The sequence below is a fragment of the Chionomys nivalis genome, chromosome 16, assembly GCF_950005125.1.
Source record: "Chionomys nivalis chromosome 16, mChiNiv1.1, whole genome shotgun sequence".
In the NCBI taxonomy this organism is placed as follows: Eukaryota; Metazoa; Chordata; class Mammalia; order Rodentia; family Cricetidae; genus Chionomys; species Chionomys nivalis.
The window spans coordinates 54340494-54412582 of NC_080101.1; the positions used below are offsets into that span (position 1 = coordinate 54340494).

General features: G+C 38.4%; 1 protein-coding gene across 1 annotated transcript; it reads left to right on the forward strand.

Annotated features, from left to right (window-relative positions):
* Positions 1-22804: 22804 nt before the first annotated feature.
* Positions 22805-57999, forward strand: Crispld1 (cysteine rich secretory protein LCCL domain containing 1). The gene is made up of 15 exons (XM_057790691.1): positions 22805-23147; positions 24066-24385; positions 40538-40656; positions 40954-41086; positions 42058-42173; positions 42925-43025; positions 45144-45284; positions 45690-45750; positions 45872-45938; positions 46137-46267; positions 48161-48204; positions 48293-48365; positions 51525-51600; positions 54695-54825; positions 56988-57999. Exons 2-15 carry the CDS (start codon positions 24128-24130, stop codon positions 57037-57039), a joined length of 1503 nt encoding a protein of 500 aa, XP_057646674.1. The 5' UTR covers positions 22805-23147; positions 24066-24127; the 3' UTR covers positions 57040-57999.
* Positions 58000-72089: the final 14090 nt, after the last annotated feature.

Sequence of the window (72089 nt, forward strand, 5' to 3'; positions counted from 1 at the left end):
GGATTTTGATGGGGATTGCATTGAAACTATACATTGCTTTTGGTAGAATTGCCATTTCTATTATGTTGATCCCTCCTATCCAACAGCATGGGAGATCTTTCCATTTTCTGGTATCTTCTTCAAATTCTTTCCTCAAAGACTTAAAGTTCTTGTCGAACAGGTCTTTCATGTTTTGGTAAGTGTTACACCAAAATATTTTATGTTATTTGAGGCACAAAGTCAAAGTAAAAGCTGAGGTATTGTATATCTATGTTGTTGACATTCCTAACTAAGGTTTTATAAAATTTATAAATTGAGTCAGGTGGTAGTGGCACATGCATTTAGTTTCAGAACTTGGGAGGCAGAAGCAACAGGATTGATTCATGTTCGAAGCCAACCTGGTCTACAAGAGCTAGTCCCAAGACAGCAAGAACTACAACTTAAAGAAACCCTGTCTCAAAAAAGCAAAACAAAATAAAATTATATATTGCTATGTCCTGGTAAGCTATAGCAAATGTAAGACTTGGTAATATAATAGAGATAAAACTATTCTAAAATAAACATCTAATTTTCATATGATTAAGTTACTACCCCATGGGGGGGCATGGGCCTTGATAAAAAATATCAGGTCACAAAAATCTTTCAAATAGTTTGTTAGAATTCTTCTTTGGTGAAAAACTATGATATGGTTTAAGTTTTTTCTTTTTGATAAAAGTAAAAATTTTGTGTGGTTTTTATTTATACTAATAATTTCAGCATATAATTTCTATGTAAAATAAGGAAAAGGTATTAGAAAATAATAAAAGTCTTTACTTTTCAATTATGCTTCTGCACAAACTGGGCCCTTTATACTCACATTTTTGTTCTCCTATGGTGATTAGGGAAAATTTCAAGTTTGCTCATTATCATCTCATTCCGAGGAATGAGAAGGGTAGTGTACAATTTAAGGGAAATGTTCAAGTGAATACTATGTATGATTGATTTATATCTGATTAATACCTTACAACAATTTTAACATGGAACCTTCTTTACAACATTAAAGAGAAATAAAACAGCTCAATTTGTTATACATAATAAATTTTGTATTAGCTACGTATTTACAATAATTGAAATTATTAATTTACTAAGAAAAATGCTTATTTGTGCTCACAATTTGAAGGCTTCATTCATGGTTTGGAGAAAAAAAAAAGAAGTCCTACTCATCTCATGCTGAGTGAGCAAAGTAGAGATGGGATCACCTGTGGTTTCAATACCTCTCTTCAGGCCGGTTCCAGTGACAGGGAACTCCCACTCACCTCCAGAGAAGTTATTAGCACTTTCCAATGATCCCAGAGATTTTAGGGATGAATTACCCAAGCCTAACAGTTGAAACAAAAATAAAATGTTATAATTATCTATAAACTCTTAAAGTGTTGGTTTATATGCCTGTAACTCCAAAACCTAGGCACAGACAAGAGAATCAGAAAATCAAAGTCAGCCATAGATACAGAATAAACTTGTACTACATGACATCCCTGTGTCAACAAAGAAACAAAAGGCAAACAACAAAAACAAAGATTGTCCAAAGCGACAATGGAAAACTGAAGTTCTACTCAGAGAAAGTTTTTTTTAATGATAATCATAAATACATAAATGCTTTAAATGTGAAGTTCGACAGAATAGTTTCCATTATGTTAGATGTCTAATTGGTAATAATGTGAGCTATGTCCTTTGGTATCTTCATTAATAAACTGTTATGAAATGCCACACTTCCCCTCTGACAAGGTAATATTTCATTCACATAAAGTGAAATTTTAAATCATTGTCTCATTAGCTACACTTCTATTATACACTTTCAGTTGTAATAAAATTGAAATGTTACAATAAATTGCCATTTTATCGAAACTGTACTTATGGAAGCATCTCCTATATTACTGAGTGTGCAGCAATTCAATTTTGTGTCAAGGTTATTATTCTTATTAAATTGTCTATCATGTTTCATCTCTCTGTCAAATATCAACTTAATACTTTGTTTATTGAAAAGTTTGAGCATCTTTTTTAAGTTTTAAAAAGTCTCCAAAGGCTATATGTTATTTATTCATCAATACTTATAAACTTGTCAGATCTGCCTAAAATAATCAACTGAAAAATTCAGGTCAGCAAAGAAGTCTTTGAGAAAATTGCCAATAAAGCAATGACATTTTTTTTTCTTTCTTTTTCTTTTTGATCTTTCTATTATTTATTTATTAAAAATTTCCAGCTCCTCCCTTCCTCCCATTTCCCTCCCACTCCAATCCTAAGAGAAGTCAGGGTGCCCTGCCCTGTGGGAAGTCCAAGGCCTTCCCCCATCCATCCAGGTCTAGGAAGGTGAGCATAAAAACAGACTAGGCTCCCAAAAAGCCAGTTTCAAAACCCAGTGCCATTATTAATGGCTTCTCAGTCAGCCGTCATTGTCAGCCACATTCAGAGAGTCCGGTTTGATCACATGCTCGTTCAGTCCCAGTCCACCCAGCCTTTGTGAGCTCTCATTTGATCAGCCCCACTGTCTCCTTGGGTGGACACACCCCTCGTGGTCCTTACTTTCTTGCTCATGTTCTCCTTCCTTCTGCTCTTCATCTGGGCTTTGGGAGCTCAGTGCAGTGCTCCAGTGTGGGTCTCTGTCTCTATCCCCATCTGTTGCCAGATGAAGGTTCTATGGTGATATGCAAGATATTTATCAGTGTGGCTATGGGACAAGGCCAGTTCAGGCACCCTCTCCTCTGCTGCCCAAGGACCTAGATGAAGACATTTCCTTGGACACCTGGGAACCCCTCTAGAGCCAAGTCTCTTGCCAACCCTAAAATGGCTCCCTTAATTAAGGTATCTTCTTCCCTGCTCCCATATCTACCCTTCCTCCATCTCAACCATCCCATTCCCCAAACTCTCCCCAATCCTCCCCTTCTCCCTTCTCTTTTCCCATCTCCCCTTCCCCCCAACGCACCTCCATCCCCATGCTCCCAACTTTTGCCCGGCGATCTTGTCTACTTCCAATATCCAGGAGAATAAATATATGTTTTTCTTTGGGTTCACCTTCTTATTTAGCTTCTCTAGGATCACTAATTATAGGTTCAATGTCCCTTATTTATGGCTAGAATCCACTTATGAGTGAGTACTTACCATATTCATCTTTTTGGGCTTGGGTAATCTCACTCAGTAAAGTGTTTTCTATTTCCATATATTTGCATGCAAAATTCAAGATGTCATTTTTTGTATTACCACTGAGTAGAACTATAAGGTATATATGTGCCATACCTTCTTTATCCATTCTTCTATTGAGAGGCACCTAGGTTGTTTCCAGGTGCTGTTATGAACATAGTTGAACAAATGCTTTTGTAGTATGATTGGGCATCTCTTGGGTATATTCCCAAGAGTGGAATTGCTGGATCCTGAGGTAGGTTGACTCCCAGTTTCCTGAGAAACCACCACACTGATTTCCAAAGTGGTTTCACAAGTTTGCATTCCCACCAGCAATGGATGAGTGTTCCCCTTACTCCACATCCTCTCCAACAAAGGCTATCATTGGTGTTTTAGATTTTAGCCATTCTGACAGGTGTAAGATGGTATCTCAAAGTTGTTTTGATTTGCATTTCCCTGATCGCTAAGGAGGTTGAGCATGACCTTAAGTGTCTTTTGGCCATTTGAACTTCTGTTGAAAATTCTCTGTTCAGTTCAGTGCCCCATTTTTTGATTGGGTTAATTAGAGTTTTAATGTCTAGTTTTTTGAGTTCTTTATATATTTTGGAGATCAGACCTTTGTCTGATGTGGGGTTGGTGAAGATCTTTTCCTAATTAGTCAGTTGCCTTTTTGTCTTACTGGCAGTGTCCTTTGCATTACAGAAGCTTCTCAGTTACAGGAGGTTCCATTTCTTCATTGTTATTCTTATTGTCTGTGTTACTGGAGTTATATGTAGAAAGTGGTCTCCTGTGTCCATGTGTTGTAGAGTACTTCCCACTTTCTCTTCTATCAGGTTCAGTGTGGTCAGATTTATATTGAGGTCTTTAATCCATTTGGACTTGAGTTTTGTGCATGGTAATAGACATGCATCTATTTTCATTCTTCTACAGGTTGACATCCAGTTATGCAGCACCATTTGTTAAAGATGCTTTCATTCTTTTATTGTATAATTTTAGCTCCTTTGTTGAAAGTCAGGTGTTCATAGGTTTGTGGATTAATATCCAGGAATATTCGATTCCATTGGTCAACATCTCTGTTTTTATGCCAATACCAAGCTGTTTTCATTACTGTATCTCTGTAATAGAGTTTGAAGCCAGGGGTGGTAATGCCTCCAGATGATCCTTTATTGTATAGGATTGTTTTGGCTATACTGTTTTTTTTTTTGTTGTTGTTGTTTTTCCATATACAGTTGATTATTGTTCTCTCAAGTTCTGTGAAGAATTTTGCTTGGATTTTGATGGGGATTGCATTAAATCTATAGATTGCTTTTGGTAGAATTGCCATTTTTACTATATTGATCCTCCTAATCCAAAAGCATGGGAAATCCTTTCATTTTCTGGAATCCTCTTCAAATTTTTTTCTTCAAAGACTTAAAGTTCTTGTCAAATAGATCTTTCACTTCCTTGGTTAGAGTTACCCAAAGATACTTTATGCTATTTATGGCTATCGTGAAAGGTGATGTTTCTCTGATTTCCCTCTCTGCTTCTTTGTTCCTTGTCTATGGGAGGACAACTGATTTTTTGGACTTGGTCTTGTATCCTGCCACATTACTACAGGTGTTTATCAGCTGTATGAGTTCTTTGGTAGAGTTTTTGGGGTCACTTATGTATACTATCATATCATCTTCAAATAACAAAAGTTTGACTTCTTCTTTTCCAACAATGACAATTTTTTCACTATAAAGAAGTCAAATGGGCATCATTATTAATCTAAAATAAATTGAGTTTTCAAGCACAGTATTTTGTCATATTATTTTGCATTTTAACTTTTATGTTTACTGTTTACCTAAACAAACTCTAATGTCAAATATTGAACAAAATGTTGTCAAAATGATTGAAAATTGCACCATCAATGTTTCTTTTCAATACTGTCATCGTGACCACTGTTACAGCTATGACACCGCTTTTTGTCATTGTGTAGTTCGCTATAATTTACTGTCTGTCCTGTTATTTTACTATCATCTAGAATTTTATTATCCCAATGAGATATTTTTTGAATGTTTTAGTAAATTTATAATTCCCAAGCTTTTGCTGAAAGTCGTAGAAGTAGGGTACACATTCCAATTAGTAAAATTGTGTTTTGCTGTAAAATGGCTATTTCATTTTGGCGGCTCCCTTGCTTCATGGGCAGGAATATTTTCCGGTGGAAGCGGAGCCCTGTGAACTGTTCCTTTGTGAGTGATGCTCTGAAATCTGTGTTCAGCATTCCCTTGGATATTCTTACAAACAAGTCATATTGCTTGGCATTTATGTTTCCCTTGTTCAACTTTTTCGTTTTTGAGAAACAAGACCACAAAGAGTGTTAGAGGTCTTAGAGCAGACTCCTGTGACTAAGAAGTGAACCAGTAAGTCAGCTGACCAAAACAGATATTTTCACACCTGGAAAGAAGGACTTTATTTGTTTAGAAAAATTGCTTTGCATGCCCACTTTGAATATGGTGTTCGCTGTTGTCTGGCACCTCTCTGCTCACTGACCCCACCAGGCGGGGTATTTTCCTCTCCCTATGACTAAACCATGAAATGAGTAACTCCCAATCTTCAAACCTCACCGATTTCAAAGATAATCCTCTAGAGGGCACCAACGTGCTCACTGTTTTTAGATGGTGGGAGGGGGGCGGTGTAGAGAAGGTGGGGAAGTTTGTCGGAGTAGGAGGCTGTTCGTAGCCGATCTTCACTCCTCTAAGACTGAGGCAGTAGGTTAGTTAGCTCGCCTTCCTTCTGCACTTTAAAATGTAGGGCTTTCTCCTATGGTTCTCATAATTATAGCACACAGCACACTTCCCGTTGATGAAGGAGGTAACTTCTTTGCAGACAGTATCTGCAGCCCTGCAATTTTTCCTCAGCCTTGGCTTGGCACGGCATTCTGCATAGTAACATGACTGTCCCCCCTTTTGCCCCATAAAGTGTTCATCTAACTTTTAAGAAACAAATACGATTTTATAGCTCAGTGCTCTGAAAAAATAATTAAAATTCCAAATCAGTGGTTTATGAGTCCATTTGCACCATGGGCCATTATCTTGGCTTCTCATCAGCCGTATTCGGTGATAAGCAAAATTAAATAAACAAAACCTCAGGGGAAAGTGAACTTTATCTTCTCACAAATGATTAGAATCTCACAAATGATTAGAAAAGAAAAATTATTGATTGTATTTAAGCAAATTCCCTCAATGCATACAGCACTTCTAAGCCACCTAAAAATGTCACCTGATTGAAATTATCTGCAAAAGCAGTCAGTGGTCAGGGGTCCCCTCAAGTGTTCCTAGGCTTGAACAATAACATCACTTACTAGAAGCAAGGAAATCTATGTCCAGTTACCCACCTTCAAATCTCTCCCCTAAGGTCTCAGTTTGGAGGCTTGGTTACTTAATTATATTCTGTTGTAAATGTAATAGCTATATTTTTGATTGATTAAAGCTAAGTGTACACTGAAGAGTCCTATTGTCTCCTTTTTTTTATATGTGTCCACCAGAAGAGGGAGCAGTCCATCTAGTCTCTGAGTGCCTGATCTATCTTCCTTACTTCAACCCTTTAAACACTAGCTACAGTTTTACGTGACATTTGGCACTTTCAAGTTATATTTTGTGTTTATCAAAAAAAAAAAAAACGTAAAGGAAAGTAATAATTCTAACTTATAGTAAGTAAAGCACAATGATTGTTTATGGACTGAACTTTCAATTACTTTGCCAGAGGAATTAAATGAGCCTTTGGTATAATTAGAGTGGAATCCTGGAGGAAATAGAAACATAATTAGAAGGTATGAATACAGCACAGTAATGATTATCAACTGCTTTCCTCCATTTTACCAAAATGGTTTTGATCATTTACACAAGAAAAGATCAAGTGTTGTTGGGTGGTTTTTTTCCCGTTATATATCTTTTATTTGCACTATTTTAATTAATGGAGTGTGTATGTTGACCAATGAACAATGTAAAATTATTTTCATGCAGCCACTTCACAATTTATATATCCATTATTACTATTAATTATAGTATCCAATACATTACCTTAAATGACCCCCCCCAAAAAGTGTGGTCATTTATTTTATAGCCTAAACAATATGGAAAATATTGATTTTTATTTAGCTTCTATCGTGATTAGACTGTGCCCATGGCTGATACTAGACTGGGTTAGTTTCCTGTTAACCTTCCTGAGGGGACATGAATGAAAGTCTACTCATCCAAGATAGGGTCCTCATGCCAGAAACAAAAACCAGTTACATTCAAGTGTACTTTGGTCAACCAATGAGTTTAATTGGGATTAGTTGCAATAATGGCATGGGCAAATAATGGCTGACAATAGCACTAAAGGAATAAAATCTATTAAATGCCTATAAACCCTGTGGTGGGACACCTATGTGTCCCTCTCTCAGTCTATGATAACAAGTAATGAGCCTAATTCTGTATAGGTCATTTTTTTGGGTAATTATAATTGCCCTCAAGAGGACAAGAACAATGCCCAGAGTATAACATTACACACATTGAAATTATTGTTTTTATTCTTAAATTTATTTTATGTAATAACTTGCCCATGTGAAATATTAAACTGTGGACATATATGAACTAAGAAACTGGACACACATGTGGTACACCTGTTAATATTAAATGCAAAACTAATATTTTTTGTCAGGGATATGGTGAAGAAAGAGGCATGGGAGCTCTCTCAACATGAAACCTGTGGACTGGGAAAACTGCTTTCTCTGTGGCCTGACTTACCTCCCTTCAAGGCCCACATAGTTGAATGCTCCGCTATGCTGCTGACTAGTCTTTCTCGGTGTCTTTTAAGCCACAGACACTTCTCAGCTCACTCCGTCTTGGGAGAGCGGGTTGGGCAGGGTGGATGTGAGCCAAGGCTGTTACCGGAATTAGGGCTCCACAGGGCCAGGTCAGTGTGAAGATGGTTGTGGTGTGGTTTCAAGGGCGTGTGTGTGTGTGTGTTTGCGTGCATATGTGTGTGTTGTGTGAAGTTGTTTTCTTTGTGAAACTGTCCCTATTTGAACTTCCAGGTCTTTCTCCCCTGTGACCTAAATTGAAAGGGCAAGGAGAGCTGCATTTCACAGCGAGCATGCTTTCTTCTGCAGCAGATACCATCCCTAGCTACAGTAACATACATGTTGAGTTGCTCCATGGTGGTGACCCAGTATGCTCATCTATTTTAAGCTGCTGGGGCTCTATGCAGCCCATGGAGTCATCTGTTAATACTGATGGGATAGGCAGTATCATTTCATGTATTACGTTCACTTCTGCCCTTCAATGCAGTTTTAGCAATGTCAGCCAGTCATTTTTAATGTCAGTTTTGAAACATCTTCCTAAATACCTAATGCAACGACGTTCTTCCCAAAGATAACAGAAGCTATGTTTTTTGTTAGAGTATATGATTATAAACATCAATGAAGTGGCATTAGGGTTTTAATTTCTTTAACAGCGAGAGTGAGTATGAACTTTGGCAGGAAGGTGATGTTCTCTTCGGCAGTTTCCACTGGAGAATGACTTGAAATTCCCCAGTTTTCTTCCAGCTTTCAACTTGGCTTGGCAACTGAGAGTATTCCATGGCCAGTGGGAACTAATAGGCTGAGTGAGGGGGGGGGGAGGCTACTGTCCCCCTTGGCTGCTAACCTTTCAGATAATTGACCTTGCCTTTCCCTCCATACCTCTGGGTTCGTGGAGACATGTTGAATAGAAGACTCAGCAGAGGTGACAAGGAGAAGCTACCCGCCATAAAGTGATGGAGAGCAACACTCAGGACGGATAATTTACCTTCCAGGAAAATTACCCCAGGGAAAGCACTACCCACAGTTCATACATGTTTGCAAAATTTTTAAGACACTATATTTTGATGAGAACCATTAAGATTCTCTTGTTCCATTGGTTTCTTTAATGACACTTCTCTTATTCAATGATGTAGAAACACCCAGAGATTTCTGGGTCATGGGAGGTAAGTTAGGTTCTTATCCATCGTTTAGAATGGGATGAATAGGATTGTTTTATTTGCAGTTGTTCTAGGTCTAAATTATTGCTAACTGTCTATATTAGAAATAGCTTCTTTGATTAACTATACTAGAGGTAAAAAAATAAAATCTTTCAATTGTGTCTTAGAAACAGTACAAACTATTGTCATATAAAGAAGGAATTAATGATCAAGGAATATAAAAGTGTTTCATATAGAAACAGAAAGTTGAAATATATTTTATCATTTCTCAGAATCCACTTAGGATCCTGGTTGCAGAGCACATCTGTCTGCTTCTCATCTCTGTAAATAACTCCTGACACATGGTCTTGGGAAGAAATGAGATTTTTAGGTCACAATTTGGAAGATTTATAAATGTGAATTCTGCATCTAGTCAGCTGTGGTGAGGGACCCATGGCAGGTGGGGTATGAGCAACAGTGCTGACAAGGTAGTTCAGGGCAGGTGATGGAGGAGTTACTTTCATTTAATAAAGAAACTGCCTTGGCCCATTTATAGGCCAGCCCTTAGGTGGGTGGAGTAAACAGAACAGAATGCTGGGAGAAAGAAGCCAAGTCAATGAGTCACCATGATTCGCCCACTCCAGACAGACGCAGGTTAAGATCTCCCTGGTAAGCCAGCTCGTGGGGCTACACAGAATATCAGAAATGGGTTAGATCAATATGTAAGAGCTAGCCAATAAGAGACTGGAACTAATGGGCCAGGCAGTGATTAAAAGAATACAGTTTCCGTGTAATTATTTCGGGGCATAAGCTAGCCATGCGGGCGGCCGGGTGCCAGGGACGCAGCCCTGCCGCTCTTATTACAACAGGCAGGTGCTCCTGTCCTCACTTAGGAAGCAGAGAGAAAACCATAGAATAAGACAAGCAAAGCTGACTTCTGCTTGATTCTATTTCCAAGGCAAACTCAAAGGGTTGTGTGAGACCTACACTGTGAAAGAATACCCCAGAGAACCTCGGAACTCTCACTGGGCCCTATCTCTTGAGGCTCTGCAACTCCCCATCACACGATCTTGGGGAACAAACATTTAACACATGGAATTTGTTGGGGTTAGAGTGCATCTGAAACACCTCACTGGAGATGCATTTGCAGGGAGCTTTGGTAAAGAGCTCCAACAACTTAATTTCTGGTTTTCTATCTAGGCAATGACAACATCATTATTAGGAAAGAAATGGCGGCATCAGCATTGATTTATTGTTGCTTCTTCTAAAAGAATCTCCTGCATCCTTACGTTGATAGAGAACATGGTATTTCACAACAGGTTTCCTCTGACGTTGTTAACATCTTTTTAAGAGTCGACTCAATGAAAGTGTGGAGAGCACAGAGTGTCAGCCAAGCAGGCTGTGCTGCTCCTGCCTTGATAGGAAACATTCTTGGAGCAGCACAGCCTGCTTGGCTGACACTCTCATATGGCCAGTTTTGAGGAATTCTCTGATAGTCTCACGATGTCTGTTTCATTGTGTGTTTGTTGGGAAACATCACTTCCTAAACTTACTATAAATAGCTTCATCCGTATTAACAGTGGATTACAAAAGGTCTATGAGGGCTGGGGGTAAGAAGCCTGGAAAAGTTCATTAAATAAAGGTTATCTCTTTTATCTCTTCTCTGTCTCTCTCTCTGTCTCTCTCTCCCTCTCTCTGTCTCTCTCCCTCTTCCTCCTCTCTTCTTTCTCCCCTCTCCTTTAAAGATGGCAGTGTTCAATATTTTGCTCGATGACATTTCTCTACTGCTCTATCAGTGTGGTAACTATGCTGGTGGGTCCTTCCTATGTGTGTCCTCCATTTATCCATAAAATATTTACATCAATAATAGAACATGCACGGTAGGTTCTTAGTATAAGAATCCACTTTTCTGTGCTTTGTTGTGAAAATTGAAAGTATGAAAAGGGCGGTTATTTGTTTTAAAATCCAAATTAACCTAATCAGTAACAAGATAGTGTAATTCTCTTCAATCTTTAGATAATCATTTTTCCTTCTATTTCTTTTAGCATTGTCCTTAATTGACTTGCTTGTGTTTTACTAAATGATTTTTTGTGGTTGCTTGTTTATTCTTAACTCAAATGTATCACTAATACAAATGTTATAACAAGTTGCTTTTTGAAAATTTGTATATGAGCACCGTATTTATATGATTTCTACACCCTTTTCTACTTCTTCCATGTCACCCTCCCACCACACACACACACACACACATATACACACACACTTTCTAATTCATAATCTTCTTTATCAGAGTCAAACATAACAAGTTTACTTTCTTTGTGAGTTTTTTATTTTGTCTGATAAATTCTTTCCTACTTAATAATGGAAAGATCCCTCTTGGCTGGGTGTGATAACACATGCCTGCAATCTCAGCACTCTGGAGGCTGAGACTAAATGCTTTTAAGTTCAAAGCCACCATGGACTACACAGTGGATCCCTGTCCCAAAAAGACAAGGTAAATAATACTCTCTTATATAATCACTTAGATTCCCTTTAAGAGTCTAAAGGAATCACCCTCATATTTATTTGTGGAGGCAAATTCATTAATCTTTGTATATTGAAGGAAATTTCTTCTAAGACAATTTCTTGAATGATCTAATGCGACTCTTTTATAAAAAGCATCAGACTTGTTATACACTAAACTTTCAAACACACACAGAGGGGAGAGAAAGAGAACAGGGAGAGAGGCTTGCTGTTTGCTGGCTTTCAGTTCCCAAGACTAAAAGAAGCTTTCTAATGACCACCAGATAAGCCTTTGTCAATAGCAGGTAAAAAGGCTCTATGACAGCACACAGGGACAGCCTTGGTTACTGCTTCTTCTCACACTAAAGAATTTTGATTGCTTCGCTGTGATTATGCAGAAGTCACCATGGGATGCTCTCTACAAAAAGGACCTCAGCAATAAGGTTAGAGGTGATCTGGTGAACACTTTGGTACATAATAAAGCTCAACGCACAAGAAATATCTGGGTGAGCTACCATCTGGCCATCATGGTGCTCTTTATAGATGGGATCTCTGCAAAAGGTTGAAATTGGAGGAATCTGCACCCTTGAAAATCCAGTGGATTTTCTTGGGAAATACTACCCTGTCGAACGTTGTCAGCGTAGTTTCAACAGCATCTTTTGGTCATGCGTTGGCTTCCTACCTTCTCCAAAATCAAAATTATGAAATTTCCTGCACCTTCATCTGGGATCACTGGATTTTTCTGAGGTCTTTCCAGGTCAGTCTTAGCAAAGGATTTATATATAGACAGACTTTATGTGTAAAGCTGTATTTACTTTGCGTAGGCCTCTGAACATAAAAATTATGATTCTTTATATTTTAAAAAACTAAAATCTTCTTATACATTATGAAAATTTTAGCCTCCTAAACTATGAAAAACAATTAAAATGTACCTGAAAACCTTGCACCTACATAGAACAGGGGAGAAGATTCATTGCTTCTAGCTTTATAATTAGAGTGTTTACCCATTCACTCCGTCAAAAGCTGTGTTTTCCATGTGTTTCTCACTCCCTCCTTTGTATGCTAGGAGAACCTGAGGTACTTACACCATCTGGTCTGGATAGTAGGGGAAGGCTGCCTCGCTGTCAGGACATGTCTGAGACCCTCGTCTGCCACAGCCTCAAGGGACTATCTCAGATTTCACCCCAAACAGTCAGTTTTGTTGAAAGCCCTGTCAAGAGGAAGATTATTTGACTAGACTTGTAAACAATGAGCTTTAAGGTCCAACACAGTACAATGTTCATAGACTTAGACAGGGATTTATTTATCAACGTACTCTTCTATTTATAAAAGTGATAAACTGGAATAGTTTTAGAAAAGTTCAAAAAACACAAGAAAGGCCATAGAAAATGTCCAGGTGTGCTCAGTATTTTGAATTCAAGTTGTAATGATTGAAGTATAATTCTATCAGACTTGAATCTAGAAGCAAAGCGATTTCTTTTATTGGAAATCTGGAAATAGCAATGAAGTAAAATAAAGTAGTGTTGGTTAAGTTGGAAAAATAAGTGGAAATATTTTCTCAGAATATCAACTCGAGGTTGTGTCCTTAGGAGATACTATGGCCTTTGCATGTAACATTTAATAAGGCAATATAATGAATGTGGTACCTTGAACACATTTTGGGTTTTGAGATATTATCTTTTGGGTTAAGCTTCAAAAGGAGACTGACCTTTGGCTTTTGCTATTTTCCAATAGTCATGAAGAACAGGATTCTTGCTTTTCACAACAAACCACATTTTGACGCTTTCTTGGTAGGAAATTGTGAACATCAGGCTGGATTTTTGTGAGTTGTGCATGTGTATGTGGAGGGTGGAGTTTGGATTCAGGTGTTTTTCTCAACCACTTCCTATATTATTTTTTGAGACTGGATGTCTCAATGAACCTCTGTCTTACCAAATTGGCTAAATTTGCTGGCTGGAAAACCCCAGAGACCCTTATCTTTCTGTCTCTCTAGTGCTGGAATACAGGCTTGGTCTACTATGTTGGCTTTTACTGTAGATGCTGGGAATCTGAGCTTGAATTCTCATCCTTAAGCTCAGCACACATATTACAGACTGACCCATCTCCCTAGCCTCACATTTGTATAATTTCAATTCTTGAATTAAATGATAATTTGGCTGAGAGTAACTCTACATGCATAAATCTACAGCACAGGGGATGGTCATTTCTTTGACCTGAACTTGCTTCCCAGTAAAAAAATAAGTTAATAAAGAAAATTTCTTTTTCATACACTTTGCCATCTATGATTATGTCAATAATGATATGGAGCAGCTCAGTTTTACAATCAACTAAAGGCATTTACCATGCTATTATAAAAGAAATAACTAAGTAACAACTACATGATGAGGAATATAGATTTCCCCAGGGCTGCTTACATCCTTGGTAGGTATTTTCGGGGTGTTGATGACAGTGGAAAGCAACCAGTCCCAGGACTTAAGAAGCAGGAAGTCATGATCACTGACTATTCATAAAATGCCAAGACAGAGCCACTTCTGTCTAAGGAAATTTTATTCACCTTGGATGGCTACAGAAACAGAATGATGCCAGGCTTATGCCACAAACTAAAGATCAATGGCAAGGTATGTTTTACCAAATTAAATAGCCTTAGAAAAGTTCCGAAAACAGTTCATAGCTGAGTGCATATTTAAAGCATATAAAGTTGCTAATGTTCAAAGTAGCAGTGAGTGCTAGTAACAAATTTGTCTTTTGAAAAAGACATAAAAAGAAAAGGGAAACTGCGGATAAAATAGTAAACTGGCAAGGGGAAATACAGTGGGTCTGTACATCTTTAGATGGTTTTCTCCTTGGTTTGCATTCCTTTAATTCTATCCCTGGGATTAGCAAACGGAGCCCAGGGCAGACTTTAAACAAATCTTGAGAAACCAGAAGTAGAACAGGAAATCTGGTTAGATAGAGCAAGGCAATTTGCTCAATGTGTGGTAGTAATGTTTATCTTGCTAATGGATAGTCTGTGTGCTGAATTGTTATCAACAGATAAGCTATTAAAGTAGAAATTGAATCCACCTTTTGGTATTTGATTAAGTGAATAGTTTTTCTTAAATATTCCTTTTGGAATAATCTTTTTAAACTATAGGCAATGCTAAATTTTTCCATATTCAAAATGTATAATTAAAAATTACAGTTTCACCACAGTTTATTCTATGAAATCTTGAATGAACTTGGATAGACTGCTGCCTTGGCAAGTGGAGAAACGTGTCTTAAATTTTTCTGATTCCGCGCTCAGCCATTCTGTTGGCCATCTGGATCTTAGCCACTGTTCACGTCTCAAAACACACACCTACTACTTCCTTTCTGGCACAGCCTTAACCTGACTTTGCAGAACATTGCTTCCTTTATATAATAATGCTGAGGGCAGAAAGTCTTTGTACTTCATTTTTATTTTTTCCATATCACAAAATGTGTCTCACCTTGGAACTGACCCTACATGATTCCTGCCGTTCACGTTTTTCTTTCTTTCTTTTTTTTCAGTCAAATGAGTGTTCTTTTTGCAAAACCAGCTCTTTCTAAAGTAAAAAAAAAATCTTGTTTGATTTGAACCATTCTTTCTTTCATGGTTATATTTTTCTCAAGTAACCCATTTATTAAAATATTATATAACAATAGAGTATGATTGATTAAAAACCTACATTTTTTTAAATCCAGAAATTTTTTAGAAAAGCAATTCAGTGCTCTTGGGAGGGATAGCTGTGGAGTACACTTGGTGCAACATTTTATCCTCCGTTTCTCTGCTTTACTTTAAAATCGAATCACCCAGGTGCAATTATTCTTGTACTCACTTGTCCTTCTACTAAGAGACACACTAACTGGGATATTGGCAAGATTCATAGAAAAATAAAAATTAAAAAAGACAAGCTACTAGTGAAGTCATAACTAAATGTTAGACACTTAAAAAATGGTTAGTACAGATACCCTCCGTGAGCATGCCCCTGCCTCCTACCTCCAATACATACCAGTTTTGCATTAGACAAAGATTTTCATTTGCCTTTCTAAGAAAGCAGCAGTGGGCGGGGCAGTCTCGTCAACGAGAGTGCTCTGGCAAGACATGAATTTTAAGGAAAAATGGGTCATCAAGTACTACTTACCTAATCCCTCCAAACCTCAACAACATTTATTCTCCATGGGTAGTCCACTACTTTCAGTGTTTGTTGACTAGCTGGGATTGTTCTCGGATGATTTTTGGACAGCCTACAACAGTATGATTTCAGGAGCTTAGAGTTACATTCATGAATCTGGTAGGTGGGCTGTGTGGTCTTGGACAGCCGCCGATAGAATAAGCTGAATTCGGTGGTTTAGAGTCTAATTCAGGCCTATCGTGTAAGAACAGTTGCTAGTGTGGTATACTGCTTCATGACGTTGGGTGGGGGATTCCAAGATGGCAGGTACAAGTTGCTATGTGTTAGTGTTAGTTTGGTTTAAATAGTCTGACACTTCCAGCAGTATTCAGATGGGCAATGGAAGTGACATGGCCAAGTCTAAAGTCAAGGCAAAAAAAAAGATTTGTGCCCCCCCCAATTCAGTCTTTCTCTACATGAGGAATGTTTAGTTTAAAATGAATACTCAAAGAAAGAAAGAAGAAAATTTCCATAAAATAACACATTTTCAAATCATTACAAATATATATTAAACATAATTGTGCTTATTATAAGTATATACTTATTTCAGATAAAATGGATTATATTTAGAGGCTGGGAAGATGAATCAGTCAGTAAAATGTTCGTTACACAAGGATAAGGACCTAAGTTTGGATCCCTCACACACACACAGCCAGGTTTTGTGGTATGTGTCTGGGCAGCTAGAGCCTCCAGAGTTCAGCAGAATTGAATTCCAGGTTCAGTGAGAAATTCAGTCCCCAAAAAATATGGTGATCTGGGCTGTAGAGATTTCTCAGTGATTAAGAGTACATATTGCTTTTTCAGAAAGCCCGAGTTTGGTTCCCAACACAACACTAATGACTGGAAGTTCAGAACCATTTTAACTCTGGCTCCAGCGGAGTCTGAGAGCCCTGGTCTCTGCAGAAACGTGGACTCAGGTGCTCATACCAACCGCCCCCCACTATCATACATACAAATGGTTTAAATATGGTGAAAATAAATATAGTGAAAGTAAGTGAGGATGGAACCTGATGCCAGCCTCTGGTGTCTACACATGTATGCACACATGTGCATGCATACACAAACACATTCACATTCGTGTACACAATATATTGTAAAGATTCTCAAATATAGATCCCCATTGTAATTAAATCTTACCTGTCTCTCTAGATCTAAAAGAAATCACAGTTAAACTATTACTCTGGACTTACAATGAGAAGTTTAGGTTATACCCAGACTTTAGAATATAGGTAAAATATGCTTATAGTTGGACAACCAGGATTTTTTTTTTTTGGAAGAATTAGGATTTGAGATAAAAGGAAAGGAAAGAGATAGGATACCTGTAGCAATTAAGATATATTATAATTTAGTAAAGAATTTGCACAAATGGCATCAAGAAAGAAACATTTAGAATCAGTAAGATACCAAAATTGGTACTGAAATTCAGACCACTGAATGAATCAAGTCTGACGCAGAAACAGGCACCGCCTGACAAAGATGCAGTGTTTAATATTAAAGCTATAGATGTAACTGGGCGGTGGTGGCGCACGCCTTTAATCACAGCACTTGGGAGGCAGAGACAGGCAGTTTGCTGTGAGTTCGAGGCCAGCCTGGTCTACAAGAGCTAGTTCCAGAACAGGCTCCAAAACTACAGAGAAACCCTGTCTAGAAAAAAAAAATCAAGGGGTAGATGCTTCAGATTTGTTTGCAAAAGGAGGTTATTTAAGGATATTCTCTATTTGTCTTTATGTTTTGCTTATTGTTTATAATGCCATTAGCCACTTCATCTTTTATTCTATAGTAATTCTCTTTGTGTGTGTGTGCGTGTGTGTGTGTGTGTGTGGTGGGGTATTATGTGTTCACTCAATATGTATGTGTTTATGTGAGTGCATGCTAATGGTTGATTTCAGTTTTATTATTAATTCATTCTCTGCTGTACTTTTTGAGGCAGAATCTTTCACTGAGCCTGGAGTTCATTGAATTAACTGAGCTGTATGGCAAATAAGCGCCAAGAATCCTCCTGTCTCTGCCTACCCAATTCTTGTGCTGTCTTGTCTAGCGTTCTAGGGGTTCACACTCAGGTCCTTGTGTTTACATGACAAATGCGTTATTGACTGAGCCGTTTCCTCGATGACAATTTTTAGTTTAAAAACATTGATAAGATCCATACCAATTCTTATTCTCAGAAGAATAGTTGGAGGTTATGTATTACAAATAAAATGTTGCTCGTTTCTTCCATATCCCCAGTGTTTTATTTATAATTCATCGATTTATAATAAAATTTCATTAGTAACTCCCTTGATATGTAGTGAAAGAATGTTTAGTACTTAGGCACCACACACACACACAGACACACACCTCTCGCTCATACACAATTTCTTAATCATAGAGTTCATCTATATGCTAGACACTTGGATGTTCTGTTCACTTAATTATTATTCTACCAAATTGTCATTTGAAGTGGAGCACTGGGCTTTCACCAGCTATTTCTCCACAGGATAGCTAACGACGGCTGAGGAGGCTTCCATGCCCAAATTTGCCTGAGCCATGAATTCTGCTGATGAAAGGGTGGAGACTTGCCCTGTCGTAGTGCTCCTCCTTCAACAGTTCCTCCCCTGAGCCTGGAAGACTCGACCCCAAACACACTGAGAAGCACATCTGCCGGGCTAGATAGCAAGCAGTCACCCCAAATGTGCTCCTGAAACTTCTTTAATGTAAAAATAGTTTTGTATTTATGTTTATTTAAAGAAGGGAAAACACATTTCTCAAAACAGACAGATGGACATGCTATAGATAAAAGAAAATCTGCTGATGATATAATTATGCATATTGGCTATACAATGATATGCAGAAACATAATCTGCCAGTGGAGAAGATATTCATAAGGCAAATACAGCACCCTCCTGAGATACAATATGGCTTTTCTAATAGGAAGGCTATATGGAAAATAATAAATGGTTTAGATATGCAATACATTTATTTATTTAAAGGGGACTTTGTGTCCATGTATTTGAATTTAAAAGAATGGCTTAGGGCAGTACTCCTTAACCAGAGAGCACTGAAACTCTGTTAATGTCATTTGGTCTGGAGACATTTCCCAGAGTTGGTATGTCCTGTCCATTTTTTACATTCAAAACCATCTGAATTGCTCCTCACTATGTAGTATTTGTCTCCCACATACTTCAGTCATAGATGTCTTCCTCCAAGGAAATATCTGAGGTGACAATCATCTCAAGCACGTTATCTCTGTTTACTTTATGGATTCCAGTCCGTCTGCCATGCACATCCTGTAGCACAAGGACTGTTAGGTTTGAATGTGTTTACACGCTTGGTCCTTGCCTGCTCGTGCTGTATGTAGAGGTTGGGCAGTCTTTGGGATATTAGGCCTAGATGATACATGGAGGCCACTGGAGCTGGACCTTAAGGATCATTGCTGGACTTCCCTTCTGGCCATAGCTGTCTGCTTCCTGTCACCTCACATCTGTGACCAGACACTTCGTGTTTAAACTGCTCTCCAGTCATAACAAAGACTATATACACCCTGTCCTGTAAACCCAAGTAAATCCTTTTCCCCCCTGAGTTGCATATGTCTGGTATTTTGTTAAAGCACTTTCCCAAGGTCATGTGTTGTATTCCACAAACTCCAAGTTGTGTGTCATAAACAACAATGCACACGCAAAACTTACTCTGCCAAGAATTTTTTCACATTGCTAGGAAATAGGACAAGTATCTAAGCAGCTATCAATTGAAAAATAGAAAGAGGGCAGTGAAGTGGCAGAGAGGATGGCTAAACTGTGAAAATCAGTGAGGAAGAGGGTGGTTTGGGTGTAGATCATGAGACAAAAAGGTTGAGGATTCCATGCACAGACAGAGTATTAAGAAAGGCAGAGAAGCACACAGAAATTGCTGAATGCTTTTGAAATACACAGAGACTGCCACAACCGTGAGAGAAGATAACTTCAAGTGAGCTACTGAAGTTAGTGAGGGAAGAGCAGCCAGACTGCAAAATAATGATCAAGGGTCTCATTCGAACTTAAAAGCAGGCTGATTTCATTCTGAGACATGGAGACACACTTCAAGGAGTTTCCAACTTGTGACGCGAATATGGGTCTGCACGGTTAGTCTTTACTAATCCAAATAAAGCATCATAATTTGCCTGGCCTCTGCAATGGCATTGATTTCTCCTCTTAATTTTTATATTTGAATGTTATTCTGAACAATCCCAGTGATGATGACAATCACTGTGGCTCTTTATAAAACTACTTCCATTTAAACTGTTTCATCTTTGCAGTATACTAAAAAGTCCATCTCACGTGGAACAAAGATGTGATGGGAAAAATGGCAAACAATGTGGTTAAGAGGTAACATAGCAGGGTTTTCTTCATGACTTTTGGATAGGCAAGTCTTCTTTCTGCAGGGTCCAGGGCTGGTGAAATGGCTTGGGAGTTAAGAATATTCGCTGCTGTAGGAGATGACGTGGATTTGGTTCTCAGCCCTGATGTGGCGACTTGCGCCCTCCTGTAATTCCTGTTGGAGAGAATCTGATGTAATCTTCAGGTCTTCCTAGGGTACCAGGCACAGACACAAACATGCAGGCACCTATTCATATATGTAAGAGAAAAGCAAATAAATCTTTAAAATAAATAAATAAACACCAGTTCTATTTCTGAAAAATACCAAGCACAAGAAATCCCCAGGAGAAATGTAAAGCTGTCCTGATAGATGAGGTGTGGAGTCATAACCGATGGAGTGACTACCATCCCTACTATACATACTCACTTTTGGAAATTCAGCGGTTAGCTAGAACACATTAAGGTAATTCCTTTCTCAGAACATATACAGAAAATTACAGCATGGAGAATATGACACAGGCCAAAGAAGAATCATCTTGCAGAAACATGTGATTTATAGTGCCAAAACACTACAAGTAGCTCAACACTCAAACCAGTCTGGTGTGACTCACACATGTGTTATAATCTAACACAAGAAAACAGAAGGGAAGTGGTCTCGTGATGGGTCAATAGCAGGGTAAGAGAGACACAATTTTCCTTTTGTTCCACGGGTAAAGAGATAGTTGCCTTTAGTTTGTCTGCCTTTTTTACACAATGTCAGCTGTATTTACAAATTTCACAAACTGGCACTTAAAGATACATTTTTATGGACCTCCTTTTATCACAAAAGAAAACTTTTCTATCCCTTTTCTTCAGCCTTAACTATAGGCCTGCCTTCCTTGTAGTGTGAGCAAGTATTGCTTGAACCATCTCTTGACGAAGTTAATCATGGCTCCACCAATCTATTGTGATGACTCACTTAGAATGAGAGCCAGTCACCTCCTAAGGTTTCCATCTCACATGAGAAGGAAGACACCTCTAGTAAAACCAGAGGCCGTGGATTTAGAAGGCATAAAGAGGTGGGAGACCCCATGTTGGCCTGGCACCCAATAATGTCTGCCACAAAAAGTAGAAATGCTACCACCCACCATGGCTTAAAAGGGTCTGCTTCAGCCACAAATCAAAAGTTCCACTTTGACGTGAGTTTATGTGAACACGATGATGTTTTTTTTCAATTTACAGATAAACTTTGCAACAATAAACAAAAAGTATGCTTTTTGGATATTCAAGAAAGTTTACATGCTAAATTTAGAATGAAAAGCTTATTGACAGGTTAATGTTTAACATCGGGAATATTTAAGACATTCTTTTATTAAAATGTAATAATTTCCTTACCAAATTTCTTGCCATTTTAATTTCTTTAATCCCAACTAAAGTCTTTTTAAAATATTTCAAGTATATGCAACTCCTTTCAACAAGTTTAACTCAATTCCCTTTACGGTTTTCAGTGATACACACAACAGACACCGACTACATCTTCAGTAATTCCACTATTCCTTTATGATGAACTCGTCCCATGAAGTCGCCTATCATTTGTGGATGCAAAAGCCAGTTTTCTGAATGCCAGGCATGAGAATCATGAATTATTTCAAGCCTACAAATTTACAATCATTTTGTGTTTCAGAGCCCGAAGATAAAAACTGTGAGTCTGCACCTAAGAATGTTCTATATGGTTCACAATTTACTCCTCCTGATAGGTCTGTTTCCCATTCTTCCCTGTGCCAGGCAACACGGAGGCACAGGGTAGTGGAAAGACGCAGGTAGAAGTTGGAATGATCTGAGAACCCCATTCACAAGGTTTTTATTTGGTCTTGTGAGATACTCCAGATATAAAAAAAGGAAAGAAAATTGAGATGAGGACTCACTAAAGAAGAGATGCAAAGCAGAATTAAACAACCCACTTCAAGATAAAAATGTGCATGAACAACGCTGCACTCAGTAGGGCGACAGGTAATAAATTTAAAATTACTAAATTTCTTCTTCAGGTTGCAACGTGGACAATGATTTTCACGAATGCCAGGTGCTGTAATCTCATTTGAGAAGTCAATGTTGTCTGTTTTATGACTGAATGAAGTGGAGGTCTGTCAGCCAATAGTCACCTCAATTGAAACCCCTTCTCCATCCGGTCCTCCTTAAGGCTTAGAAGCAAAAGAATGACTTCTTCCTTCCAGAAACTAGGTCCTAGAGCCCTATGGGTCCCCATAAGACAACATTAAAACAAATAATAAAGTTTCAAGTTTCTCTCTTCATCCCGTCCCCTAGATTTCCTTTAGATTTCCTTTTGTGTGTGCAACACTGAAGGTTCTGAGGACACCTCCACGCCCACCCACCTCAAGTACTGGGGCCAGCTCCATTGCAGCCAAACTATCAAGGAATCTTAGCTCCTCATCAGAGAGAAACTAGGAGAGGGTGCCTGATAGCAGAAGAGCTGAGAGGGGAGGGAGAAGTTAGGGGCTCTCCTCCTCCTAAGCTCCAGGCCATCCCCCGCCCCTGTCGCAGAGGCCCAGAGCACGCCCACGAAAGCTCCTGGCTTGCTGCTAGTCAACTCTCATGGGCCTAGGGCCAGGACTGGGTGGAGGTGGGGGTGGGCAAGGAGGGCTCTGGCGTCACATGCCTACGCAGGGACCTCAATAAATGCCCGCGAGCGCTGGGGAGCAGCGGAAGCGCCTGGCGTCTGGGCTCTGCACGCTGGGACTGCACCGGGCTGGAGCTCGAGGTCGCCGCTTGCCGCGGAGTCTTCTCCTTGCCCCACCCCTCCTCCAGCACCGAAGGCTCAGGAACACAGGGGGGCCCACTGTTCAGAGCGAGCTGCTTTCCGCGGCCACTCAGCTATCTAACTTCGGAGCCTGCATCCGCTTCTCCTCCCAGGTCTGCCAGGAGTCACAGAGGTAGGGACTTCAGAGTCCCGCGGTGGTCCGGTCCTTTCCCGTCTCCTTATCTGTGCAATCCTGTGTGGAGGCTGGGGGCAGCTGCTGGGACCCGCCGTCCTGCTCAGCTCAGCTCTCCTGGGGAACATCACACTGGAGAGGTAAGGGCGATTCAAAAGCTGCATCCAGAGTGGTCCAGCTGCCAGGTTTTTCTAGCTCCCCGTTTGGAAACAGGATCTAGGGAAAACACCAACTTGTAGAGAAAGGTCTGGCCCAGACAGGGTAGGTGGGTTATGGGGCAGGAACCCCTGGCTACCAAAATGAACCTGGCTTAGTTTCTGCAAGTGACTTCTTTGGTTTCACGTTGTCCTGGGCTCGCCCTCTTTGCCAGGTTTAGTGAACTGTGGGCGCCTGCTGTGTGCGAGGGAACTTTGTTCTGAAGTTCTCCAGGAGAGTTCTTGGTAGGGTATGGTTTCAAGTTGGGCACAAACTTTGCAGGGAATGTAACTGATTTCTTCATCTGCACGGGGGTCAAAGAGAAGTTGCTCCAGAGACCTGGGCCTTCATTCGCAGTGTTCCACAGGGCCCTCTCCGGGTACCCGTGGGCACAGGCATGGATAGTGTAAAAATTCGCTCGCAATTTCAGACCATTATGGACATTATGAACATTACGAATAGCTATGAACCACAAATGAGATATTGGGTTATTGTGTCTTAAATCAAAAACAACAACAACAAAAACTTTTGAAAGTTTCTACATGAGAAAAGAGCCTCTAGACAGAAATAAAACACTGTACTAATTGTATTCTTTGAAGGCTAAATGTAATCTGTGTTCTTTAAAACCTTGAAATTCAGAAATTATTCTCAAACCTTGAGCTTCTCTTCCTGGCTACTTTTGCCCTTGACTTTTGGCTTCATGGGCAGCTTGGAAAAATATTTTATGCAAACAGTGTGTTGTTGAAAATTCTCTGTGGGGGAATGAGGGCTATAGAAAAGGTGTTCTCAAAAACTGATTGCTGACTTGTTGAAGTTTGCTATTAGAAAATAAATTCATCTGAATCACATGACATGTCTTATAGCCAAAAGGCGTGGAAGAGCCTATCTTGGAGATTTTCCCGGGGAAACCCCGAGGCCATTCATTATGATGTGTACTGCACGGGAGTGGCTCCGAGTGACCACACTGCTCTTCGTGGCTAGAGCGGTTCCAGCTATGGTGGTTCCTAACGCCACTTTGTTGGAGAAACTTTTGGAAAAGTACATGGATGAGGACGGTGAATGGTGGACAGCCAAGCAAAGAGGGAAAAGAGCCATCACGGACAACGACATGCAGAGCATCTTGGATCTCCATAATAAACTGCGGAGTCAGGTGTATCCAACCGCCTCTAATATGGAGTATATGGTAAGACAATGTTCACGTGCTATATGCCAAAGAAACGGTCATTGACGCATTCAGCACCGTAGGTAAATTGCTTCGCGCCGTTCTTTAATCTTTTCACCACTTGTTCTGTTTTCATTTTTTAAAGTTTTCTTCGAGTATACCCTTATCTGCACACTCTTATTTTCATGTCCCTGTTCTTAAAAACTTTTTCAATTTCAGCATAACACTGAGCACCTTGAAATCCACTCTTCCTACTAAGAATTCTAAAATCCCCTGCTCTCACTTGATGGAAGGTTACCACCAATCTAAGTGGCTTCTGTATTGACTTCAGATGTCTTTTATTATATATATTTATTTTTGTGCAGGGGGTCCACATATGCCATGATAAAGAGGTGGCAGTCATAGGTCAACTTTCAGGAGTCAGGGCTCTCTTTTGGCATGTGAATCCAGGTCATCAAGCTCAAATCATCAGTCTTTGTGCTTGTTGGCTGAGCCATCTGGCCGACCTCCATATTGACTTTCGATTTGCTTAGTAGAAAGATTATGCCCTATTGCTCAGTAGAACGTCTCTGTACACAACAGAGTTGAGCTTTGTGAAGAGTTCTGTATTGTTGGAGCACAGGTATGTTACCAAGTGGACTTTTGTTTCTTGCAAATATGCAAGTCACTTTATAGCTGTTTTATGTTAGAATGTCCTAGCCCTGGGATACCTCCAAGTATTTATTGTTTCTAGGCTTCAAAGTAGAAATATAAATCATGACAATTAATTAAATTCCAAAGAATCACTTTGTCCCTAATCACCTCATATAAATGAACTTGTTTGGGACACAAAGTTAGTTCTTTTACATATTTAGCATAACTTGCATATTTACATAGTCTTTCAAACTGTGTTGTATTACTCCTGTGAACCCAGAATGCACCCTGCTACCGTCTGACAGCAAATACTTTGATGACAGCATATGATGACATATTTTTTCATCTTTTTTTTTTGTTGCTGTTATTAAATCCTTCTCATTTCAATTGTTTGAATAGGAATGTGCTATACCTTTTCTCCCAACTCCTTTCTCCCTCTGCACCCCCCCACCCCGCCCTCCACACTCCCAGTTTACTTAGATCTTGTCTTTTTCCCCCCCTTCCTAGGCAGATCCCTGCATGTCTCTCTTCGGGTCCTCATTGTTACCTAGGTTCTCTGGGGTTGTAGCCAGGCTGGTTGCCTTTTGCTTTATGTCTATTATCTGCTTATGAGTGAGTACATAATGTATTTGTCTTTCTGGGTCTGGCTTACCTCACTCATGCTGCCTTTTGCTAGTCAGCAAAGCATATTTAACGAGCGTTCAACAGCAAAATTCTCCTTTAGACACATTGTAGAGTGACGTAGTTTTAGTGCAGCCCAGCTGTCCCTTTTCTCCCTATATTTACATCAGTCCCGGGGGATAGTCCTTCACATACATTTCTAGACACATGGCAGTTCTAACATTCCATGTCCCATTACAAAATAGTCCATTACATTATTTTAACACTTACATGAAAACTACTTTACTCTAAAGAAAGCAGGCAGCATTCAATACACTTCATCAGAAACTGGGAATTAGGGCTCATGTAGAAACTGGGAATTCTGGCTTCTTCAGGACAGGCATGTGAATGGCCACTTGCTAATGTGGTTCTGCTTCAAGTTCCTTCAGTGCCATGCCAGGAGGGGTTCTGATGATTCATTGAGATACCCTGTAGTTTAATTCTTTAAGATACATCTGACAAGGTGACAAAATACCATTGCAGAAAAAAGTAATGGAACTTTAGGCTTCCTTACACTGTTTACATTTGACATCTGAAACGATTGCTCACTCTTCTCAAAATTCCATGCAGGATGTGACAGATCATGTTTATTTTAGAGAGTTTAAGATGAAAAATTCTCTACCTTCCTTCATTACTGAGCCTTCAATGAGAGCAAACTGTGGAGCTTTTGTTGACCACTGTACATTTATTCCACGATGGCTAGCCTTGGATGACCTCACGTGTGTGTTGGTTGTGTATATGTGGCATATGCTTGTGTACATGTTCATGTGTGTGTGCACATGTGTGTTTGTGGGAGCACTTGCAATTGCTGTGTGCATGCATGTGGAGATCTATCACTCCTCGTCTTATTTTTTGAGATAAGGACTCTCATTGAACCTGGGAATCTGCTAATCAACTAGGTGGCCAATGTGATTCATGGTTCCTCCTGTGCTTCTCTTGTGGTCACATTACAGATGTACACCACCTTGCTCGGCGCAGGAGAGTGCCTCACTCATGAGGATCTGAACAAGGTGCCTAGTCTGTGTGGCGAGCACTTTGGTTTTTTTTTTTTTTTTAGATTTATTTATTTATTATGTACACAGTGTTCAGCCTCCATGTACACCTGCAGGCCAGAAGAGGGCACCAGATCTTATTACAGATGGTTGTGAGCCACCATGTGGTTGCTGGGAATTGAACTCAGGACCTCTAGAAGAGCAGTCAGTGCTCTTAACCTCTGAGCCATCTCTCCAGCCCGTGGCAAGCGTTTTGTGGACTGAACTGTTTCTCCAGTCCCTCCAGTCCTTCCTTATTTTAAATAAGGAAGAACTTAGGAGTTCGGTCTCACAAAAGGGAATGTGAGGACCTCTGTGTGTGATTTGATATACTAATCATAAGAAATGTTTTGTGATTTTTTCTTCATATCTACTTACAAAATAAAAACAAAAATCCAACAATAACTACACAGAGTATTATGAGGTCTAGTCTGAGATGCTTATTTGGCTTTTATTTTTGTTTCATTGGTTTCTTTCTATCCTTGAAATGTAGGCTGAGAAAGCAGCCAGGGTTTATGTTGTGTTGCCCTAGATACTACTAACACTGGAACTGTGTGCTGGCTTTAACCAGACTGCAGAGCTCTGTGCCCCACTGTAATATTGGGAGATATTAATTTTAGAATACACACTGAAGGGATATTAAAAGTGACTATTGGGAAAATTTTTGATTTTATGAATTTCATAGGAATCAAAGTACAGATACTGATCAGCCTTTTAGAGTATAGTTAGCTCCATAATTTAAAATTAATTTAAGAAATAAAGCTCACATCTAAAAGTTGGCCATAGACCCGTTTTCTGGGTAACTTCCTATGTCTGCTTGTACTCTATATGTCTTTTCAGATCAACTGTTGAAATAACAAATCTCCTTGCTTAGAATTGTTTCCTATTTCAGTCCTACAATATCCAAGCCATACACAGACACTCCTGCAATTTTCCTCACTCAACTTGCAGAGTTCAAACATTATTATTGAAAGCTGTGTCTTTTCTTGAAGAGCTTATAATTTGACAGAGGAAAGAGACTAGATAGGTTTGTAGTCCTCACATCATGAGGACACAATATTCTTTGATTATGCCTTGGGTGATGCCAAGGGAACTGAGAGTAATGAATGTTCTTCTGAGAGATTTTCATGGGTAACTGCGAAGTGAGTGCTGTTTGTGAATCATTCAATTAGTGGTGTCAATCATGATTTCCTGCATTTGGTTTAGGGTGAGTTGAGAATTGAGCCTTAGGGCATCAAATGAAGGGACAGGGGATTACCAAGTAAAAACACTGGCTTTGGATGTACACAGCAGCAGGCTCACATTTTGTCCCTCTTGCTTACTGGAATGTGAACTCTGATAGTCTGCTATCCTTCAGTGCCCTGGCTGCTTCAGTAGTAAAGCTGGTGGAAAAATACAAAGCCCAGAGGTTGCATTGAAGTTGATATTTGATTCTGTGGAACGGACATGCTTTCTTCTAGCCTGCCATCATGTGGGTTTACGACTTCGTGGTAGAGTTTGGTCGTTTGTATTCTTTTCTTCAACATTTACAGTGTCTCATCGGTATAGTTTGGTCATCTTTTCTTTAACTTTGAAAATGGTCTTCTCTGGATTTTGCTTCTATCAATTCAAACTTGCCTGGCTCCGTCTCCCATACTTCCATCTGGCAACTCTTTTTGAATTTCCTTCATGGGTTTCCTAGTATGCATGGGGTGATTTCCATGTAGAGTCATTCCACAGTAACTTCAAAAGAAAGCTTAGGGCCTTATGACGTCTGTTCAATCCTCTCCCGGAAACAGACAAGGAATTGCATTCATCTTCAAGTCCACAAATCTGATTTGCACACCCACGCCCATGGAGACACATCTGCTAATCCATTCATAACATCTGTCTCACGGATGCCTTTCAACCCATCTCTTCTATTCCATTGTCACCTCTGTTCCCCGACGCAAACCTGCTTTGGCATCACAGCTTCCCCTTTAGCAGGCTGCACGAATTCCTCCCTGTTTTGTAGCTTAGGTCACATTCTTTTTCGACTGGTATTGCTGAAATTCCCCTCAGCTTGTCTGTGTTGGTCACTCAGTTGAACAAAAGTTCTTTGGACTCCTCCATGGTTTAGAAGTATCTAGAATTAACTAAGCAAGGGAACACCTGCAGTCTGCACCAGGGCCCTCAGCTACCTACCTGTTTTCATGCTACCACACTTAATGAAGCTGTTCCTAATGAAGGACATGCTCCTGCAGCTGCTTTCCCTGCTGGTATCATCTACATCTGGATGCCTGTGTTCCATCTTTTCCAGTTTACCCCTCAAAATTGGGCTCAGATGTTATTCTTCTTCTAAAGCATTTTCCCACATGCCCATTCTTCTGCCCCATTCTAGAGTACTTTATTGTACCCTTTTTATATTAAAGTTTCAGTGTCTTATTTCCTTTCAAAGACTTTGAATTTATAGATGGGTTAAGATTATACCATATTTATCTTTATAACTTAGTGCCCATATCTGTAAAAGAATTATCTATTCAGTAAATATTTGTACTTGAATATTATTAAATTCTAAAATGTGTTTAAATTAAGTTATAGGAGGAAGAATGCATAAGATAATATCTGAGACAACAGTAAAGAATACATATAAGAAAGAAATTAAATGTTCTCTCAAATAGAAGATACTTATTTATGCCTTTAGCAAGAAAAGGTTCAGAGGTTTGGAGACTTACTACTATCAACAAATTGCCCCATATTGATGAGAGAGTACGCCTGGGGAGTGGAGTAGAAAATGAATGGGGAGATGTTATGAGTCACCTTTAATCATTATGATTTTTAGCTATTTGAGCATTTGAATAGAAGAGGGAATGGTTTTAGGATTGTTCCAGACTCCCCTGGAAATGGGCTGTAGGTGCCTGAAACTCAGCTGTGTACAACAATACGATGTTGTGGCAGCAGTTGACAAGTTGATAGTGACCAGGAGTGGGTTACAGTGTCAAGGTGGTGAGAAGTGACAGGGATATGAGTATTACCTTGTTACAGTTCATTTATCCTGAAAAATTCAAAGAAGCCTTGTTCCAAGATACATAGAGTTGACTCGTCTAGCAGGCAGCCCACAGACAGAATTCCCTTTCCTGGTGAAAGACATGTCTATCCAATCCATCATGGAGAATTTTGAAAATTAGTGGTAGTTACCACTCTGGTTTACCCATGAATGGAAAACATTATGCATCCTACAAACTTGAAAAGTCTTTCAGAATGTTGTGAAGATTTTAGAAATCACTGATTGCATTCTATTCAATACAAGCCCAAGAGATTAAAGGAGGCCGAACCACACTCTATTTCTTCTTCTTTCAGAACAGAGTGGCTAGTTGTTTGCCTACCTGGTCTGACCTCCTCTCTCTAAATCCAAAGTTGTCTCTTACTTCCTCTGTAACCGAAGATGAAAACTTAGCATGACACAGTTCAGCACGGAGACCAGTTTCTGTTCAGATCATCATTGTGATATCAGGGGTAGATCATTTGAGTTCATTTCTTAAAGTAGTGTTGTTATGCTTTACAACGGGCAAATGACTATGCCTGCTTGAAAAACTGGCATCATTGGAGATGCCATTTTCTAAAATGGGAATAGTTAGTATAGAACATCTGTGGTTAGAGGAGGCTAGAGCTCAGTGTTGGACATTGCGTAGATATCAAATCGAATTTATTAGGATGTGGTCAAGACATGCATCAGTAGGTTAATGATGTATAGGTTGCACCATGAAGATATGGTTCATGAGCATACAGACATTAAAGTCATAAAGAGAGCTAAGATCGCTATAGATAGAGACATTCAAGACATGAGCTCTTGACACCTTCTGAAAACTAGAGGTGTGGACAGTGGGAAGGAACTGCAAAGGAAACGGAGAGGAGGAATGAAATGGGTTGGACCGAAGACTGAATGGAGAAAATCAGGAAGGTAAGTAACTTGTAATTGATGCTTTAATAACTAAAATCCAATGACAACAAGAAGGCTCTGTTATGTACTTGATTGTGTGGGAGTCACTAGAAATCTGAGCTGTTCAAAGAAGAGTTAGATAGAAGAATGTAGCATGTCTTATTATTATTATTATTATTATTATTATTTTATTATTTTCTTTCCAATTAAGCAGCATTTTATATGGGTTGATAGTGTTCACAGTGCTAAATCTTTTCAAGGCAAAAGTTTTCAACTTCAGTTGGGGATCACATTTCAAACTTAGTCATAGCTTATATGAAAATGAAATTTTTTTGCATATTCAGTTGTCTTTATTGTGTACCTTCATGAAAAATTGAAAATATTCATTTATACAAATATAAATGCAGCAAGAATGATGATAATTCAGGACCATTTTCTCTTTGTTGTTCAGATTTGCTTACTTGGTCCTGTTATGAGTTTATATATTCAAAACATTCCCAGTATTTTATTGACAATATACTATATCAAGTCTGTCTAAGGTAGCAGTTCTGAAGCTTCCTACTGCTGTGACCCTAACACAGTTTCTTATGTTGTGGTGACCCTTAGTCATCAAATTATTTCATTGCTATTTCATAACTGTAATTTTTTTACTTTTATCAATCGTAATGTACATATCTGATATTCAGGAAATCTGATATGCAATCATCAAAGGGGTTTTGACCGATAGACTGAAAATCACTGTATATTTGTCTACTTTTTTTCTGAGTATTTGTTGTCTTTATAATTTTAAAAATAGGTAACAAAGTTTTTAAAATGTTGAAACAATTTATTTGTATTAATAAGTTTGTGTTTCAGGAATGCATTATATTCAGTAGACATTGGCTTAACACTGTTTTTTGCTCCAGACATTTTATTTGAGTTTCAGAAAAGTATTAATGTTCAGAAAATCAACAAGTTCACAAACATAAGGTGAAGGAGGTGCAAAAAAAATGATAGACATGAAACTAAGCTACCATTAATTCGTATTACAGCATAGGAAAGCCTTTCATTTACAGCTGGATTACAATGCTTCAGCTAAACATGGATGCAGAGGCCATCATACTAGGCAGAAGAAACAACATACACAAAACCTTTCACTCCAGAATGAGATGGAGTATAACCAGAGCTTTACAAAGCAGTTCAAGGTCACTGAATCTTCTTCAACAACCATGGCAGTAAAAAGTGATATAGACATGTAATCATGGGTTCGAAACATTTTGCGTCTCAAATAAAAAGAAGATCAGATTATTTTATTCTGAGTAAAATGTAAACCCATTGGGCAGCTTCTTCTAAGAGACTGGTGTGTTCTTTATTTAAAGTATTGTGTAATGACATAAAATTACTCATATTGTCTGGTAGACCATGGTCTGATAGAAGGTGAAGACTTAACTTAGGAAGACTTCCCTTCATCTTAGGCGAGATAGTTTGGATCAGCATGAGACTGCTAAAGAGGGGCTGATGCAGGTAGTTTCTGAATAAGCTTCATTGATATGGGTGACTCACTTTATGTTGAGGGCAAAGGCTAAGGAAGAGGTTGAGATAATGTTCAGAGTTTAAAGCCTCTTGATGGCTCATTGCACTTTGTGTGGCAGAAGGAGAAACAGGAGAAGATGAGTATGAAGTCATAAGGTCTTTTAGGATGAGACTGAGTTTGATATGCCATGTCATCCTTGATTCCATTTAATGTTCAGTGAAGAGATGGGGCATGGGATAAAAGTTAGAGGATGGTTGTCGATATTGTCAGGAGTCGGGCAGTGCAAAACAGCTCGAATCAAAGAGAATATTGTTATGGACACCTTTGTCCATTGAATGCTTTGGATTGAGCCTGAAACACAGGCAATGGGTCTTAAACTGAAGGAAAGGTCAGCAAAGGAGCTGAATGCAAAGACTCAGCCATGGGTTGAAAAACAGATGGCATACACAGCTATCCCTTGAGGTAGGAGGAGAAGACAGAGCAGTCGACAGTCTGTCAATGTTGTTGAAAAGCTCATAAAGTGAAGACAAATGAGGTTTTTTCACTGTAGAAGCCATTGGTAACTTTCATTAATGTCAGAGGCGATGGGTACCCAGAAGCCCTATTGAAGAGATAAAAAAAGGGAGATGAAGTCACCTTAACTCCTTGAGATATTGCTACAAAGACAGAGAAATGAGAGGGCAGATGGGGATGATGGGAAAGTTTTTGCTTTTCATTTTAAGAGGAAAATGTGTTCAAGTTAAGGGAAGGACTTGCATAAGAGGGGAAAAGCATCGCCACTACAATGTCAGTTCATTTATTTCAGCCTCAAATCAGAGGCCACAAGCATGGAAACAGTTGGATTTATTTGATAAAGAGAAGAGATTCTCTTTTGTGTAAATGCTTTTGGTTTTTCTAGTGAGCTCTAGAGCAAAATACATCAGCTGAGCGTGAGCACACAAGACTGAGGAGGCCATGATAGGGGTCTCATTGGGAAATAGGATCTTTGGTTCTTCTATGCAAGGGTCTTGGACTTGAACGTAAGTGGGATTTGAGTTACTGCAAACTCATTTGCTCCACACTGCTAGGAGTTCCGAAGTGGGACTGCAACATGGTGTGGCCTGGGTTGGGGATGCTGAGCTGTGTTGGAGGACACCATGGACAAGGAGTTAGCTTGGGAGAGAAAATATATATATTCTCTGACTAATCCCTGTCTTTCATTGATTAAATACAGCTAGAATCCAAGGGACAAGTGAGCTCAGGTAACACTTAAGTGTGAGTTGGGCTTTTGGAGTGCAGACATAGCAGGATATGAGATGGCTATGCATAGATAAATGAAGACTGCTTATCATAATTGTTCTCAAATAGAAATACTTGAAAGCCACTCTACACATACTCACAGTATATAAATATAAATTATATATTCATATGTATGTGTGTGTACATTTATAGACATACATATAAAGTATCATAGTTCTTGTTTATTATCATTATTTATTACTTCAGTAGTCCTTAGAAGTTTCATAGAAAATATTCTGCTTATCAAACTAGCTTCAATTGTCCTAGCAATCAAGGGAAACTGAGAATATAGGATTTATGTAGCTCTCATGAGCTGGAAAGATACTAATTTATCACTTTTAGGGATGAATTATTAATACAGATATCATAGAATGTGAAGACAGAAGTTTTGTTGAAAGTATGTAAACTTGCATTTGAATGATTCTGATATTGGATTTGATTTAAGTGGAGTTTTTTGGATAAATTGTGGTTTTAGTTTCTTTTCATAGTTTTCTTTCACTAACTTATGAAAGAATTTTTTCATTTTTAGTCCTTTAAAAAAAAACAAGGCACTTCCAGGTACAGTAAATACAAACAATTAGTTTTTCATTCACCTTCAAAAATCTAAGATATTGATAGTTTCTACAGTTTGATTGTGAAATGTCACCCCAGGATCATGTGTTTGAACACTCAGCCATCAGTTGATGGTGCTGTTCTTGGAGGTTATAAGATCTTTGAAACATGGAGAGCAATTGGTAAAGAGAAGCCATTAGGAATGGTACTTGAAGGCCAAGCAAAGTTCAGTTCCCATCTGGTTCATTGCCTTCTAATTGCTGTCACGTAACAAGCTACTGCTTTGTGGTCACCCTGTCACAGACTAAGCCATTCCACCACACCTTCCCTGTTATGGTGGACTATGATTCTCAGAAACATGACCCCAAACAAGGCTGTCCTTCTTGACATTGTTTCTGGCAGATTCTTTGGTCCCAATGATGAACAAAGTAACTAATACAGCATGTAAATATAAAAACTTAATATGTAAGGAGATACTGTAATTTTTTGCGAGAATTTTTTCCAATCCTGCATGTTTCTAGGTTTGATTTTATAAAATTTATTGGGCTATAAATAAACCTAATGAAGAAATTCATTGTCACAAATTGATCCCATACCCACAGATCAAGATGTAAATGGCTAATCAGTTAGATTGTTGTTTTTGTTTGTTTTACGTATGTAATATTTGTGTTTATATACACATGTGTATGCAAGTGCGTGTGGAAGCTAAAGGCCACCATTGGGTGTCTTTGTCTATCCCTATGCATCTTAAGATAAATTCTTAAAGTGCCTTGAACTCACTGCTTCACCTAGAATGGCTAACCAGCAAGCTGTGGGAATCTTCTGTTTCTGCCTTTCCAGCACTGGGATCCCATGTGCCTTGTTTCCAGGTTTTTATGTGGGTTATGGGAATCATACTTATGCCATCAGTGTTTTACTCTAATACAAACTTTATCCCAGATTGTGCTTTTTCAGTTACTCAAAGATTTTCCTAATTACTATGGTCTCCTAAAATATTTAGAAGGCACTTTTAAAGACTAAACTACTCTTCATTTTAAAAAAGACTTTTGAAAAAATTTTAGGTATGTGGGTGTTTTGCCAATATGTCTGTGTACCACCTGCATGTAGTACCTCCAAAGACCAGAGAGGGTGCTCAATCCCCTGGAACTGAAGCTACAGATGTTGTTCACTCCCATGAAGTGCTGGGAATCGAACCCAGGTCCTGTGAAAGAGCAGCCAATGCTTTTAACTACCAGGCTATATCTCCCATCCAAACTCTTTCCTTCTCATTTAAATGACAATAAAAATAATGGAGGTGTTGTAGTCTTTGGTTTACTATACAAAAGTAATAGCATTCACAAAAAGAATTCAAGTTTATGGGCTTTACTTTTGTGCATTATGATTACTCTTCCACTTGCACTTAACCCCAAGTATGTTTGAGACATGAACCCTGGACTTTCTGTCTCTGAACTAAGTGGCTGCCCACCTTGGGCATCTGGTGCGATGGGAAGCAGAAAGCATCCTTTGACAGTCAGACATATAACCCTTACGTGTTAGTCAACTTATAGATCAGGAGACACAGAAAACTCAGAAGACATACACAGCAGAATTTTGTTTTTCAAATTCTCATCTGGAGATTAGATTCAGAACAATGGAGAAAGAGAAAGAAGATATAACAATTTATAAATTGTGTGTTTAAACACAGAGGATGGTATGGTAAAGAGAGTGTTGGAGAAAACTTTCCTTTGGGGCAACCGAGTAATGAAGAAGAAGAAAAAAGAATGACCAGTCCTGTTGTAGAAACACTAATGAATTCAGCATCCAAGAAAGGTGAATGGACAGGTGTAGGCCCTGCTTCTTTGTGTTCTTAGTGGTCCTGGCATCATGTGTTGGACATGCTCTCCTGTACAACTAAGACGTCATTTGCATTCTGACAAGAAACTCTTTAAATGTGTGAACATTTGATAGTGACAACTATAGAGGGCCAGCAGGGAGGAAAGTTGGTATAAAGGCCTTGACAGTGACATGAGATTAATGCACACAAATTCTGTAGAAAAATGTATGGATTGTGTCAGATTAATGTCTGCTCTACCCCACAAGGACACTATGTTCTGTCTTGCACAACTCTTTGGTGTTGAACATGGTATTTATGTAATATTAGACCACAGAAATTATCTGCTGAGTTTATCTGCATACTAAGTTTCCATTGCAGAAATTAAAACGAGAAGATACTGTTCTAAATGGTTAGTTTGCTGCTTTCTGGAAGGTCACCAAGGATTTGTCTGAAAGGAGATTTCTGAGAGAAATCACATCTCAGTGGTTTCCAGGAAACTCTACTAAGAACATTCATTGCTTCAGGACAATGCTGCTTTCTCCATCTCTGCCACCTCTGAGCCTACTGTGTGCTCCCTCTTGTGACAGAGTCTTTCAAAACAAGTGAGACAGAGTCCTTAAAACCTGAAGTCATCTCCAAATTGGAAGGAATATGTAGCAGTTCTTTCCCAAAGGGTGTGTGTTATATATGTAGCTGGGAAAAAAACCAACCATGTTTTTTCTTCAACATACCTCATGCACCCATTTTATGAAGAAATGATAATTTTGTAAGTTGACTTCAAATTACTGCTGGGTGAATAGTTCAGAGGGAGAAAAAAAAGGCCTCTTAAGACATCTTGGTTTGATTTACAACCATAATTTAAATAGAAATGGGTAGAGTCCAACCTACATTTAACTAGTATGGGTATGAATTATTGTAATCTTGAAGCCTGAAATATGTTGGAAAATGAAAATACCCATGTACCCAAAAGCACCCGTATATGTACTATGCTGTTATTAGTCCTTTGTAGTAATTCTTCCAGGACAGCCATATTTTCAACACTTTATTCAGAAATTTTTTAAATTTACGTTGTTGGTCATGATCTAGACACTTAGATATTATTAGACAAGTAATCACTTTAAATTTTTACAAATTAATATTTTTGAATATTGATTTAAAATTAAATTAGGTTACATGATTCTTTGCTATACTCCTTATATTCAAATGTGATTTATGAATATATTTACATAAACATAATTATAAATGAAGTTTGTTGACTTCTCATATTTTCGACATGTTAAAAAATACTTAGATGCTTTTAAAATGTTATTTCTTTTTGATATTATAATGTAATCACATCATTCCCCACTTCACTTCCCTATCTCCAAGCTCTCCCATATACTAACTCCTCCTTGCTCCTTTTCAAATTCATGGCCTCTTTTTTCACTAATTGTTGTTACATATATAAATACATATACATATATATATTCATACATGATTATGTATGAGTTATCCATAGTATGTACTGGATGAATGCATTTTAGTCTTTAACAACATCTTTCTGAGTTACCTTGTATTTCATCTGACAGATTTTATAGTTAAGGAAGGTTAATCTAATCTAACATGTTTGAGCACGTTTTAAAATTATTTCATTTTTACTGTAACAGATATAAACACTATTTTGGAAAACACAGATTTATGAGTTTAGAAGCAGTTGTATATCCTTTCTCAAACATTCCAGTTTCTACGGAAAACCTCACAGCCCAGAACATACAGTCAAGTGCAAAGCAAGACGAAATTGGCTTTCAGTAGTCTCCAGATCTTCTCTGTGGCCCCCCTGGGTGGTCCTTAGGAGAGGGTAGTGGGTGTGCGGCGCTCACTTATTTACTGGATCTGAGCCACTATCACCTGAGGGTCTGTATGCTCTCTGCTCTCAAGCCTGGGCCAAGAAATCACACAGCTGCTGCTCCCTCTGTGTGGTCCCTCCACCCTGGCCTTCCCGCCAATTTTCCTCTGTGGTTGGCTGCATAATGTGTTCGCTCAAGTTAGTCAAGATGTATCTGAAAAGAGAACCAAATAGAAGCTCTGTTTCATAACTGACCCCAGTGTTCTCAGGGTCTCTTTCCGTTTGTTAGAAGCGAGTCGCCGCGGCTCTGCTTGTAAGGGGGAGACAGAAATTCTACAATGCCTTGGGAAGGTGTGTTTAAATATCAACACAATGCTCTCTAAATACTTTATGTTTTAGTCAAGTAAATTCTATTTGTGATTTTTCTCTTGTTTCTGGATTTCCTTTAACATGAGGTTGGCTTACTGGAAAACCTATGGGCTGGTGTGGTTTTGTAATATGATTTAAAGCACTGTTTTAAGATTGAAGACAAAACTTTTGTCTTTTAAGGACACTCTACTTTGACTGAAAACCTGATTGTTTTGGGAAAGTGATTATATTTTTCAAATTTTCTGGATACAAAGAAGATAGCATTTTGCCCGTTTTCTAGGACTTCATCCAAATTCATATATATTGTATAAATTTTTGTTAAATAGATAACAACAATGAGTTGAATATTTTGTATTATAAATTAAAATGTATAATTTAACTTAAACAAATAATGAAATTAGTTAATAGTTTGCTTATATCTGCAAATCAAGTACTTATCTGATTAATATTTTGGCAGCATATACTTCTGATGTCTATGGTAATTTGGAATAGTTGATATTAATCCAGAGTAAAAATAAAGTTTTTAGTAAAAAACAACTATTGTTTACCCCACTTTAGTTTTTAGTTGAATGTAAAGATGTTTTTGTATTCCTGATACCTAATAAAGGTATACTATATTAAGAATATACTTACTTAATGCAAAATTTTACTTTGTGACTGGGAAAGCATTTTACATATTTCAAATCCACAATTGAAAGAGAAGAAATATTCATTTATAAAAAATATGTGATGATAAAGAAAGATTTCCATCCCTGTATATGTTTGTGCATTTGTGTATTTGAATGTGTATGAATATGTATGTGTATATATGAGTGTCTTGCAAGAGTGTTCATGTTTGTGCTCATGTGTGTGCACACACACTTCTCTCTCTGTGTGTGTGTGTATGTGTGTGTGTGTGTGTACGTAGGAGGGTTGAGGATCTCTTAAAGAAATCTTTCAGTCTGTGGTCACATTAGGGTTCTTTCAGCTTCTAAAATCACAGAAAGCAAACACTTTTCCTTAGACACTGACTCTCCTCTTTCTTAGCTTCTCCAACACCACTCTCCTTAATGCTGGGAGAGTCAGCATGATTGACTTTGCCTTCCATTCACTTTCTGACCTCTATGGCCAGATTTCTCCATTCCTGATGTAGAATTGCTCTTATTCATGTATTGTTACTTAGCCAGTCTCTTTGCGGCATGGTTACCCATCTACTCCTAAAATCTCTTTGGTCTTGCTGTAGTTGAATTCACCATTCTTTTTCCTTCAGCCTTTAAGATTCATGGCTTTCAAAAAAAAAAAAAAGCCATCTCATTGTTTCTGTCCCTCCCAGTTTTAATAATTCTAGAATTCTTTATGATTCTCACTGTTTTGTATAATTTTCTGAAGTTACTAATCTGTGTATTTTTCTTTAGATCTAACTGCCTTTGTATGTTCTTTCACTGTACTTGGTGTGCATACCACTATTACTGTGTAAGTTACAACCTTGTGACATTCTACCAAAGGAATACACAGACACGTGATTGTCATTTCTCTTATGCCTTTGTGGTAACTGTATGGCTCTGCCATGTCTTTTCCCTGACAGCTTACCTTCAGTCAACAATTGACTTCGAGGTGTCTAAATACTTACATGTATTGTTTTGTTCTGTCTGCTCTTCTGCAACCCTGAAACTGTTCAAATCTTCCATTCCTGGGCCTGTTTTCCTGTCCATTTGTCTTGTGGAGTTCTGTTCTGAAAGGGCCAGAGAACTCAGTTCTACATGGTTTGCGATTTTAATATTGTGTCTAGTACAACAGCCCATGTTTTTAATCAGTAACAACTTGAACACTAAACCCAGAACTTGGGAAACTTACTAAACTATCAATTTGTATTTTGACTCTTTATAAATTATTTTCTAAATGAGCCAGTCACATTCATTGAGTTTCATAAATAAGGATGTGTATACTTCATTGTAATCAGTTTCATTATTTTTTTTCATATATGTAACATGTACTTATTTTTCACTGTGTCTATATTACAGACACAGAAAATAGGCCAAAGGTACCAAGAGAAGTTGCATGACTACCTCTAGGCAACTCATCGTCTTTTGGGAGAGGTAGACATGTAAATAAACATTGCCATGCAGGGTAATAGTGCCAAAGAAAGGAATGTAACAAAGCTTTGAGAGCCCAGGGAGAGCTTTCTGAGAGAGTTGGAGAGGTAACGGGAGACCATGTTAGGTAATAGAGGATAGAAAGCCAAGGATTGAGGTCTTCCTGGCAAATAACCAAAGGATGTTCAGACCAGGACAAGCCCTGCAGGTATAGCATGCTTTAGATAAGGAGCCCTTATAGTAGATACCTGTGGGATTTTGTTGGCCACACTTTAGGCAGAGGAGTCAGGTAAATGCCTTTGCGATCACTCTGACAATTCTAAAAATGTATAGACTCATTAGAAGAGGGAAATATGTAGTTAAGGAAGTTGAGCAGGAAGGAAAAATTCAGGGTGGTAGATGAGGAAAAAGCCAGACTGATGTGTTTTCTTAATAAAGAGGAAAGAAAACAAGAACCCAGTAATTTGTATTTGAAGAAATGTCCAATGTGCGTATTGTATGTCTGTGTTTTCTTCTGTGTACCCTGTAGACGTGGGATGTGGAGCTGGAAAGATCTGCAGAATCCTGGGCTGAAACATGTTTGTGGGAACATGGACCGGCAAGCCTGCTGCCCTCCATTGGACAGAATTTGGGAGCACATTGGGGAAGGTAGTGGAAAGCACAGCTTTTTGTTCCTGGAAACACAAATGTTATGAATTAAATGTTTATTAGTCTACCACTGCAAATTTTCTAGTCTTTAATACATGAGAGTAAAAGAGCAAATCGAAAAAAAAAAAGGAAACTCAATATCCTACCAGAATAGTCACCGACTTCCTAGATTATTTTTGCGTCATTTGTATATGTAAGCTTACTCAAAAGGAGCTTTCTGTCAAGATTTGCCAATCTAAATTGGTTTTATATTTTCCCCAACTTTTCTTGTTTCTTGTGGTTTTTTTCTTCTAACAGGTATCGACCCCCAACATTCCATGTGCAAGCGTGGTATGATGAAGTGAGAGACTTCAGCTACCCATATGAACACGAGTGCAACCCGTATTGTCCTTTCAGATGCTCTGGCCCCGTGTGCACACACTACACTCAGGTACGCTTTGTGTGACCTACAATTGCCTCCTCCAAATTCAGTTCCTGAACTAGAGAAGAACATACAACCATGTGTATTTCTTGTATTATTGAATGTGATTGTCATCACAGAAGTCCCAATACTTCCTTAAAAAGATTATTTTAGCCGGGCGGTGGTGGCGCACGCCTTTAATCCCAGCACTTGGGAGGCAGAGGCAGGTGAATCTCTGTGAGTTCGAGACCAGCCTGGTCTACAAGAGCTAGTTCCAGGACAGGCTCCAAAGCCACAGAGAAACCCTGTCTCAAAAAACAAAAACAAACAAACAAACAAAAAAAGATGATTTTAATGACTTTACATGTGAAATATTTTACTGTGGCTCTAATAGACATGGCAGAGGAGCAGTTTGCCATCTTCTTAATCAATTTGATGCCAAAATATGCTTTACCATTGACATTTACTGTTTACATATATGCAAGATTTATAATATGTACGTTATATATAAAAAATATATATTGTATTTTATGTTCACATTTAGTATTGGTTGTATTCCTATTCTCTAAATAAAATGAAGGAAGGTGGGCTCAAACAGGCAGAGGTCACTGCTGCCCTGAGTTCTGGAGTGGAGAGCCTCTGAGAACTCCACTTTTACTTCTGATTTGAGATATACAGAGTTCCGTTACTTTGGATAGTTAACTTCTTCATAGAAATGTTCGTAGCATAAGCTGGAGGTAGAGTTTTGAATTATTTAGTACGTTTGTGCTTTGAAAATGCTGACATTGCATTGCAGAGAGAGCTATTGACCTGCAAATCTCTTTTATGAATGGAAGAACAATCCCAAACCCAGATCTCTGGCAAGCTACTGGTTTGACAGCTCTCACTCCAGTGTGGATGATCAGTCTTGGCTGCCACAGCTCTGCTACATCGGTCTCTCTTTGATGCACTGCTATCTCTTTTCACTCCCACCCCGCCTTAACCTCTCTTCTCTATCACAGGTGGTGTGGGCCACTAGCAGCAGGATAGGCTGTGCCATCAATCTGTGCCACAACATGAACATCTGGGGACAGATATGGCCCAAGGCCGTCTACTTGGTGTGCAATTACTCTCCCAAGTGAGTGGGCAAGAAGGCATGGGTGTCTCGTGGAAAGTTTTCCGAATGTAAAAATAGTTTCCTAAGGCTGATTTTTCTCATTGTTAAGGTATATTCGTAGAGTGTATTGCTTAGTTCCGTTCATCTCCCATGGCAGTGATTGTAGTTGCTCAGTGCATTCTTCACTGCTCAAAGGGAATGGGAGATTTGAAACTGCCATCTTCCTTAAAGTCATAAAACACATTTATATGTTTTTCAACCTCATATATTATACCAGTATAGTTAATATTTAGTAATTTTGATGAGAGATTTTTTTCAGCTATGCATTAGTTGAGAAACAAATATATTTTCCTGTGTAAAGAAGACTTGAATGATTATGTTAAAATTTCACAAAACAATTCTGAGACTCAGACTTAAATTATTGATTTACACGAGATAGACGAATATCCATTTGAATTCATTTTTTTCTGTAAATGTTTGATTTTTAAATTTTTAATAGAATTCAATTCAAAAAAAAACAAAACAAAAAACAAAAAAAATCAAAAAAAAAAAAGAATTCAATTCAAGTTACTTTGAAAGTTGTAATAACAATGAGACATTTAACTGTATGTAAACCTAGACCCAAAGGATTTCATAGCTAAAATATATAGAGGCCTATATCCTAAGATGTCTGCAATATTACTCCCCTAATGTTTCTATAGTGATGTTTGTAATATCTTAGTAATGCTATCAGATGTTTTAATGGAGTGGATCATCTCTATCATTTCTTCAGGGGAAACTGGTGGGGCCACGCCCCTTACAAACATGGCCGACCTTGCTCTGCTTGCCCACCCAGTTTCGGAGGAGGCTGTAGAGAAAACTTGTGCTACAAAGGTCAGTGTTGTGTGGCTGTAGTTCTCACTTTAAAGTCTCTGTTTATCTAGCTTTGCATCATGGGGTCTATTCTTGGGGGTGTGGTCAAAGGCTAGTGTTTGGCTCATGTTGGTGCTGGAGGTGCTCGGTGGAATCTCCAGCATCGAGAAATTGAAAAGAAGTCTAAACCCACATTAGCTATCACATGAATGCTTTATAGAGTTCTAATTCAAGCTTTTTGAGGGAATAATTTTAAGTATGAATAATTATTTTCAAACTATTTTAAAAAGATTATTGTGGTGAACTCCTTATGACTGGGTCATGTGCCTACAGGACAATAGCAAGGGTTTTAGACAACTGCTTCTAGAACCCTCTCGTAACTTCCGAGTAAGAATCTATTTCTTAAGGATCATATTAATGTGTCCTTGAGCGTTTTCTCCATAACTGTCATTTTTAAGAATCTGACAATTTAACTTAATTCATTTTCAGTTCTTTGAGGGTTTGGACAAAAGTTTGTCTCTGTGTATTGTACTGATCCATGAACCATGAGTCAGAATGCATCTCCATTTCTCACCATAGACTATATTTCATATGCCAAAACAATTTTAAAAGTGCAGCCATACTGTGCAACTTATAAAATCTGTGCCCTCAAGTATATTTGAAGTCTTAACATGTAAATATAAGACTCAGGTACTAGTTGCAGCCCTAGCACAGGAGTGGTAGTATTCACCTTTAATCTCAGCACTAGGAAGGTGGAGTTCAAACACCCTCAACTGTTCAGCAAGTCAAGGCCAGCCTAGAATAGCTGAAACTCTCTCTTGAAAACATGTAAATATAAATATAATGCCTTATTAATAATGCCTGTGGATATGCATATGACAAATATTTGTGAAAAGTCATGAACTTGGACATCCTTTTGGTCACATTTTACCTTCTGCTTTGCATTTTTTGGTTTAATGCAAATCATGCATATACATAGTCTTGAACCATGCTCAGTGCTCATGGAGAGACATGCCTTTGCTTTCCTTATTGACTGAATGTTCCTTAGTGGCAATGAGTAGACAGGAAACAGCCATTCTGCTTCCATATTGTATGTTCCTGTCTGAATTCCCAGCCACTTTTCAGCGTGTCTTCCTTCTGTGATGGTCTTGGTAGATTCCACTCCCAAAGTTACACCCTCTCTGCCCTTCATGAGTGATTGGTGTACTCCTCGTAAAACTGACACTCCTCTATATTCACACCTTTCTTCTAAGTTCTGAGTTTATGGACACAAGTGAAAACAAGTACCTTTTTACAACACAACACTGACGGGCTCTTGACATAGTCCACACCAGGGGCAGGAGAGTGACACAGATGGGCTCTTGACATAGTCCACACCAGGGGCGGAGGAGTGACACAGATGGGCTCTTGACATAGTCCATACCAGGGGCAGAGGAGTGACACAGATGGGCTCTTGACATAGTTCACACCAGGGGCAGGAGAGTGACACAGATGGGCTCTTGACATAGTCCACACCAGGGATGGGGGTGAGTTCAAATTCCAAGCTTGAAACTGTCCTCTAATTTAAAGATAAATTTTTTGTGTTTTGAAGTTATCCTAAAAGAAATAAAAATTCTGGAAATTGATGCTGTAACAGATAGCAAGGATATGCCCATCCTTTAAGGGGACAATGTGCACTTCCTGTGGGAGAGAAATGCAGACTTCCTGTGGGAGAGTAATGTGGGCTTCCTGTGGGAGAGAAACATGCACTTCCTAACCCCTGATGTTACTATATAACAAGGTCAGCTTCAGGCATTTTAATAAAAAGAAAACATGGATACCATACTGTAAAAAGATTAGAGCTGAGTCCTCCCAATATTAGCTAGGCACTAACACACACACACACACACAAAAATAAATAAATAAATAAATAAATAAATAAAATAAAATAAAATAAAATAAAAAAATAAGGGTTTAAAGGCTATCTTGTGTACTTCACTTCAGTGTGGTACACAGAACCATAAACTTGTGTCAAAACCTGTGCCCAAAAAGTACTGTGCTTCTAGTTTTAAATTACTAAACAGGTATAGAGAAGCATTGACTAATAATTTGTGCTCATATAAGTAAAATCCATATTTTTTAATCTTTTCCCTCTGACAGAAGGGTCAGACAGGTATTACACGCCTCGCGAAGAAGAAACCAATGAAATTGAACGGCAACAGGCTCAGGTCCATGACACGCACGTTCGGACGAGATCAGATGATAGTAACAGAAATGAAGTCATCAGCACACAGCAGATGTGTAAGACCCTCATCACGTGTCAGCTGCTCATGCTTTGCACGGGTGATAACTGCCCACATTTTACCTGCATGTTTTCAGAATATAAAAAGCATGTTTCAGCTGGGTGTTGGTGACACATGCCTTTAATCCCAGCACTCAGGAAGCAGATTCAGGTGGATCTCTGTGAGTATGAGGTCAGCCTGGCCGACAGAGTGAGTTCCGGGACAGGCACCAAAGCTACATAGAGAATCCCTGTCTCAGAAAAAAAAAAAAAAAAAAAAAAAAAAAAAAAACCCACAAAAATAATAAACAAAACCAAACAAACAAAATCTGAAACAAAACCCCTGCAAGCTTTAATAATGCATAAAACCCATTTTAGAAGCTTTGAGTTATTAAAACTAACTTGGCATTTTTGTTTATTTTTAGCTCAGATTGTTTCTTGTGAAGTAAGGTTGCGGGACCAGTGTAAAGGGACCACCTGTAACAGGTAGGCATCACTGTGAGTCTCGGCATCACTGTGAATCTCAGCATCAGCTGACAAGACAAAGGAAGTGTTTGCATTCTGTGTGTAGAGAAACTAACATTTCTTTCTTCTGCCTGTCGTTTAGGTACGAGTGCCCGGCAGGCTGCTTGGACAGTAAAGCTAAAGTCATTGGGAGTGTACACTATGATATGGTGAGTGGAAGTGAGAATTATTTGGGAATACAGTCTTTTCATATGGCATCTATTCTCAATGATGAACATACAACTTATACTAAATGTAGATTGTTTCTCAGAAATGCTTATTCATGTTAGAGTCATATACAGTGTAATTTGCTCCATCAGGCAGAGCTTCCATTCTTTAACACCCTGTGCCTTTTCCTTCTCTGAAAGCAATCCAGTATCTGTCGAGCTGCCATCCACTATGGGATCATAGACAATGAAGGCGGATGGGTCGATATCACTAGGCAAGGAAGAAAGCATTACTTCATCAAATCCAACAGGAATGGCGTTCAAACAGTTGGGTAAGAACCTGAGTGATCTTTTCTATCAGATGAAATGAAGTTGTAATAACGGGCTAACATATCTTTTGACCCAATTATAGAAGAATTTATGGGAGAACAGTTGCTAATTTTCAAAGTTCATTTTATCTTAAACTTTCCACAGATAAAAAGATGGGGAAAGCCTACGAATTCAAAGCTGAATCATTTTGCTTAAGAACAGTAAAATTCTGACTTGTCAGAAATTCCATAAGTGAAAGCAAATTTACAGTGAGCTCGCAGGGTTGGACAGATGTCTCAGAGGTGAAAAGCATTGTTTTTAGCTCTTTCAGCAGATGCAGGTTTGGTTCACAGCATTCACGTGGTAGCTTACAACTGTCTGTAACTCCAGTGGCAGGGATTTGAGTCCATCTTGTGGAATTAGCAGGAACCAAACATACATACAAAGAACATACATACATATAGGCAAAACTTTTTTACAGAGCAAGCAAAAAGATTTTTAACTATAGCCAAATTTTGAGATTAAGCCATACATTGTTCAGCTATGTCAGAAATACCCCGAAGAAGGCTAATTCGCTGCATGGTTCTTTCATGCAGGTGCAATTTAAACACATGAAGAACTTTGATTCACTTTTTAAGTGTTTCTCAAATTTAGTATAATGTATGTCATTCTGAAACATGAAAAGTTTTAAATGTGATTTAAAATAGAAAGTGTAGTCTTTTGAAACATCTTCGTGTGGTGCCTTTCGTCCTAAGTGAAAGAACATTGAACTCCAGACAAAAAACTTTCCTTAGGAATCATACCGTAGACTTTCCTTGTAAGTGTACACTTGGGTGAAGTTTCACAGATTAAATTGGAATTCACTGCTGGGTGTAGAGGTGTATATTTTTAATTCTAGCATTTGGGAGGCAGAAGCAATTGGATCTTTGTGAGTTTAAAGCCAACCAGGTCTACACAGTGAGTTCCACAACAGGCAGAGCTACATAGTTAGATCCTGTCTTGAAAAAAGAAAACAACAAACAATGGATTTTATAATTTTAAAAAGTAATCTGGTAGAGTGTTTCTTGCAAATTAATGTTCCGACTTGTTATGTGTACAGTTGTGTGCTTGTAGTCATTGGCTCTGTCTCTTTTTAGTACAATGCTATTGGCTTATTCACTTAGCAAAATTTATAAATCATCATAAATAAACAATAGTCATTAGTGAAGCAGACACTGGTTGATGTTGCACTGAGGGGCAGTTTTTCTATCTTCAACTTCATTTTTGGGTGTCTGCTATAGAAATGCTAATGAAATATGAAGTGTGATCCATTTTGTTGGTTTTGTGAAGACAGAAGTTGTTGATTTGTAGGATCACATTATAAATGAACAATATTAAATATTGAATTTGAAACTGGTAGAAACAAAAGAATGTTAAGGTTTTACATCTTTAATACTAAGCAAGCAATTTAAAGGGTGAGCCATGTTGAAATAATGTTGCAAATTAGTTATCTCACAATAACAAATGACGATTTCAAAATGTGAGTGTATGTAAACAAGTTAAAATTTTAATATAGAATGATATCCATAGTGTTATGTTCCTTCTTTTCTGCATGATTCATACAATAAGAAGATGTTCATTCATTTACAGTAGACACTTTAACAATAGTTAATAATTGAATAACCACTGCCCCTTTAAGGCAGTTGTCATTTTTCAGTCTTTTTTGTCTTATACTGATTATTGTAAAGGCTTAGCTCATTCTGGAAACAAAGGCCATTAGTGTATAGGTTTATTGTGAAGTCAGTGATGTGGACTTACACTATTTGTTCAGGCACTTTAATAAAAATGTTGAGAAGACAAAGACCTGAGCAGTATCAGCGGTTTCATTGCTGCTAATATCCATAAGCAAATGACTGACATTTCCTTTTCGTCTGCAGCAAATATCATTCTGCTAATTCCTTCACGGTGTCCAAAGTAACAGGTTAGTGTTCCATTCTTATTTGTCTTCTTACCATGTATGGTTTGCTTCCCTTCAAATGGATTCATTTGTTTTGGCTTTAATTGTTCAGTTCAAGCTGTGACTTGTGAGACTACAGTGGAGCAGCTCTGTCCATTTCAGAAGCCTGCCTCACATTGCCCAAGGTAAGGCTTTTCACATTCTCTCATCCATGCAATAAGGATAGCTATGTGCATATTACATATAATATATATATATATACATATGTATATATAAAATATAATTGTGCATGCACCTACATAGTCACTTAATGGGTATGACTTTGGTCTTGTGATACCTGTTTTTATCTGAAATTCTGGTTCTTTTAGGGTTTAGAATTTTGTATGATCTAGAATTCCTTCCTAGAAGGAGCAGCAAGACATGACATACTACATGTACCCAAGTATTCCTACTGTACCTTCTCCAAGTTTTGGTCAGTCCCTGGTCTCAGGACTTACACATGCAATCATGTGTTCATTTGATCTACAAAGAGTTTCCATGTACTACTATAATAAGATATCACACTGGTTGGTATATACATAAGAAGTTTATTTCTCACATTGCTGAAGATAAGAAGCCCAAGACCAAGGTGCTACTGATGTGGTCACTGATACAGCTCTCTCTCTAGCTTGTAGACGGCCACCTTCTTTGCAGCTTTACGTGGTGGGAAGAGCTTTTTCTTATCTACCTTTATTGCAAGACCATTAATCCAAAATCCAATTTTAATAACTTCAATTAATAATTTATTTAGCCAAATTACACCCATATTGGCCCTGCCTATCTCCAAATAGCAGTGTGGATTAGGACTTCAACAGATACATGTGGGGTTAACAATAACATTCATTCTGTGACAAGTTCTTCCACAGAAACCAACACAATGAATATTTTAACATTGCAACCTAGCTCCTAAATTTGCAGAATATAATTGCAACTGGTAAATGAAAATAATGCCAATAAGATTTGAATAGGATTCTTCATTTTTTTTTATCTGTGGGAAGTCTCTCATTTTGAGATGTAGTATGGACAATTGAGTTTGCATATAGACATAACAATCCTGTATCCTTTCAAAGAACTTACCCCAAAAGGAATATGAGGAAATATGTCCTCAGAGATTTCATATCTGGCAGGGCAACCCAAAGTAAATGATGAAATAAATAATTATTAAATGGATAATAAATAATTATTACTCAATACTAATGGAAACCTTATATGCCTTAAATGGAAACAGACCTGTAAATGCACGTTTAATCCCGAAATGAGTCGGTAGCACTTTTGTTCAGAGCATACAGGCAAGTGTGAGTGACGGACTGGTTACTAGATCACCGCTTCTCAGTAATGATACTGAAATAGCCGAGCAAGCAGCCTTCCCAATCTGTCTTTCACATGAACTTATCTAAGTAGAAAGGAGATCAAGTTGGAACTGTGGCCTCTGACCTTCTGCAGGCTAAATGCCAGCTAAGAATAAGATGCTGTTTGTACACACAGCCTGAGCCTAGGGCGAGGGTTTGACAGCTATGGGAGGAGAATGAATGCCCAGCAGTTTTCACATTCAATGAGAACCTTTCTTGTCAGCAGGGACATGTTTCAGTTCTCAGAAACTCCAGAGAGGTTCTTTTATAATAACCAACCCTCCAAAACTTTGTCATTTCTTACTTTTGTTTAAATGGTTCTGACTTACATATACTATGACGTGTACACAGTATAAAATATTGTATGATACTATGCAAATTTTAGAACTACTACATCTGTTTCTTGAGGACGATCTATCTAAATTGGTAAGGGTAGATTCAGATCTTTTTTTTTTTATTAATACTAGTAGAAAATTCATGGATGTGATTATATTTAAGGGACTTTCTTATGGTTATCATGTTGAAAGTCTCATGTACTATATAAAATGATGTTTTCTCAGTTTTAGTTTATATTTCCTTTAAGTGCCTGTATGGGGTGTGAGGGAGACACACACACACACACACACACACACAGCGACAGAGACAGATAGAATATCAGCGGAGAAGAAGTAATTGGTTATTTTCTTTTTAATTATTAGTTGATGGTTTCTTGAATTCCAGAGATGGATTTAATTATTATGGACGGGAATGTTTCAATTTAAAAACAGAAAGCTTTTGGAAGCTTTTAAAAAAATGAGCCTAGCCAATCAGATATCTCTATGGTAGTAGGCTGTCTGAAGAAAGAACATCTGATGCTGAGAGGGGAGAATTGTAAAGGCCCTGAGGCATGAGCACGGAGCATGTTTTGTGTGTCTGAGGAATAACTACCCCTAACTGGAACTGGGAATGCAGGTTGAAGAGAGCCACATATTCATTTCTCAAACATGCAAAACATATCGCAAGGATCTGCTCACTTATTTTCAGCGAGGAAAAAAGTCTTTGGAACAATCAGAGATAAATGGCATATTTGGACTTGCATCTTTTAGTTTAAATATGAGTAACCCGATTGGAGAGGACCAAGTCAGGTGAGGTCATGGGAGAGGGTGTTTCTGTAAGTTACACAGCGGCTGATCATAGCTGTACTTACCGTGGTTTAAGTTCTTTCAGGAAGCCCTGATCTTGGTCGTATTAAGTATGACTGATAAGAATTCCTGCCCAGTTGAACATAAGGTAAAAGAGAAAGAGGAACCAAGGCACAATAGAGGCTTTGGCAGAAGTTGTGCAACAATGGAATTGTACTGTGTTGTGATGGGAAGCCCACACATGGAAAGGACTTAATGAGAGATATTTTTATTCCATGTCAGATAAGCTTGAGCTATCGGTTAGATGTACGCTAAGTGCTGAGAAAGTGGTAGGGATTCACAGTGGAAATGCAGAGAAGTTCCAGCTAGAGATGGAAATTTGGATATTAACTGTAGATGAAACTAAGCCCATGAATGTGAACAAGACACCAAAGATATAAGTGCAGAGAAGAGCAGCGAGTTAGGAGGCACGCTGTGTCGTACGGGCAGTCCCTGGGATTCCCCACGCCGTCCGTTCACTGAATTCTGCTCACACTGAGCTCCAAACTCAGATCCAGAGGTTTTTGTTCAAGTGTCTTTCTCCTCTGAGTTACCAAGGCAGAAGGCTTCTGTGTAAATTAAAAAACAAAACAAAAACAAAATACATATCTTTGTTCAAACCTGGAAGTAACTAGAAGAAGGCACTGTGCCAGCTGCTGGTCTGCATAATTGATCTGTCTCAGGAGATTAGGGTAAGCAGGGCCTGCATTGTTGATTTATTTTGATATAGAGTTTTGGTTTTATTACTAAGAAACACTGAATTCACCAGCTTACTTCAGGTCTTTATTTTTTTCAGAGTGTACTGTCCTCGCAACTGTATGCAGGCAAACCCACATTATGCTCGTGTAATTGGATCCAGAGTTTATTCTGATGTAAGTATGCTACTTTGTATGGCTCCCAATGTTTTCGTGTTTATAAATGCATACTTATTTAGATGTGTATAAATGCTCTAAATAGAGTCAGGGCTGGTTCTGACCTAGTACACATATTTTCAGAAGAGCTAATCATCAATGTCACTGAAAACGAAGATATAAAAATATGCATATATAATTATTTGGCTAAGTTTCACTCATGTCTTGCCCATTTATCAGACATTTAACAAGAGAACCTGGAGGCATTCTTGGGAAGTAAAATGCAGTTTGCTTGTCTTCAGTCTTTATTTTGGTTCTTTTATGTCTTAAATGTTAATAATTTGTCAAATATATGCATCATATGCTCACTGCCAAAGAGGCACTAGACAAATAATTAAGGGCCAAAACTAGATAATGTATTAAAATGTGCATGGAAGGGAGCTATCTGTTAGCACATTGTAACATGTGAATTTAGCGTGGTCAGAAAAGAAACCCCAGCAGCGATGGCCTCACACATTGCAAGTGGGTTTTGTAGCACAGGTAGCTAGGGGGCCGTAGAGAAATTGTTCTGCAATAGGAATGAAATCTAGCAAGATATGTGGTAAGAGTAGATGCAATGTGCACAAGAGACAGCACTGGTGAGCTCTGGGCAGAGAACAGACGCTTGTGAGAACCGGGGGGGGGGGGGGTGATAGATGGAGATTCTGCGTTTGTGTGCTGATGAACTCAGATTTTATCCAGTGGATATTTGGAAAGAACTGAAGATTTCAAAACTAGAGTTACAAAAACACATGGGGAAAGTTTCCTCTTCATGTACATGTTCAGTGGAATATTCTAGAACATTAGTTGTGTAAGGTGGTTGGATTATGGACTTCACCTCACTTCTCTTATCACATTCTGTTCATTCCAAATTCTCCCTAGTTCAACTCTGCTTTTGATGTCCTTGCTAAGCCTCCAGCCTCGGGTTTGGTTCTTCTTTAAATGTCCCACGGGTGCCAGGAATTTGCCCATCCTCATAGTCGTTTCTGAAGAAGTTTCGTCATGATGGTGCTCTTTATATCTCAGTCATCATCACTGTCTTTGTGAGGTCCATAGTGGCCCCTCCTGCAGTCAGTGTCATCCTTCTTCCCACTATGACTCTGCTCACAGCTGTTAGCAGGCCTTGGACCTCTGTTCTGATTCATCCGCAGGTTCCTTGAAGGCAGGGGGTGCATTGCGTTTGTCTGCCAAGCTATGATCAGTCAGGACACAGAGCGTGCAAAAAAAAATCATTCCTTACAGCCTTTTCTCCTTAATTTCCAAAATTTCTCATTTTAGTCATGTCTGATGAAAGTCTTTCAAAATTTATCCCCCACTATTCTGTCTTTAAGGCATCTCTTGCTAGTTAGGGTATTGCTAGAACTTTCACCCTAAGAGGATCTTAGTCTTCTGTCTGCGAAGGATGTGGGTGATATGTGTTGTTAGCTAGAGTGAGTTGGAAGATTCCTGTCACGCAGGAAAAGCAGATCTGTAAACGATACCTGCCAATCTTCTCAGCTCCCATAAAGTGTGTTGTCTCTCAGTTAAAGTTGGTGTGGAAAGGTGTGGAGGAATCAGCCAGCTTCCTCCTGCCACTTTGGCTTCCCTCCATGCTGCACTCTTTCTGCCTACAGAGCTAGAAGTATAGTGTATATTTTGCTACTATGGACGTCTTTTGTAGTTTATCACAAACCATATTAATTCTGCATGGGTTCAAAATTCCACTGTATTCACAGATGAAAAGAATCATTTCAATAATATAGTCGTTTAAAATATGGATAAAAAAATTACCTTTGGACTCCGTAAGAGTGGCAAGCAAAACAGTCCTCTGAAAACATCTACAGAACTTGGGTTTTCGTGAATGTCATATGCAAGCATTTTCATTGCCTTGAGGAGAAAGTGCCGATTATACTACTTTAATAAAACAAGAGGAATTACTGAAATCTACAGAGAATTACTTTTAATTTAAACTATTCTGAGCAGCATCTGTCTGTCCTGGATACAGTGAGCAATGCAGTCTGGACTTTAACCTGCTGAGTGAGATGCCTCCTCCTCAGAGGGAGGATACACAGTGTTTGACAGACAGCAGTTTGTAACAGAGCAAAAACAGAAGGATTAGAAACCCTGGCCTTCAGGCTCTTGGAGCTAATCAGTACTGACGGATGCCACAGAGTTCAGAACACCATGATAAAACCAGGTCAGGTCAGACACACACACTTGTGTGAACCTTTAAATCCTTATAAAACCATGCATGATATAACCAATGGAGACCTGCCACAGGCTGCAGAAAGAGTGCAGGGTGGTGAAATGGATTTTGGGGTGCTGAAATAATTTATGTGCATCCTGTGTTGTATTGCCTCAATTCCCAGCTACTGACACGTTACCATAGAGCAACTTGATTGAAGCCAATGCTTGGATCCAGGAAAGACTTCCATGGTCCAAGAAAAGGATTTGACTTTGACTTTGGAAGACAGTGGTTTTAAACATTGGAAATTTAGACCTGAAACATTAAATAAGACTTCTTCACCATAGACTTTCTCTTTAGCTTGGATTTTGTAGCTGAGTGTATGAGCATGGCACCGTAACATAGCTGTGACATAGATTCTTTTCGCTGGGGCAAATGCATCTCCATTTCACGCATTCTGGCAAATGGCTCTTAGATATGGACAGAGCCATGATTGAGTTGTGTATAAGTAAAATCTGGATGTGAGATTATCTCCTCCATGTTGTGATCATTTCCTCATGTATGTCTCAAGGCTGAGACTTGTGAATGGAAAATACCATTTGAAGAATGAAAAGTTCATTTGCCTTGTGTTGCCTTGGTCATAAAACTCTGTTTCCTAAACAGGGCAGGTGTTTCCAATATTAAGTGGTGCAGAGGTTTTACTATGCCAGCTCCATTTAGCCTCTGCATTCAGACTTGCTGAGAATCGGTTTGATGTGTGACTTCCCAAACACTCCTTTGTGTGTGAAACATTACACATCAGCTGTTCACTGGCTGCACAGATAGATGTTGAAGACCTCAGACTAGAAGCATGGGCTAGGCAAGTCCAGCAGGGGAGTTCTTCCTAATGGTGTATTGTCTTTGCTTCTGCAGCTCTCAAGTATCTGCAGAGCGGCAGTGCATGCTGGGGTGGTTCGAAACCACGGCGGTTACGTGGACGTCATGCCTGTGGACAAGAGAAAGATGTACACTGCTTCTTTTCAAAATGGAATCTTCTCAGAAAGGTAAGGTCAAGCAAGATAAGCATCACTTTATGTTTTAATTGGTGGTCTGTCTTGTTGTTTGCTTGTTTATAGCTCTTCTTCGAGTGGTGTCTGAGTGGCTGAATAGTGTGTTTCCTTTGAATCCTTGCATGGTTTCTGGTCCTTCTGGGATGAAGTACCAGAGGTGGCTGTCTCCTGCAGGCTTATGAAAGAGCAACATGAAAATCGGATTACCCAGAGAACCGCTCTTTTGTTAATTGATCTTATAAAAAGGAAATTTCCTTCATCCTCTTTCAGATTTTCTAGATTAGTTTTCATATTTAATTCTTTCTAGGTGTGCAAGGCACTGAGTACTTCTCTAATCCAGTTATCTGACAAAGTATTTGACCAAAACAATAAGTCTTAGTTTCCCTAGAAATAAATTCTCTTTTTCATTAGAACTTGGATACTTAGTGTGATGTAAATGAATTCTTTCAGGCTATTTTCTGCTGTTCAGCTCATTAGTGTGACATATTTTTACGACTTGGGAAAATTTATCTACTTATTTTATGAACTATTAATAAATGTTAAAAGAAATGAGCTTTCGATGAATTTCTAAAATCATCAATATTTATGGAACAAATGTGAAGTTCCATTTATTTGTGCAGAAGTCTACATTTTAGCTATTTCCTGAATCATGCTTCCAAATCATAGCAGAAGATTCAGGTCTCCAATAGTTTCTCTAAGAACTCTAAGACAGTAAAGTCCAGATTGCCATCCCCAATTCAGACACACACTGTCTGCTTTCTGATGGGATGATACCAGGAGGCCATGGTTGAGAAGGTGACTTTCTAAAGCTTGGCTCATGACCTTCCTAAGCAGGTGGAACATAAAAAAACAGGTCCCCGAGTTATAAACTCCAACATAGCTTTTCCAGTCTAAGTGAACTTCATTTAGTCCTCACACTTAAAACTGTTGTTTTGATGTGACAGGCTACCCGAACTAGGATAGCATTTGATTTTTAATTACTGTGAATGTCCTAGCACTTTCACTGTGTCTGCTGGATACTTCAGCTAAAGAATATATTTCTGAACCCTAATTTATATATGTGTTTGCTGAGGTTCAAATTGGTTAAGTACTTATTATACCCAAGGTCATGTAACAGTCAATCACTACGATTAACTCTTGTTCTGTAAGTTTAGAGATGCAGATTTGCTCTAGATATTACTATGGACAAAGACACACTTCAGACACAAACACTTCCCAGGACTTCTAGCTGTGTCCTGCAAAAGGAAAGGTGGTGTTAGATTGCTTTTGTGTGTGTCTGAAGACCTGGCATGGCAAGTGGGCGCGTTCTGTGCGGTCTTCTGCACAAGCGTTGTCATTTCCTCCCGCTAAGGTCCTCTCCCTACTCATTGTGTAAGAATATGTATAGAAAGGAATTTCAATTTGTCCTTAGCAATATTCAATGTGTTCATCTTTAAGTTTATTTTAATTATTACAAAACAAAATTTCATGTAAAATGCAAATAAGATATGTATTTAGAATAAAAATATTTGGTTCTGTATTGCTTTCACTATGCTTTAAAATAAAAATAGCTCAAAATGGTACTGGGGGGAGAGAGAGAGAGTGAGGAAGGGAGAGAGAGAGAGAGAAGAGAGAGAGAGAGAGAGGAGAGAGAGAGAGAGAGAGAGAGAGAGAGAGAGAGGGAGAGAATGAGATACTTTATTTCCATTTTAGTGAGGAAATATTAGGGCTTTCCAGTTTGAACTTTAAATTTCATTAGAAAAAAATTTTGAGAACTATCGATGCTATGACCTAAACTGTGTGATGGCATTAGAATTTATAATTGAAAATATAAATTCTACTGCTAAGGAAATAGCAGCCTAACTTTGCTGTATTAGAGTCTAAGGTAGCAATGTGTGAAAGCATGCCTCAGGTCCTGTGAACTATGTAGCGGCTGCTCTCCTTCCTTTTAAGCATCTCAAGTTTCTTTAGTAAACTTTCAGTCCAGTCAGCAAGCAAGATCTAGAGGATTATGTCATCCTCCCCGGAGCTTCCCAGTAAGTGTAAATTACGGCAGTCTGACACAATTGGGCCATCTGGATTCATGGAGCTACTTGCTTGCCTGTCCTCAGAGAGAATGATTGATGGGGAGGATTATATGCACAGATGACCTCAATGTATCTTTTGTGCTCTTGCAGTTTACAGAACCCTACAGGAGGAAAGGCATTCCGGGTCTTTGCTGTTGTGTGACAGGGAACTCTTGGAAAGGAATTGGAAAGACTGTGTCACATGCCACGATTCTGAGTTTTGTATAGAACTGTAACTGTACAGAAGAAAGCAAGTATTGCCAGCCCACCTCTGGAGTGCAAATGCGTGTCACTCTTGAGAGGCAAAGTCTATAAAATAAAACATGGGACATTAGCTTTGGGGAAAATATTGAACATTTAACGGTTTTAGAAATCCTGTGTTGAATATTGCTATATTTTCTTAGCAGTTATTACTACAGTTTATTACATAGTTGTAATGTTCTACGTTTCGTATATTATATTATATGGTGCTTTGTATATGCCACTAATAAAGTGACTCCAAACAGTGAATGTGAACGGCCTTAGAGAATTATCTGGTGCATTGGAAAGCAAACAACCCTAAAACTGAAGGAAACATTTAAGTCACTCTTTTGCCAGTCCTCTACATTCTTACCTACTTGAAATCTCTGTCTTTCCCTTTAAGACTGGGCCGTTTTTCTCTTCTGTTAACTGGTATTATGCAGAATATTAAGTCCTGATGTTGCACTTGTTATTTTGTATAAAATAATCTTTTAATTTCCAAGTGAAAATATTTGGTTCCCCTGGAACGGCCTCGGTTGTATGTGGGGTAAAGTCCAAGTGTATTGTTGAGAACACGCCTGGTGATCATGTAGTAGCTAGAGGGTAGCGTGGCTGCCTGAGCTTGCTAGCGTTCTTAGGACTGAGTTCACATGGCTTTCTCTTGTATCCTGGCAAGTACTCCTGCAGGCCAGGAAGTATAATAAAAAGTCTAATGAGGATGAACTGATGTGTTACATTTTATTACCACTGGTGTTCATAGTGGCAAATGGCTTTGTGTATAAACCTTCCAATAGTGTCGTCCTACGGTGGTGATATATTTGTTTCTGTGAAAATGTACTGTGCTTTGATAACATTCTGTAAAATGTTACTGTTAGTATGGTTTTTTTTCCCTGCTGGTGAACTTATTTGTTTCCCATAAACATATTAAAATCAATCAGTTTCAAAAGACCATTTCACTTTTACACGCATGCTTTGTTGTACAATTTTTCTAAATGAGCGATTATGGTCAACCTTAGTTTTCTAAATTTGACTTTCTGACATCAGTTTAAGTCAGTGGCTATTAGCAGAAACTGACACCTAATCATGTAGCTATTTGTTTTAGGAAAATGGTCATTTATTTAGAAATATTATAACAAGAGAAACTTTGAATAAGAGGAGAACTATGAATTTCATAAATGGAAAGAAAAATATCAGACAGCAAGGTAATGATTATAATTACAAAAGAGCTGAACAGGCAACAAATACTTCAAATATTTCTAAAATGAGCAGGTGTTTAGACATAGATAAAATGGAGGTAATTTTCATGCAGGTATCAGAGCAAGCAAGAAAACTGGGTAATACAAAAAATGAAAATGCAGAGACTTAGAGATTGTTTCAGAAAAGTAATTTGCGAATAAGTCAAATTGCTTGATCATTTGTTGAGGATTGGAAGACAGTTAAATTGTTCAAAATGCAGTCAAGACTTATAAAGCATAATCTTCTGGGAATTTTACCCCCAAATACACATTATCCTTTGTTTTAAAAAAAAAACTGGGGTGTATTCCTTGTTCTCAGAGCTAGATTTAATAAGGACATTTTGTACAAGTCTAATTATAACTTTCCTCGATATATATATATATATATATATATATATATATATATATATATATATAGCTTTTCTCTCATTTGTGTTCTGGTTACAGTTCTCCCTGGAGAATGCCCATCATTTTTTTGACAGGCATTAGGTTCTTCAGACTTGTCCCTAGTCTATAGCTCCACCAAGAATCCTCTATACTGTTGAGGTATCTGCTCCAAACCTCATGCCTTTTCCTCTTCAGTGCATCCTTCATGCTCAAATAGGATTGCTCCCTTCTTTAAGATTCTGTCTCATAGAGAAATTGAAGCCACTTGTAAAAGCGTTTGCTTTTTCATAAGATATTTAATACATAAGAAGTGTCTTTTGTTAGCCTACTTAGCTCTGTTGTATCTCTGTCACTTTACCTGTAAATAGCATCATCATAGCATAAATGATGATGCTAAGAATTGAGAGATTGTATATTATGTGATAGAAGAGAATATCAAACATGTTATATGCCACCAGCATATGTTAGTTTTATCAAACTCACTTTTATTTTATTTTCCTTTAGAAAACTCTTCACCTATCATGTTACACTACTTTTTTTCTGCTTGTGAACTTATTAATTTCCCAGAAACATGTTAAAATTAATCACTTCCAGAAAATTGCCTTCACTGTCTTTTATTCACTGTCCTCATTTCACTGATGCTCTGATGGATGCCTCACTAAACAGAATTTCTTGCATAAATTTTCCTAAAATTCTTTTGATATGAATTCAGTTCTGTCTCCTGTAACACCCTATAATTTGTCTATGTTATAGATTTGCCTCATATTATATATAGTTCTTTAAGCTTAATGAGATTTTTGGCTGTCCAGGATGCAATAGAATAAGTGGCAGATGTGGGCCAGTCCTATACAAGTCACTTATTCCTGTAAGCCTCAGGAAACATTGTGAAAGAGGAAGCAGGAAGTACTGGAAGACTGGAAGATGGAGAGGGTCCTGGGCTAGGAAACACCATTCTTTAAACTCATCCAACTCATCTGATCATCAGCTCACAAAAACTATAGTTACCTGCACTGGGCCCACTCAAGGATGCCTTATCAAACCTCAATCAATAAAGGATGCATGCTCATGAATCTTTGTCTTTTACCTCTTCTATTAGTTAGGCTTCTTTTACTGAGACCCGCAGCGACTTTGAAAGGAAAGGAGCTATTTGTCTTACAGGTTGTTGAGGAAAGCCAATGCAAGAACCTGAGGTAGAAACCATGACTAACTTGTCTCCATGGCTTGTTCATTTTGCTTTCTTATATGATCCTGGACAACCTACCAAGAGTGGAACCACCCATAGTGAATTGGGTCTTCCCAGATGAGACACTAGTCAATGCCCTGTAGACATGTGTACAAGCCAATTTGATAGAGGTAATTCCTCAAATGAGATGACCTTTTCCCAGGTGACTCTAGTTTATATAAAACTGAAAAATATTGGCCCCTACAGCTCTGCACTGTTAGCTATTGATGGATTCTGGGAGGAGGGGACTCACCATTTTTAGTTGTGTATCTACTGGTGAGCCCACTAAACTCCTGTGAATAGCTCTAAAAGTTTGTCACACAAATGGCTCTGGTTTAATCTCAATGGATTACAAAACAAAATAAATAGACATGAACATGAGAGATTCTTTTAGGGCAGTGGGAGACATAGGGAGAGGATTGAGAGGCGTTAGTATATATCGCATATGTGTGAGAAATTTTAATAACATTCTTTTTAAATAATGAACACTTTGAAAATGACAATTTTCCTACCCTTTTTCTGCCAAATAGTAAAATTCTTTTTTTTTTTTGCTTTTTTTTTTTTTTTTTTTTTTGAGACAGGGTTTCTCCATAGGTTTTGATTCCTGTCCTGGAACTAGCTCTTGTAGACCAGGCTGGTTTCGAACTCACAGAGATCCGCCTGCCTCTGCCTCCCAAGTGCTGGGATTAAAGGCGTGTGCTACCACCGCCTGGCTTTAAATAGTAAAATTCTACAGGTGATTGTTATTCAGATAAAAACTGCTTTCAACTAGTGATGGTCATGAACATTCTAGTAGTTCATCATTTTTTCCGGCACCATAAGTACATATTTTCTCCCACCATCATGCTAGACATCAGCACAAAAATAAAGTATTATGGTAATTAATATGCCCATTTCTCTGTATTTAGATTTTTTAAAAAAGAGGTCAGTGTTAATAGAATAGTGTTAGTATCACTGTTGGAGCTTGTAAATCTGACTAGACAGCATGTTGCTTTATATTTCTTCATTTACTAAAATAACCTGTGCTTTTTAAACAAAAGCAAATCACTCTCCCAATTTGTTAGGTTATTTGCATATACTGATGGCCATTTATTTGTTTTAACATTTTAGTCAATGAAAATTTCATATACATTCACAATGCATTTTGGACACAGCCACCCCCGAGTCACCTCCTCTAGATCCCCTGGGCACATCCTTTCCAACACATCTCCTTTCCAATTTCAGATCTTCCTATTTATGTAACCCACTAAATGCAGCTAGCATTTCGCACATATGCATAGTTGTGGAGTCATGCACTGGGGCAGGACAGTCTACCAATCCCCACCCCTGGCCCACACACCAAAGCAAAGTGACTTTCTTCTCATCAGCAGCTGTCACCTGTCAATAGTTTCTCAAGTAGGGTTGGGAAATGAAGAACCTATCACCCCCTCCTTGATCTTATGAAGATCTGTTCCAGTAACCACTGTAGTGTCTGGTCACATCCAGAGGCTAGCATGTTCCAGCACTCTTCCCCATCTTCTGGCTCTTCTCCTTCCATCTTCTACAATGTTCCCTAAGCCTGGGAGGCTGGGACAGGATTGACACACAGATTCCATCTGGGGAGTAGCATAGTCCCTTATTTGCACCACTTTGAATAGTTATAAGTCTTGTATTAACTGTTACTCTCCAAAATAAGAAACTTGGCTAACCAAGGTTGAGAGCTGGTGCGGGAGAATTGTCTGTATTCTGTCAATCATGTTTTAAATAAATGCTGATTAGTCAGGCAGGAAGTATAGGTGGGTCAACCAGACAGGAAGTAGAGGCAGGGCAATGAGAACAGGAGAATGCTAGGAAGGAGGAAGCCCATTCCCCCATTCCTGTCCAGACCACCGAGAAGCAAGATGTAATTGACCCTGCTGAGAAAGGTACTGAGCCATGTGGCTAGCATAGATAAGAACAATGGGTTAATATAAGCTACAAGAGCTAATAAATAGCCTGAGATAATGGGCCAATCAGTTTTATAACTTACTGACAATAACTGTGTGATTTTCTCTGGGACTAAATGGCTGTGGGACCTGGCAGGACAGAAACCCAACAAGCAAGCCAGCCCTCATGTTATAGAGAGCAGTACAAGTCTGTAGATGTAAACACAAATATTTAGTAGAAAACAGTTTGACAACAACAAAGATACTCAGAAAAGACAACATCAGTAGATTCTTCCCTCAGACTGATAATTTCCCTAGTCAGGATGACCATGCTACAGAACCAGGATGAATTTCCTTCTATGGAATATGCCTCAGATTCAATGAGGAGAGTAGTTATTTACTACCATAGTAAGTGTTACCACTGTCATGTCATTAGGCACATTGCCTGGCAAATCAATAGTATAACATGCAAAGTCTAGCATGGGGAAGACCACTGATGTCATCCTTCAGCAAGAAACCTACATAGTACCTTCAAGCACTGTGAAAGCTAGCTAGCAGGGAGAGAGTTTCCTAGTCAGTTCCAGGTTAATTTTCCTGCATGCTGGGATCTAGATGTCTGGTGTCTTCAGCAAAGGGTCTTACCTCTAGTTATAGTGGGAAACCAAGAACAATGACAACAACCTGTATTTATTCTTTTGTGTGCCTCTGGGTCATACCTGACCAATAACTCATAAAGGGGGTAACCTATGCCTGGTGCTGGATTTAATTTAACAATCTATGTCTTCTTGGAGCAGTGTTCTTCACCCATGCAGAATACCTCTGTATATACTCCTTTAAATAAGTATATTTGTAAATTATATATGTATTGATTTTATATACATACATGTAACTTGGCTTACACAAGTGGGATTCATAAGGTTTCATCATGAATTCTTAGTTTGGTTAACACGTTCTCTATTCCTCGTTTTCCCTTATCCTTGATTTCCATCTTGTATTCAATAATAATGTAACTTTTTTTTTTTTTTTTGGTTTTTTCGAGACAGGGTTTCTCTGTAGCTTTGGAGCCCGTCCTGGAACTCCCTTTGTAGACCAGGCTGGCCTCGAACTCCCAGAGATCCGCCTGCCTCTGCCTCCCGAGTGCTGGGATTAAAGGCGTGCGCCACCACCGCCCGGCTAATAATGTAACTTTTAAAGCCTATAATGTTCTTTAATATTTTTAATGTACTTTGGAAAGACATAACTCTTCTACTAATATTATGAGCTAATCAAATAAATTGCCTATCATTTTTGAATTTCCAAACTTTATATTTAGAGTTCAGATAATTTTTCATCCAAAACTTCTGTAGTTTAGTTAAAATAAAGAAATTACATAATGTGCAACTTCCACCCTGGCACCATAATAGTCAGGAGCTAGATGAACAGAGAAGTAGGATAATCTGATCGTTTTTCATTAGCTCATTGGCATTAAGAATGAACTGAATTTAGCAAGGCAGGTGGGGGCTGTTTGTAATTCAGCTGTTACTCCTGAGCAATCAGTTCTCTTTGTTCATATCCCCCAGGTGAGGGAGAATTGTCTGTATTCTGTCAATCATGTTTTAAATAAATGCTGATTGGCCAGGCAGGAATTATAGGTGGGTCAACCAGGCAGGAAGTAGAGGTGGGGCAATAAGAACAGGAATATTCTTGGAAGAAGGAAGCTCTTTCCCCAGTTCTGCCCAGACCACTAAAGAAGCATGATGTGACCTACCCTGCTGAGAAAGGTACCAAGCCATGTGGCTAACATAGATAAGAATAATGGGTTGATATAAATTATGAGTTAGCAAGAAGCCTGAGCTAATGGGCCAATCAGTTGATAATATTATAGAGTCCTCTGTGTGACTTTCATTGGGGCTAAACAGCTAGGGGAATTGGGCGAGACAGAAACCCCAAAGAGCCTGACCCTCATGTTACAGAATGGTGCCCAACGTGGAGAATTGCATCCCCAGAAAGCCTGAGAAAGCTTGGGAAAGAATAAAGCATGTTTTCTTGGTAGCAGAAATTTCTTGGGTCTGATCTGCTTGCTAGAGGCAAGCAAGCACTCTCATTTAAGAGAGGCTTCCTGACTCAGTTTTAGCTGCAAAACCCTGCAGCTCTTATAAGAGGTCCTGCCACGAAATAATTAAATGGTGTTGATGAAAAGCTGACCACATGTTTTTTGGTTTTTGCCATAGCAGAAAAAAAGCCACACTGTTTTAAAATGCCAGCTTTCTGGGCCATCCTGCCAGGGCAAACTCTGACTCTTTCAAGCAGGCAGTTCTGACTACGGAGATATTAAGTGTTGTTTATGGACACACTGTTGCAGCTTGCTTGCTGGCAGAGACCTTGAAACACCGTAGAGTGTAGTGATGAGGCAAGCAGGCCTGCTTTTGGTCCTACCCAGCTCCCACACAGCTAGCTTTACACCCAAAATAACAACATACAAATTGTATTCATTTAAACACTGCCTGGCCCATTAGTTCTAACTTTTTATTGGATATCTCTTACATATTGATTCAACCCATTTCTATTAATGTGTATTGCCACTTGACTGTGACTTACTGGGACAAGACTAACTGATCCATCTCAGAGAAGAGAGCTATGGCATCTGCCTGACTCTGCTTTCTTCCTCCCAGCATTCTGTTTGGTCTACTCCACCTATCTAAATTCTACCCTATCAAAAAGCCAAGGCAGTTTCTTTATTAACCAATGAAAGTAACACATAGACAGATGATCTTCCTACACCAATGGAGTTGTGGCAATAAACATGGGTCTGGCCGCTACCTCCATTCTGAGGCTGGAATCACAGAAAGCTAAGGAATGGGCTGGATCTAGCTGTCCAAGTCACAGATTTAATCCTACACATATTGCTTGGTAAATTAAAGACTCACATGGTCACAAAAAGAGAGCTATACAGTAAAAAAAAAAAGTGGTTTACAGTGTGTTAAAATATATGCAAGCTAAAGGTTAAAGTTCTTAAAGTAAAAAAAAAAGAAACAGAGTAGTTGAGTGTGGTGGTACACACCTTTAATCCCAATGCCTGTGAGTTTAAGGTGCTGTAACACACACCTTTAATCCCGGCACTGGGGAGGCAGAGAAGTGAAGATCTCTGTGAGTTCAAGGACAGTCTGGTCTATAGAAGGAATTCCAGGACAAAGATACACAGAGAACTTGTCTCTAAAACTAAAAATAAAAAAATAGAGGCTACAATAAAGCTGCATAAAGATGGAAAATACACAGAGAATCTTGATACTGTATGCTCTAATGCTCTGTTTGAATTGTTTAAATGCTGTTGAAGGAGCAACAGCTGCTAAAAAATATTTGCTTATAAATGCTGGTGAATTAATCCAAGATAGGTATTTTGAAAATAGCTTGACTTCAAAAGTGAAGTCAAAATATATGTTACTTTGGAGAAGAGATTTTGCTTTTGTTTCCACAGGAAATGAGAGGCTGTGGATTCATTCTGAGTTAAGAAAAATCAGGTATGATCAAGGAAGACCACCTAAGAAGTTTCTAATCGGAACAGATAGCCCAGATGTCTGAGTTCTATATCCAGAACAGATTCAAGATGCTGTCTGAGATGATCAAGCCTCACAGGATACTCCAGTCAGGACTTGATCATAACTCTAGATTTTATTTAGGTCCCCATAAGATTATCAGTACTCCTAACCAGCAGGAAGTAGCCTGGAATACTATGTCCACATTCCCCCCCAAAAAACTGGATTATGGATATTTTTCTTTGTTTAAATAAAAAGAGGGGGAAGTGGTATGGGAGAATTGTCTGTTTTCTGTCAATCATGTTTTAAATAAACACTGATTGGCCAGGTGTGAAATATAGGTGGATCAACCAGACAGGAAGTAGAGGTGGAGTGTTAAGAACGGGAATATTCTGGGAAGAAAGAAGCTCTTTCCCCAGTTCTGCCCAATCCACCGAAGAAGCAAGATGTGACCTTCCCTGCTGAGAAAGGTACCAAGCCATGTGGCTAACATAGATAAGAATAATGGGTTGATATAAGTTATAAGAGTTAGCAAGAAGTCTGAGCTAATGGGCCAATCAGTTTATAATCTTATGGAGTTCTCTGTGTGATTTTCTTTCGGACTAACATAGATAAGAATAATGGGTTGATATAAGTTATAAGAGTTAGCAAGAAGCCTGAGCTAATGCACCAATAAGTTTATAATATTTTGGAGTCCTCTATGCAATTTTCATTGGCGTTAAACAGCTAGGGGAACTGGGAGGAACAGAAACCCTAATGAGCCCAGCCCTCATCTTACATCCCCTAGTCATAGTACCCAAAATAATGATGAATTTTTATCTAATTGAAATCATGCTAGTTACCAATTATGCTTATAATTAGAGTTAGGAAGCTGAAAAACAGGGAACTCACATGAATATAGCTCATAAATTCAAAAGAACTACACATAAAAGATGTGCAAATAAAGAATTCATATTCTAAATTCATGTGTTGCTTTTAAATATCATTTTTAATGGAAGAAAACAGACTGAGTCCTTAAGTTCCAAAACCAAGAATTTTTAAATGACCATATGAGAACAGCATGGCTAGGAACAGTACAGTGAGGAATAGCGAATGAACAGTGGTGTCTCCTAGAGCATTCTCATTTCATCCATTGGACAATACCGAATTTTATCCATTCTTCTGTGACTTATATTAATTGCTGTAGAAATTCTTATAAGCATAAATTTTGTCAGAAAATAGATTCTGGTTAGGGAGAAAACTATTATGCATTTAGTCATATTATCCTTGAATATGGTAGCACTGTATAACTGCAAAGGTATTATGTGACAGTGTAGAAGATAAAATAGAAGAAAATTGTCTGCATTACTAATAAATGATGAGAACTTATAGATATAGAAAAATGATGAGGAAGAAAAGCAATTCCTGTATTAAATGCAAGCTGAAAGTGCAAGTTATTGTAGAGAATCTACAGGTTAAAATTGTTACAAACAGTAGTTAAAATATGCCTTTAAAGATAGATAAAGAGAGATATTATATTTTACATGTATGGAGTAATAAATGTTGGAGAAGAGAAGGTTGGGCATTTTCTCAATAGCCTCTTTCCCAGTCCAGTCTCATCTTAGTGCTAGGAACCAAACCCAGTTGTTTACCAGGTTAGTGCTCTACCATGGGTAAAAAAGTCCTCAAAGCCTCAAAAGTCTTTTTATTTAAAAACAGTGTGTCATTTTATAGCCCAGACAAGCCTAGAGCTCACTTTAGAATTCAAGTTTGCCTTGAATTTATGCGAAATCCTTTTGCCTCAGCCTCAGAATGCTGGGGTTCCAGGTGTGAGCATCCATATCCAGTTCTGTAAGGTTAAATTGCCTTTAATACAGGAATGACAGTTAATATAGTAACATTTTTATATGCAATGGCTTGTAGGCAAATGAATGAGGGATAAAGAGTACCTTACACTGGGGTGATGTAGGAAGTACTTCTGTGTATGTGTTGCTTTTATTGGCTAATGAATAAAGAAATTTCATTGGCCTGTGATAGGATAGAATAGAAGTAGGTAGGGAAAACTAAACTGAATTTTGGGAGAAAGAAGGCAGAGTCAGAGAGATGCCATGTAGCCACCAGAGGGGAATGATGCAAGCTGGAACCTTGCAGGTAGGCCACAAGCCTATGGTAAAATATAGCCTCTTCTTAAGTAATTACATCTGCAATGGTTCTGTGTCCAAAGTTAAATTATGAAGTACTGGGGATTTGGACATAAGCACGGGAGATTAAGTGACAAAATTCAAACAATAAGTATTGACAAAGATATATTAACATATAGCATCATGACAATCAAGGTAGAACACATTTCTATAACCCTTCCCAAATTCTCTTGTACTTCCCTAACAATTCCAAATTACTTCAGATTGTGGGAATTAATTTTTGAAAAGTAATACTGATCAGACTTTTCTAGAGTATTCTAATTGCAATTGTGTGGTACCTACTGTATTACTGCTGTAAGGTTTACCTCTATTTCACATTTCTTTCCTTTCACCTGTTGAGAGGGATTAAAATTGTGTTGTGTCTTATCTGCTCTGATTAAAGTTCTAGGGCATTTTGTGAACAACTCTTCATGTGTACACTTTCATTTAATTTGAGGTAAACAAGCAGAATCTTAGGTCACATGGTATATATATATATATATATATATATATATATATATATGAGTCTGTTAAATTTTGCTGAATTATTTATCACTGTGTTGTGACACTTCATATTCCTGTTAGGATGTGCAATAAACTTTGTGTGAAGTTAAGCAAACATGGTAATTTTTCTCTCTAAGTTTAGCTACTCAACGTGTGTATAATGATGCCTTCTCTGCTTTTCTTTTCTTTTTTTTTTTAGGTAATCAAAGCTAGTATATTGTTTGATTCTACAGGTAATTGAGGCAAATATTAATGAGAATTGGCTATAAAAAATGAAAAGTGAAACTCACTGAAAAGAATTTATGAGAAAAAGCTTACAAAAGAAAATGGTTTTTGAAGGAAGATAAGTTTGAATGAGGGCTGTAAAATGACAGCTTGAGCTTCATAATTTCTGCTTTGTCTTCTCACTGAAATAACCTGCCATTCTTTTTTTTTTTTGCTTTATAAATAATACCATTCAACATTTCCACCTTCTCCCCTCCTCCCACTTCCCTCCCAGTTTCCCCACTCCTCCTCCTCCCTCCCCCTTAAGTCCTAAAAGAAGGCAGGGTACCCTGCCCTGTGGGAAGTCCAAGGCCCTCCCCACTCCATTCAGGCCTGGGAAGATGTGCATCCAAACAGACTAGGATCCCAAAAAGGCAGTACATGCAGTAGAATCAAATCCCAGTGCCATTATCATTGGCTTCTCAGTCAGCCCCCTTTGTCAGCCACATTCAGAGAGTCTGGTTTTATTACATGTTCCTTTGGTCCCAGTCCAGCTGTGTTTGGTGAGCTCCCATTAGTTCAGACACAATGTCTCAGTGGGTGGACCAACCCCTCGTGGTCCTAAATTCCTTGCTCATCTTCTCCCTCCTTCTGCTCTTCATCTGGACCTTGGGAGCTCAGTCCAGTGCTCCAGTGCGGGTCTCTGTCTCTATTTCTGCTTTTCTTTTGCATTTATTTAACAGCCAAAACTGTTGAGTATCTTTTAGCTTGCCGTTTGTTTTTCTACCTTGTAAACTCAGTGTTCAAATCTGTTGCCCATTTTTAAGTTGTAGTACTGAGTTGTGGTAGTGAGATTATTTTACATATACTTGATTCAATGTCTTTGTCATTAATGCATAATTTAAATATTTTCTTCCACTGGGTGGCAGAAATTCTAAATACTGATAAAAAGTCAACTTAAACTTCTTTGCTTTATAGCTTGTGCTTTCTGTGTCATCCCTAAGATAAATATATCTTGTCGCAAGAATTTTATCATAAGGTTTCTTCCATGTGTTTTATAATTACATAATTGATTTGATTTTGGTGCATTGTGTAAGGAAGGGGTATTAATTTATGTTAAGCTTTTTCCTATGAACATTCAGCTTTCCATATACCATTTGTTTAAAAGGATCATTCTTTCTCAAACTTTCATTATGCTTTCATTGGACCTATTTCAAGAAATACTCTGCCAATGATGTCTGATGGTGATTTAAAAATGAGCCACACATATTATATTGTTTTCAAACTTCTATTTTTTTTTTTTCGAGACAGGGTTTCTCTGTGGCTTTGGAGCCTGTCCTCGAATTAGCTCTGTAGACCAGGCTGGTCTCGAACTCACAGAGATCCGCCTGCCTCTGCCTCCCGAGTGCTGGGATTAAAGGCGTGCGCCACCACTGCCCGGCTCTTCCAAACTTCTATGTTAATAAAAGGAAAAATATCAGGTTCAGTTTAATAATAATCTAATTCATATGTCCAGTATATTATCATTATTGACTTTAAAATATTTGGTAATTTTGTTCTGAAAATAAATTTGATTGATATTATTATCACTCTAGGCTTTTGTGATTGTATTTGAAAGATCCATTTATTTGCCTCTTTTAGGAACCTAAATTTCATGAATTTTAACATATGCATGACTTTGAGCACACTATTCCCTAATAGCTGACCAATGCATTGGTATGGACACTATCCACGCAAGAGAGCTCCATCCACCGGAAGCTCCTTTGGTGCGTTTTGATGCTCCCATTTGACACCACTCTAGTCACTGCAGTCACTGTCCTGTCTTCTGTCACAATTGTTTTAGCTTCTCTAGAATTCTGTACAGATGGAATTAGTATAACTTTCTGAGTCTAACTTACTTCATACAAAGTTGCTTATTTCGTAACAACTTTGATATCCATGCTGTATGCTTGCACAGTTCATTGCAGTCTTCTGAGTAGCATCCCATGCTATGCAGGCACTATGCTATGATAATTCATTACTAATTAAAGAAACATGATAAATAAAGCTTTTTAGAGAGTGCCTGAAAAGTTATGTTAAATGTGTATGCTTTTTTCTTTTTGCAAACCACTGAACAATTTTCTAAACTAACTCTACCACTTTTGTATTTTTTCTAAGAATATGTCATCAGCCTCCCTACTATGTGGCATTGCTATGTTAATAGGTATGCAGTGGAATTGCATTGCCATAAGTAGCTTTTAAGCACTGTATTTCTTTTTTTTATTGTTTACTTTTTTAAAATTGATTTTTATTGAGCTCTACATTTTTCTCTGCTCACCTCCATGCCTCTCCCCTCCCCTTCAATCCTCTCCCAATGTCCCCATGCTCCCAATTTACTCAGGAGATCTTGTCTTTTTCTACTTCCCATGTAGATTAGATCTATCTTTGTCTCTGTTAGGGTCCTTCAATGTTGTCTAGGTTCTCTGGGATTGTGATTTGTGAGCTTGTTTTCTTTGCTTTATGTTTTAAAAGCCACTTATGAGTGAGTACATGTGATAATTGTCTTTTTGGGTCGGAGTTACCTCACTCAAAATGATGTTTTCTAGCTCCATCCATTTGCCTGCAAAATTCAAGATGTTGTCTTTTCTTCTGCTGTGTAGTACTCCATTGTGTAAATGTACCACATTTTCCTTATCTATTCTTCAGTCAAGGGACATTTATTTTGTTTTCAGGCTCTAGCTATGACAAACAATGCTGTTATGAACATAGTTGAGCACATGTCCTTGTGGCACAATTGAGTATCCTTTGGGTATATACCCCAAAATTATATTGTTTAAAATAGTATTCTTGTAGTAGGATATATTTGAATCTTATTTGTTAATGTAGTTTGGCAATTTCATTGGTTGAATTACATATTTAGGCTTTATTTACTAAAAACTAATTATTCAAATGCCCAGACTTAAATTTGTAAGCTTGCAATATTTTTTTCCTGTTAATCTCATCTACTTTGTTTTATTTCTTGTCTTTGTTAGGTTAATGGAAGATTTTAATATTCTACATTTTCTCCACTATTGGCTTTGTGTATATATATATATATATATATATATATATATATATATATATATACTCAAATTCCCAGTAGTTTTTTCTAGAGATTGCCATTTTCTTCCTTACACTATCACTCTTGTTATGTAAAAATGCTTACTCTAGTTGTGTGTCATATATACAAAAAGTACTTATAGTTTGAGGCTATCTGCAACGTCAATTTTACTTTTCTTCTGTTGGCAGCTCTTACAATGCCTCCTTATCACTATCTAGAGATAACTCAGCAGCATGCAGATATCTAGTGAAATTTGTCTCCACTAACTCTTCTATTTAATGAACGAGCCATTTCCACTTGAATGTCTCCTGGTTTGGTGAGAGGTGTGGGAAATGGCTCGATGTTTTCTTCTCTGGTGATTTGTCATTAGTCTGCTGAAATTAAGCATTGTACATTAATACCTTCAAACTCAAAAGGCTCACGATGCTTCATACAGACTTTCCAGGTTTCTTTCTTTGTATCTCATCCTCTTTCCAGAATTTTGCTGTAGCTAGTCTCCATGAATTCCATTCTTCTGTGCAATGCAGTCAAGGTGCTCTGCCTTAGAATTCTTACTTGACTACAGAGGGATATCCTTAGAACCTACAGCCTTGTGATGGAGACTTCTTCGTTTTCCTTCTCTCCGACACTGTATGTTTCCTAATGACCAATTTTCATGATTTACTGCATTAAGGTGGGAGGTGAAGTCTGTTTCCTGCTATTTTATCATGGTCAGAACCAGGAACCCTCGGTTTTTATGAAATATAATCCACTAGCAAATTTCCATT

Bases quoted from the DNA above. Each gene is read 5' to 3' on its own strand.
- Crispld1 (XM_057790691.1), top strand. From the start codon at position 24,128: ATGATGTGTACTGCACGGGAGTGGCTCCGAGTGACCACACTGCTCTTC. The intron at 41,087-42,057 runs GTACGCTTTGTG...TCTCTATCACAG, and splicing joins TGTGCACACACTACACTCAG to GTGGTGTGGGCCACTAGCAG. The intron at 48,205-48,292 runs GTTAGTGTTCCA...TTAATTGTTCAG, and splicing joins CACGGTGTCCAAAGTAACAG to TTCAAGCTGTGACTTGTGAG.